Source organism: Lytechinus pictus, chromosome 2 (genome assembly GCF_037042905.1).
Source record: "Lytechinus pictus isolate F3 Inbred chromosome 2, Lp3.0, whole genome shotgun sequence".
NCBI lineage: Eukaryota > Metazoa > Echinodermata > Echinoidea > Temnopleuroida > Toxopneustidae > Lytechinus > Lytechinus pictus.
Genome location: NC_087246.1, coordinates 55,287,667 through 55,359,755, shown reverse-complemented (window position 1 = coordinate 55,359,755; position 72,089 = coordinate 55,287,667). Strand labels below are relative to the sequence as shown.

Genomic DNA, 72,089 nt, shown 5'->3' with positions numbered 1-72,089 from the left:
ATAAAACATACTTCTGTCATCAGCAAATTGATAAAAGGTTAACGAATTAGATGATTTACAAAGGTCGTTTATATATAAAAGAAATAACAAGGGGCCTAAAATTGATCCTTGCGGTACCCCAACGGAAACATTTAATGAAGAAGATAAGATACCGTGGACAAATGTATGTTGAACCCTATTTAAAAGATAATCCCTAAACCAGTCTAACGCGATCCCTCGAATTCCATATTGATTAGGTTTAAATAAAAGTAATGAATGGTCCATAGAATCGAAAGCTTTAGATAGATCTAAGAAAACTCCAATTATGTGTTCGTCAGCAATAAATGAATCCATTATTTTTTGTTTAACTTTAAAAAAAACATGCTCACAAGAATAAGTGGGTCGAAATCCGTATTGAGAATCACTTAAGATATCATTACTGTTTAAAAACTTATGTAATCGATTATATACTAGTCGTTCAAGCAATTTGGAGAAACATGGTAAGAGGGATATTGGTCTATAATTTACAAATTTATCAGGGTCATCTTTCTTAAAAACGGGAATTACTTTAGATTCTTTGAGTTTTGAAGGTACTTTCCCAGTTGCAAAAGACAGATTAAATACGTGAGCTAAAGGCAAGGCAATGGCATAAATGACACGCTTAACAACTTTACAACTTACGTTATCAATTCCACAAGTTGCACTAATTTTAAGGCATTTACAAATATTAATCAATTCATTTATATGTACAGGTGATAAAAAGAAGGAACCAACCACATTTGTTCGACAATAAAAGTGAGAAGAATGAATAGATTGTGGGACCATATCACTAATATTTTTTTCCAATATTTACAAAATACTCATTGAATGCATCAGATATTTCAGTTGGTTGAGAATATATTTTTTGATTACATTTAAACACTTTGGGGATTAGATTTTTCTTCTTACCTAATAACTCATTAATAGTTTTCCATGTCTTTTTTATACAACTCTGATTCATATATAATATTTTTTTGTAATATTCTTGACGAGATATACGAATGATATTAATAAGCTTATTTCTGATTTTTTAAAATTTTCTCTCGTTACTGGCAAGTCTAGTTCGGCAAAATATTTTGAAACATTTATTCTTTTTTTTTTATTAATCTTAAAATTTTGTTGGTAACCCACGGTTTTCTATTTCTTCTTCTCCTTTTTTGTTGTTGACGAGGAAAATGTTTATCATAAAGTTTGATGAACATTTTCATGAATAAATTATAAGATTTGTCAGCATCGATACATGCTAGTACTTCACTCCAGTCAACATTATACAGTTCAACAAAAAAAACTATTGATCGTTGATTCATTGATTTTCCTTGAAGTGTAATATTGGGCTGAATCATTCTTAAGAATTCCTTTCTTGTAACAAAAAATTGGCATGTGATCAGTTATTGGAGAATAAAGCACACCCGAGATAATATCACTTTCATTTGTTAATATATTGTCTATAATAGATTGAGATGTATTAGTTACACGAGTTGGCATATTTAATTTTCCTTCATAAGTAACTGAGAAAAGAAGATTTTTTGTCAACCCAAGCAAGAAGATTTGCATTATTAATTGGGATAACTTGTGATTATTCAAATCCTTTTATTATGTGAAACAAATTATGTTATGTACCTTTAACAGACATGAATCTATTTTTCAAGGGGTCATTGATTCCTTGACCAAGTATAATTGCTTGACAGGAAACACAGGAAGGGATTCGTGTCTTTCAATGACAATGGTGTATTGAGTCAATTTTGAAGGAGCTAGATATGGCAGATCGGGTAAAATGTATTAAAAAGTTGTGGGTGAGCGAAGTGAGCACGCAAATATTCCCACCTTTTTATTACAATATCAAATTGTGTGATAGATTTTGACATAATATTCATAAAATAATATCATATTTTACTTTCTATCTTTCCTTTTATTTCCTGCCCACTTTTTTTCTTGGTCATGATTTTTTTTAATTGAGGGGGGAGCATCCCGAGCCCCCGCCCATCTGTGTGGCACTGTTCAAAAGACACCATAACCTTTGTAGCACAAAATGAAAGGATTTGAAAAAAAATCCACGCTCTCCCATACTTCGGTTGAAACAAAATTGTTCTAGCTTGAAGAAGGAATATTCAAAGCTAACAGAGAGCATATTAAAAAGAAACAACTACAGAACAATTCAAGCAAATAAATATATCTGAAAATGAATTTTGACCGCATGATTTGAAAATTATGGCAAAGATAATGAAAAGGTTATAAGAGGAAGTCTGCTAATTAGCAAGAAGTCCGATCATCATATTTATAATTTTATGCCATTTTGGCGCAAGCCTCCTTTTTAACCCCAGACAAAAACATTCCGTGTTCGCTCAATCATGAACGAAACTAAATTTGTTTAATAGCATTTGAAAGATAAGACCTTAGAGCATCTATTAACACCAAAATATAGACATCATAATTTGAAGCAAAAACTTTATAGACTTTTCAAATCTGTCCCGTTTTTTTTTATACGCACTGTATATCAGTTCTATAACAAGCTACTTAAAATCACATTTTCATTACAGTTTTTTTTAATTCGACTCGCGATTTGCGCGCGTATTAATGTTAAAAATTGATTAATCCATGCGTCCTATTCATAACCACAAAACGCTTAAAATGTCCAGTTTTCAAGCCTCAATAATTAACAAAATCTACGCTCTCATTAAGCATATTAGATTTATGAATAAGAATTTTTCAGAATGGAATATCGACAAGTTTCCTCTCGTGCTTAGGAATGATATGAAGATAGTCATCATTTTATATTTTACTTTGTAACATATTGCTGTACACTATGTTTATAGTTCCGGATATAGGTCAAGACTTGTTTTATCATATTTTGTTTGTTTGTACTTGAAATGATATATATGTGTGTATGTATGTTTTTTCTTTGTATTTTTACAAAGGGCCCCAATGAAAACCAGTGTTTCTGCTGATTGGGCTACCCTTTTTAAATATGGTGTGTAATAAATAAATAGATTTTCATACATGATGACAAATTTCTTTAGTATGTCTCGGTCTTAGGTGAAAAATAATGATAAAAAATATCAGCTAGCGCTTCGCGCTCGCATCACTTATTAAGCGTGATCCACATCCACTTCTCAATTTCCTACACAGTGCTTGAAGTAATGCTCAAATTTACCCTTTTTCAGTTCGGAATATATTTTTTTCAGCTCGCGCTTCGAGCCGGCATTATTGATCTTCATGATTAAAAACATGTATACAGAATGTCCAGATTTTAGGTCTAAATCTAAAACAGGCGCACGCATGTTGATTGATATAGGCAGTTTGTTCTTTATCTAAAATTATCCAGTTTCAAATCAGAATATGAATAATTTCTGCTCGCGCTGCACGCTTGCATTATTAATGTAGGAAGATACCCAATTACCCATCCTTTTCATGATTTACAAAACGTAATTGCAAACAGTCCTCAACTGGTCCCTTTTCGATCAGGTCAGAACGTTTATTAAAAATTTCTCTCGCACTTTAATTATCTAGTTACATACGCATTCTGTTCAGAATCACAAAACATTGCCCAGAATGTTTAAATTTTCTGGACAAAATGCATGAAAGTTAAAAAAATAGCTCGCGCTTCGCACTCGCACTTTTTGCATAGGGCTTATATGAGATTATTCCATATTTTTGTTGTTTTATAAGAATAAAGCTAAGAAGCGACTGCGAGGACTACCCCTTCAAACAAAGAAAATCAACTTTGAGCGGCCGATCGGCCCAACCCCCTAATAGCGAAAGTTGGTTCCGCCCCTGTGACACAAACGCACACAGAAAAAAAATGTTGCCCCGCCACATTAAAAGGCAAGGACCCCCAGTGCCCCCCCCCCCCAGGAAAAAAATCCTAGCTACGCCACTGCAAAGGATGTACTTTTTGCCCCAACACTACGTGATTAGAGTCCGATTTGAGCGAGTGGGAGGTTGGGCGGTACTAAACTAGTTTGCTGGGCAAACCCTTCACTCGAGTTAAGGGTCTGAATGTGCAGCCTACTCATGCCTTGTGTACTGAAGGCTCTCTCGCTCAGGTATTGGAGCAGCATTTTTTTTGTATGGGCTAGTCTCTGCGTGGAGGCACACTTGTTGATCAAAGTTCCAATCAGGGTCTGTGCCTGCAGACTAGTACTAAACCGTGAAACCGACGTCCGTGACATAACAAAATATCGCTGTATGGAATGTCCTAATCAAAAGAATCCTTGCATACTATTGTTTGAATCATGGCGGTAGGAAGACCTACCTCAATGTTTGAACAGTTAACAGTTAAGAGGCAATTGTACACACACTAAGCATCAGGTTTTTAGTGTAAAAATGATCATTATTGCCTTCTGGTTTCAGCCATAACTTTCCCTTCTGACTTGAAGGGAGAGGGGTAATACATACATCGTACCATTTTTATTCTATAAATATTTACAGTTTATCTGAAACATTGACATAAGACATCGTGTGATCACCTCTGTGTGATTATTGTTCTACCTACCAATGATTTTGATCATCTTTGGTGATTTACATTTTGTTTATGGTCTGTTCGATATTTTACCCTGATCTGATGTTTCTCTGTGTGCTTGTTAAAAGTAGAGTAATATCATTTTATCAATGTTGGTAGAAGCAGTGTAGGTTATATCGTCAAAGTTGTTTAGTCCAACATATTACCAAGTTTGGCACAGCGCTAAGTGAGCTAGACTGCAGTTAGCGTTGTTAAATCACTTTCCTGAAGGATTTGTTTGTTTGGTTCCAAACGGAAACTTGGTTTTTATTAATCAATATTTTCAATATGTCAAATTACAAGGGACATTCAATCGGCTTTTGCATAATAACATTAATCTATTGCCTCTCTCAAGTTTTGTATTTACTGATTTTGAACGTACAATGGAATTTCACTTTATTCTTAGGCAAATCCAGTGTTGATTTTTAAGATAAAACGCTTTTCATTACTTTAGCAGGACCTTAGTTTTGGCTAATTGTATTTTTCTTCATTTCACAATGATCTTACTCTAATAATGTCATAATAATTATAGAATATATAAAAGTTTTATCTCGATCGCAAATTTATAATTAAGCGAAATAATAATTAATAGCTTTGTGAGCATTCTACAGTGTTTATACAAACAATCAGAGAGCTTGCAGTGTATTAGTTATTATCAGTTGGGACCTTTTGCAAACCTCACGGACGCTTGTTAAGGTCTTAAAAGCGACTCGGGCTTAACGTGTAACTCGCCGGGTAACATGACGAATAGTAGGCCTATAATTTGTTTTTCGTAAAGTAAAATACATAATCAGTTCTATAACTGAAAGGGCTACCCTGCGTGAAAACTAAAATAAATATAGCATTAAATAATTCTAATTCCACATGTTCAGGGAGGAATTAATCCTTGTATCACTTGACAATAAGGAGAAAATGAGAATGTTTCATATTTCAGATAATAAAATACAAAAGAAAGAGTGGATGACGTCATAAGTCTCTTTATTTGCATACTGACTAGGATGTGTATATAACTGTTTTGTGAAATGAAGCGAAAGTTTTAAATGTCATAACTTTCTTATTTTTCATCCGATTTCGATGAAATTTTCAGTGTTATGCTTGCTAGATTTTTATCTTTTTAGTCAAATCAACTTTTTGTTGGGGTGGACTTGTCCTTTAACAATTAAAACCACTGTCGTAAATTTCCAAAATTGGAGATAGAAATAAAATAAGAAAGAGAAAGATATTGAGAAGGGAAAGGGTTCAATGAGTCATTTCCTTTTTTATATATGCGCTAGCTACCACTTGGTACAAGTGCAGTACACAGGGGAAAGGCGTGCACCCCATGAAAGTTGGAGGGGGAGTAAAAAAGGGAACTTATATGTCAAAATGGGCATTTGGTGCAAACGGATATTTTCACCATGAGATTATCATCTGCGTGAAGTAGTTGTGAGTTTTGTGGTACTAAAGTTGAGCAAAGCCTTCAGGACTAGTGATTGATTACATAATTTTACGTAGGCTTTATTTTTTCCGCGAGCAAATGGTCAGGAAAAATTTAAAACCTGAATATGTGAAATTCGATTTTTGGTCAATTGTGGTGATTACTGTCAAAAGAGCATCCTTGCGAGATGTTACAGGCGCGAATCACCATCTCAAACTTTTGGATATTTTATGTAATAAGACAAGAAAATTAAAACTTACTACCAGTTTTTGTTATGTGTATCAAATTAACTAAAGAATTTACACAAGCGCGAAGCGCGAGCATTTAGTGACTGATGAATAGGATACATCTAACAAATCGGATAGGGAAAAGTGGGGCTAATCCGCCCCAGGTTCAAGTCCGCCCACCACTTGATTTGTCACTTTGCTGTGACTGGATGTAGGTTTTGTTGATGTAATGTTAACATGCCCAAGGTAGCAACATAACTTGGTGCGAGGTCATCTGTTCGGAATTTCAGAAAACTATTAAAGGCGACTTTTCCATTTCGAGGCCATTTGTAAAATGAAATGTCTTGTATCTTTTGTATAGGCACTCATGAATGCAGTTATATATATATATATATATATATATATATATATATATATATATATATATATATATATATATATATATATATATATATATATATGCAGGAGTGATATTTGTTGCTTACTGAAATATGCATTTGATATTTTAAAATATGTAAGTATCTTGTAAGTTTTGCGAAAAACAAGAGAACAGAAAATGGCTGCATATATCATTTTGCAAAAAGGGAACTTTCAATTTTGAAACAAGTTATAGACTAAAGTGCGAGTCCAGGATTGTTTTCTTTTTGGTTTTGGGGGGTATCTTTTTATTCTTGTAATCGAATGTAGAATGGGCCATGAGGTATCAGAATTACAATTTTGTCATCGTACTCGCCAAATGTGCCAAATCATTTTCTTTAGAAAACTTACCTGCATGTATCTAAAAATAAAACAAGCGAGCACAACGCAGGAGGAAAGATGTACAATATCTTTATTGGTACCATACTTTGATTTGATTTGCATTGTTTCATTTACAAATTCATAGTAATAACTGGAGAATAATTATAATTCACAATAATACATACATACATACATGATAAACAAAGAACAATTGGATTAAAATGTCAATTTTAAAAAGTGATCATTGTATAGAAAATTAGCAAAGTATTGAATAAGTAACTGCAGTAAGTCGGGGAGAAGGTCACTAGATCCCGAAAATATGAACATGACGAATAGTAGGCCTATAATTTGTTTTTCGTAAAGTAAAATACATAATTAGCCAAACACTGTTTTCATGACTGCATACATTGAACACTTACAATGTTACATATAGGATGTAAATACAAATGACACGCACAAATTGAATTATATTATTGTGCATATTAGTGCAAAAATAAATAAAATGAAAAAGCTGATGTAAGAGTAAAAGAAAGAGGGAGAGAGAGAGAGAAAATAATTCTTCAAGTCAGTCACTGTTGAGGTTTATGTATTTGGAAAACAATGTGCTTTTCAATTTTTTTCAAAGCTATGCAAGCTTTGGGGAACCTTTAAAACTATCATCTAATGAAATCCAGAATTTAATCCTAATTAACGAAAATATCTTATTTGCAAAAAGATATTGTCATTTCATCGTTAAGTTACACAAAGAAAATAATTGGATAATTTTCTCCTCTTCAATACTTCCTTATCCTTATCACTTGTTATTTTCATTAAATAATATATATATTGGACAATTCGTATTTTTATTGATAATTCAGTGTTTTATGTTGATCATTTAGTCCCACAGGGAAAAGGAGGCACATGCCCCCAATTGCCCCCCCCCCCCCGCCTTGTCCCCCCAAAAATAACCAAAGGAAACTAATTTTTTTTTTCCAAAATGGAGGCCTTTTTTAAATGAAATATGTCCTTTTCTAACAATATACTTTTTAAGAAGTAAAATAATACATTTAAGGTTAAAAAATCACTAAATTTTTGGCTCGTGCTTCGCGCTCCATCAATTATCATTATTCAGTAAGGTAGTACTTATCCTATTTACGGTTTTCAAAATGTTTAGAATGTCCAGTGTCTAAGTTTCTATTATTTACAATTTTTCTCGCGTTTCGCGCTAGCATCAAAGGTATTCATATTTCTGGTGACAAAAAATTTTGAGGTCGCGATTCGCACTTAAATAACTCGAAATAATGCCCTTTTATTTTATAACTGATTAGCACCATGAAGCGGATTTTGCAACTTCAGATTTGACATTTTTCCAAAGCGCTTGCATGCTATACTCTCTCGCGGAAAAGAGCCTATATATCTCAGAAATCACTGAGTTCAAAAGACCTATAAATTACTACAAAACATCCAACTACTTCATGCAGAGGGTAGTGTCATGGTAACATGTACGTTTGCACCAAAATGCAAATCTTGACATACTAAGTACTCTTTTTGTCTTTGCCCCCCCCCCCTCCAAACGAAAATATGTTCAGAGCCGCCCCTGCTTTTACTCTTTAAATGTATGTTAATCTAATTTGTAAAATATTCACGCACAAACACTCTGTATGGGTTTTTTTTTTTTGGGGGGGGGGGTTGTAGTCCATTAAAAAAAAAACATCTTATTCATCACAAAATAAGAGATTTAAAAAAAGTGCAGCATATTTTTCATTTAGAGAAAATCATAGGTGATCGATCGTGTACGTGTACATGCAGTGGATCATATGCGTGCATCCGGTGCGTTGGTGTACAAACAAATGGTACCAAACAACACAGAGGCAGTGCGCGCACACACTGGACATATTTTCAATAAGCTAGGGAGCGAGTTACGCTATAGCATGAGTTTACAGTTTAAGACCTTAACAGACGCTAATATTAGGGCCCTCTAACACAAAAGTTGACGTTTAATCATACACTTGATTTTTAAGATTGATTGTACATTATAGTCAATAGAATCAAACGTAGAAAACTGCTCTACAATCAATGCTTAGCTTTGTGTTACGGGGGGGGGGGGGGGTTACAGGCCCTACAGATCTGCTTTTCGTGTGCAAAATTCTTTCCCGTGACAACCGCACCGTACATGCATGTACATTACGACTGATAGTCATCATCGTATAGATTATGACATATGGATAAGAAAGTAGTTTTTCAAACAAATCGAGTACATATTGAGTGAGGAAAAAGTTACTGAATTAAGGCTTAGATATAGTTCATTACAGTCCATCGAATCGATATTGCATTCAATGTGGAATATTGGTGGATCACTGGCGATTGATTCCATGGGTCTTTCCCTTTTTACGCGTGGTCGCGCCTGGTATCCACTCTTCAATGGAAGTGGGCCCCCGGGCGGCCTCTCGAGCTCTGGGCGGAATCAAATGTGGCTCTGGAAAGTCGTCCTAAATCGGATATATCGCTGTTACCATAGTAGCAACCAGAATTTTGCACACGGAACGCAGATTGAATGTTTCCGTTCCAGATGCGAAACGAAAAAAAATCACATGTCACACAATTTGCATTGCAGGACAGAGTTTTACTACCATGATGACGGGCCCAAAAGTCTCTTCCAAAATCAACTACCGTTGTAAATAAGCGTTCGCGTTCTCGAACGAAAGGTCGGGAGTAATATTATCACGCCGCACGTAGCGCTACATGTCTTCTGCGATTTATTCACATAGGCCTAAAATGTTATTGATTGGTTGTAGTAAATTTTGAAGACAGAATACATTTAACTTAAATTTCAAGTGACAAATGATTAAAGCGAAATTAGAACGGCATCAAGCATGTTGTGGCTTTTTAGTCTTCAAGTTTTTGTTATTTTCATGTCAACTACAGTCATGATATCTTTTTTAATAGAGATCGGGGCGATGATGTTAAGTTTTCACAAAGGTTGTCGTTTAACAATTTGAAGATTATCCTGCAATGTCTTATCAGGCAAAAATGTTACTCTTATCTTTCTACGTTTTAACGAGACCCTTATTTGATCCCCAATTGGGTCACATGAAAAAGACATTTGAGTCGAAGATATAGATATTAATTTGTATATTTGTTATTTATTTATGATATCTACCTTATGTCCATCATTTCTTCTAGTTTTGTAAGGAAAAACTTTGGCATCTCATTGACAATTCATGGATTCGTGCCTAAATGTGTGTGGTCATCTATACAGTGACTGTCTATAAATGATTTCGATAAATCTTTTCTGAAAGTTCCATGATTAGGCTTTGAATATGCTAACCCTATAAAGACTTGTACAAATGTTATGTAATATACTGTTTTCCTAAATCATGCAATAACATGAAATTCAATTAGAATTCTCTTCATAACAATGAAGTACAAGTCGAAGAGGGTCCCACTCGTTAGTTTTTCTTTAACAGAATCCCTCCCTACGTTTTGTTGGATATGAATTAATCACGAAACGTGTCAGACTATTCGCATAAATGAAAAGATTGTAACCCGAATCAGATGACAAAGATGTTATACACAGCAAAAACTGTGGTGTTAACCGGTGTACATAGAGGACCACACCTGTATTTAAAACCGGTGTTAAATTGGTGGTGTTAGTTTTACACCTATAGGTGTTATTACAACACCTATGGTTGTTACATTTACACTCTTTGGTGTTATGTTCAATCTCTAGGGTGTTATTTTAACACCTCAGGGTGTGGTCCTCTATTAACACCAATTGGTGTCAGTTTTAACACCACAGTTTTACAGTGTACAATCATGTAAGGTAGATTTGACACTCTTATCAATGATGATAATAATGATGGCGATTAATAGATTTAAGAAAAAAACAAAACAATATAACTGTTGCTATGTGTTTGTCATAATGTTGTTTATAAGACAACATACATGTATATAGCTCTTAAAGGGAAGGTCCAGGCTGGAAATATTTATATCTTAATAGAGAAGAATTCACAGAGCAAACTGCTGAAAATATGATCAAAATCGGATAACATATAACGAAGTTATTGAATTTTAAAGATTTGCATTATTCCGGTGAAACAGTTCTAAGCATGTCTTTATGAATATTCATTAGATGGGCTGATGATGTCATATCCCCACTTGTTCTTTTGTATTTTATTATATGAAATGGGGTTTATTCAACATTGTTCTACCAAGAACTAAAATAATTGGATTGACAACTGATTAAGTGCATTAATTATTTATTGCCGCAACTCATTTCAACAAAATGGAGACACATCATTTACACATGTATATAAAGTGAAACATTTATGATTTCATGTAATAACATAAGAAAAGGAAAGTGGGGATGTGACATCATCAGCCCACCTAATGAATATTCATGACGTGCATAGAACTTTTTTCACAAAATATTGATAAATTTAAAAATTCAATAACTTCGTTATTTGTTATCCGATTTTGATGAAATTTTCAGCATTTTGCTTTGTGAATTTTACTCCATTTAATTAGATATAATTATTTTCAGCCCGGACCATCCATTTAAATTTTACTCCTCCCCGCAACATGCTCAACCAATAATATTGAGCGCAATGGGGTGTACCCTGTTTATTCTACCACCTTTTCTATAGTATTCTTTATCCAGGTTTATGACGTAAAATAAATGAAGAGCATACAAAGAAATGAGAATTTGAATTCAAAAGAGTGCAGGAAAGGAATTAACCACGAAAACGGCTTGTTACGATCGTCTGCGTTCGCGGAGCGGGGATGGAGCAGGGATGGCCGCACCCTTTCGAGAAAACCGGGGGAGCTTTTCTTGAAAGGGTGGGCTGAGGGAGGGGAGTCAAATAAACGCACATTTTTGGGACAACCGGGGGAGCTTTTCACAAAAGACTGTGTTTAATAAAAAAATTTAACCAGTCGTTTATATGAAAATTATTCATCAAATAACAACAATAATATAATATTAATAGACTATTAGTAGATGTGCACAGAAGGGGGTTGGCTTGGGGTGCTCCCCCCAAAAAAAAAATGACGACTAAAAAAAGGAAAGAAAAAAAAAAGAGATAAAGATGAAATATGATATCATTTTCTGAATATTTTTATGACAAATTCTGATTTCTGAAATTTTTTCTTGCTCGCTCACAACTTTTAGTACATTTTGCCTGATAGGCCTACGATATATCTGACCCCCTTCAAAATTTACGCCACCGATAATTAGCAGTTTTTTTTATTTTGAATGAAATTGCATATTAATGAAGTAATTATAGACCCCCAACAATTCCACAAAGTCATATAAAACAATGGAATTATTAGCAGAAATAGCGTATTCTTTTCTGAATAAATCAGCATTTGCATAGAAGTGTGATGAAACATATCAGTGGCGTAATGAGTCAAAGATTTTGAAGGGGCTAGATATGGCGTATTGTGCAAAATTTAAAAAAAAAACGTTGTGAGCGAGCAAAAAATTATACATTTTTATCTTTAAAAAATCCAATTATGTATGGCATAATATCCAGAAAAATATATTTCACCTTCTCTCTTTCCCTTTCTTTTTTTTCTTCGTCGTGATTTTTTATGTTGGGGAGGGGGGCAAGCACCCGAAGCCCCCCCCCCCCTCATCTGTACACCACTGAAGCAATTACTTTGAAACTGGCTTTCCTTTGCAAGCGGCTATCTAGTACTAATATAACAGGTACCATGATGTATGACAGAACCCGGATCGACGCGTGCACAGCCGAGATTATTGAAAATAAATAAGCCTAAATGAAATAAGCCTAAATGAAAATGCACAAAATTTGTGTTTTTTCCTTCTATCCTTCCTTTTTAATGCAAAATGTTCGAAAGATGACACACTTGCACCCAAACACACCCCCACACACAACCTCACCTCATATGCAGACTCCATATGCCCTCACACAAATTGCACTGACAAACAAATAAACAACTGGTACAAGAGACTACTCAGCACTGCCTTTCGTGAAAAGCTCCCCCGGCTGTCTCGAAAAGGTGCGTCATTTTGACTCCCCTCCCTCCACCCACCCTTTCGAGAAAAGCTCCCCCGGTTTTCTCGAAAGGGTGCGACCACCCCCGCTCCATCCCCGCTCCGCGAACGCAGACGATCGTAACGAGCCCACGAAAACCTACAAGAGTCCACAAAATTATTACCTCTGCCATTTTTACCTGGTACCTTATAACCATATTGTATATCTTTGTATAACCTGTTTATAGAAACAATTTGAAATGAGGATATAGAAACTGGAATGAATGCAGCACTCAAGTCATTAGATTTTTTTTAATCAATATGTATTTACAATGTATTTTTATCATTTGTGCTTCCGCAGCGAGGCTGTTGGTTTTTCTTGGGATAAACTTAAATACTACATGCAGATCCTTGCATATACGTAGTGCCAATTCTTGCAGAATAAAAGGAAACATAATACGTAAACCTTCCGTCATAAAGAACCCCCCCCCCCGCCATAAAAGTTTCACGACTTCGAAAGGAGAAAAGAAGGTAAAGGAAAATGAAAAAAAAAATGATTGGCATGACTTTGCTTTTATGTGGCATACATACCGGGTACCTCAATAGCTATTCAATACACAGTATGCGATATCAAGTTCAAAACACTTCATGTGTCGTCTCAGTTTCAATAGAGACATATTTGAAGGCCGATCAAGCGTGTTTGCATTCAAAACTTGTTATAGAAATCTTACCCATTTTCGCTAAAATTACTAGACCGGCACCACGCACAGACAGCGCGGGGTGGTCTCAAGTTTGCTGGATAATTCCATCCAAAGCGTGCACAAGATCTCGCCTTTGAAATGAACTCGCTCGTTTCTCTCCCCCCCCCCCCTCTCTCTCTCTTCCCCCCTCTCTCTCTCTCTCCCCCTTCCTCCCCCTGTCGCTCCCCTTCCTCTGTCTCCCCCTCTCTCTCTCTCTTGTCTTGGGCACATTACTTATCAGGGGGTTCGGGGGGAAAAAAGATTGGCTATTCATAGCCAATCTGAAACGGGTTATCAATACCATATGAGTTTTTTGCATTCATTTTTAAGTTTAAGTATTGTTACATATAATTATTTGATCATATTGTTTATAAAAACTAAACCAAAGTATCTCATCCCTACGTGGGAAACCTTCATGCTTACAATAAAGTTTAATTCCGCTGGGATTCCCCGATGAATAGGGTCTCTGCTTCTGACGTCACGCGAAATAAATAAGCATTGAGTCTGTTCATATTCCATGAAGCCATGTCTTTTGTCACTGCAATATATGCCCAAAACGCATATCATATAATAGATTGCTTTCCTTGGTTTATCAATTACCAAATATGGTATATTATTGTGTGTTTTAAAGGGAGAGTGAACTGTGTGTGGTATCTCATTGACTGTATGTTGTGAATGCATAGTCTTAAAATATACGTTTTCAGATATCTAAGACTAGAGAATAAATTGACCTATAATTGTATTTGTATAGAGTAACAAATGTTTTGAGAGGAAAAGTAATTGTTTTGCTACTTGGTAACATAATTATTGCGGTATTAATGTATTGAGTAGTCAATTAGCATGTCATCATTCAAGTGGGTCTATATTACAAGACTACACTAGCATTATGGGTCAGGAACAGATCAGTGGTCAGGAAACTGGCCAGGTATGAGTAGTTGAGGACTCGAGATGGCGCTATTCGTATCTGCTTTCAAATGTGGAGGTACCGTGGTAGAATGGTCTAAGGCGCCTGGCTATAAATTTGAAAGTCCGGGGTTCGATCCCCGGCCGCTGCACCTATGCCCGTGAGCAAGGCATTTAATCTACAATGCTCTTTTATCTTGCTTTCAAATAAATGGAAATGCTATATGCATTATTGCCATTGGTAACTAGGTCATTTCAATCCAAGAACAAGAGGCAGGGCTTGGGACATAAAAAGAATGTCAAAGGCCCCCGTAGACAGTTAATTGCAAGTGCTTAGTTCATGACATTCAGGTGTACATTAACATAAGCACGAAATCCCACGAAATATGTTTACCCATTCTCAACATATAGTTACTAGAGGAAATTCATTCAACATCATAATTAATTAAAGAGGCCATAAGGGTTAGGGTTGCAGCAAATTGAAATAAGGTTTTATTTTAGGTTTATGGTTAGGGTATAGTGTTAAATTCAGGGTTAAAGCTAGCCTCTTGTCGAGGCCCTGTCGGCTGCTTTCCGAGCGAACATGGCAAAGCAAGGGAGAGAGCGAAGCAGAGCGCCGCGAGACAGGGCCTCTGGACATCTGACCCGAATTTCACCGACTTTCTTTTGTTTTTTATTGTTTTTACCAATTCACCGACCAAAAACTGGTCGGTGAAAATCATCCAATGAGAGCGCGGGCTGCTATGACGTCATATTGAATATTCATGAGCTCATCTTGAATGGCGACCCGTGGATTATTGGCGAAGAATAATATCAAAGAGCATTGAATATGCCTCTAAAATGCTGAATATTGACCGATTTAAGGATTTGCAAGTCGATAAAATTATCTCTGCACTAAAAGGACGAGATGATTTTGTAAATCTACCCACAGGATATGGAAAAAATGTTATCTTTCATGCGATTCCACCGGTCGATCGAACCGGGGCGTCGATTATCGATCTCCGCTGTGCAGTGCAGTCAGACCGCAGGTCCCTATGCTAATGAGCAAAAAGGCCAGATTCATCCAAATCATCTCGTGGCTGAATCCTCCTTCTTGCAAAATCTCGTGATTCGTGAGATTTTCTTTCTCTAAGAATTTACCTGTTTTAACCTCAAGTTAAATGAAATATTATTGCACCATCAGATAGAGTAAAAGTTACTCTTTCATATTGGTCATTTATTTTGTCTACAATATTTTGTTAAATAAGTACATTTCTGGCCTGAAATTGTGCCTCAAAACTGAATTTTCTTCCTCTGTTTTCTTTTGCAAATTGTGCAAAACTTTTTATTTTGAGCCTCAATGATATCTATATCACCATAAAGCTGAACTTCTGTACTTTCTCACAATGCCACTCTTGATATGCGGCACCTTTTAATCGGGTCAAGATCACACTTTTCCCACGGAGGTACAAGACGAGATTTCTGAAAGTTTGTATTTGCATGAAATCCAGAGTTCTGATTGGCTGGATAAGGTTCACAGAACAACAGGCGCGGGGTATTTGAGGAGATTACCACATGGGAAGTGTGACCTTCCCACGAACCCATGCAGGCACTGGAACCGTTGGAATTTGCCATTGTGTGGTCTTTTTGACCAATCAGAGTGCAGTATACTTGTTTTCAAGCTGCTTTATGTACTTGGCAAATGAAAAGTGTGATCTTGACCCGATTAAACCAATTCTTATTTTGAAACCTATATCATTTCAAAGCATACATATTCAGCTTTATCATGATATAAAAATCATTTGGGCTCAAACAAAAATAAAGTGTGAAAACAGCAGCTTTTGTCAGGTAAAAATATTTATTTTGTAGCATATTTTAGATCAAAATTTTAACCTATATTACAAAATCTTTGAATAAATCCAAACACATGACCTGAAAGAATGATTCTTCTTCTTTACAATGGTACCAAATTTATGAAATTCGATGCATAATTAGAGCAGCAATGACCGAATGAAAAGAGGTGTTTTGGTCCGCATCAAGCTCATTAAATATGCAAAACATTTCAAGTCATGAATATCACTTGGATGAAAGAAGCCACTTTCTTGGGACCTGCAGTCTGACTGAGTGCAGTGAGGGAAGCTGGGGTGGAGTTGCTGGGAGTTGAGTTGACTCGAGTCTGACCAGCGGCTGAGCAGTATCTCCCGGGAAGTTTCGGGGCGGTGATGGGTCTGTTACGGCCAGTAGTAGTAGTAGTAGTAGTAGTAGTACCACTACTTGTAGCATTTTGCAGGTTATATCCCCTTTAGTGTCCCGCAATTAAATGAATCCCCTGCAGAATAATGGACAACTATATACTATATAGTATTCCGAACCCAAAACGAAACAGCTCTGACATTTTCATTGGTTTACTCGGTGACCAGTAATATCATGACTCATGTATATTCATTAGGAAGACGTTCCTCATGAATATATAATTCAGTTCAGATGTCAAGAGGCCCTGGCTCGCGCCAGGCCTAATTCGCTTCGCGAATTAGGGAATCCCTCGCTTCGCTCGGGAAGCAGCCGCCAGGGCCTCGACAAGAGGCTAAGCCTCGACCAGCCTAGCATCATGTCTTGTCATTAATGGCAATTTGAGTGTTTAAGAATTTTGGACCTATATAGAAGCCTATGAGGCCTCTAAGGGTACCGGCAATCCGAAGGCGCAAGTCATGAATATTCATATTTGGGTCCAGAACTCTTATGGGAGAAATAATTTTGCGCCCCGGGGGGCGGACTAGCCCCGCTCTCCTCTATCATCTGGTTTAGTTTGAACACATTTATATACCAACAATTTCTGGAGTAATCAATAAACAAACAATGAAAAGACATAGAAAGAGTTATTATGCAACATAGGGTAACCGTCAATGTTTGGATATCAATATTTGGTTGAAATTTGTCTCTGTTGTGGCATTTATTCGTACTCAGTGGAGTCATACAATATCGCATGATATTATCCAAGTCAAAATATACTCCTGCGATATTCTGAAAATTTCCCCAATAATGAAAATTTCGACTACTTATAGCCTAGATATAAACTTCATACATTTCTGAGTATATATTGCAATCATTCTGTTTGGTATAAAATCACATATTAGGTCACAGGCCTGTGACAGCTATTTAAAATAATGTAAGGTCTTCAACCACAAATAAAGGATTTCGTACCAGAAAAAAAATGACAAGCAAAAAAAAGGTCATCAAGTTCAAAGGAGCCACTTCTGGCTCGTCAGGGATCAGTTGTCACTCGTCAGGGGGGGGGGGGCAGGGATACGTCCTGTTATGTTCTCGTGTTGTGGTTCTTAAAGGGATACATAATAATGAGATAATAGCACAGCGATGTAGAGTAGTGTCTGCCATTTAATGTTACGCCATCTTGCTCTCTCTCGCGCATGCGTACAAGGCTGCACATGAAGCTTGCGTCGTTAGTCTTCAGTTCATACATCACATTCCTCCCCTTTTAATTGGGAGCATATCCTGCTTCATTTCAACTGGCTAATGTAATACATTCACTACCCATGTATAACACTAGATACAACAAGTAACACTGTATAACTTGTAACCAGATAACAGTAATACTAAACTAGGCATGCTAGGCTAAACTTCGCCATAATACTTTGCTTACTCAACAATTAACCACAATCAATTAAACATACATGGCTATTTCAAACTATCCTCTTTGAATATACTTCATCCTAAATCTCACTTTATAAAGAAATAGCTACAGGTGGCATTTTACTTCATTGTTTTATCTGTTAATTGTTCACTAGCATAAACTGTGTGACTCTTATCACATGAATCAGGATATAATAATAATGTAATCCTCAAGACTGTATCATATACTAAACCTTATATATGAATAAGTTTGCATAAATGTGTTTGCATCAATAAATAATATCTCGTGAATGACTCCAAATACAATTTTCACGACTCATATAACGGCTAAAATCTAAATCTCAGACTAGTTTACTATATACAATGCGAGTTATGTGCTTTTCATATTTCTCCAATAAACAAACTTTCAAGATTACAACACTTGTGATTGTCATTATTTTCCTCCATATCAAATTTAAAGGTAACACTTTTTCTCTCTACCTATAGAACTTCATTCTTCTCTCCACCCTCTATTTTTTTATTTTTATCATTCAACTATCAAATTGAATTACCAATTTATAACATACCTCTTTGTTGTTGGATTTACAAACTAGAAGCCTTCTAACGTGGCTATAAGTGTTTCACCTAACTGTATATCCAACAACTATTTACAATCATGTTAACAGCTTTTCCCTTTTTTTTTTTTTTTTTTTTTTTAGCTGCTCTCGTGTATAGCTTTAATGATATACTATGAAATCTCTTAACTTTGAGGGTGTCTTTGACTTCCGGTTGGACATTCGTCTTTCTGACATAACTTTAGAATTTGGCATGTTTGGCATGACAGCTCCATCAGAATCACTTAGTGACTCTGTTTGGACCTGCTGTGACATGGCTGTAGTATCAGCGATACTCTGTTCAGTGTTTGAAATTAAGGATTCGCTAGTACTAGGTGCCATATTGGGATTTTCTGTTGTCTGGCTTGGATACTGCGTCTGTTGAATCAGAATCTCTGGTTGTAGATTGGTGTTCTGATCAGGCATTTCTTCCTTGTCATGATCATTTCCATGCGATAGAGTGTAAAGTCTAATGTGATCCACATGGCGGCGTACCTCTCTACCATCCTGTAACTCTATCACGTACATGACTTCATTGAGTGTTTCGGTTACTATTCCTCTGAGCCAAGTTGGTCCGGCTGCAAAGTTCTTCACTAGGACAGTATCATTCAATTTGAACTGTCTCATCTTTGAGCGCTTGTCTGCCGCCTGTTTCATTGCAGATTGCTGCTTCTGAACCGACTTGTGCAGGTTCGGACGGACATGATCCATTCTACTTCTGATCCTCCTTTTGAACATTAGTTCACTTGGTGTTTTCATGGTAGTTCCTTGTGGAGTTATCCGATAGGTCATTAGGAATACTTGGATGCGCATCTCCAATGATGTTCCACTGGTTTTCTTAACTCCACTTTTCAAGGTTTGCACAGCCCTTTCCGCAAGGCCATTGCTGGAAGGGTGTTTTGGGGCTGTTTGCACATGTTCTACATTGTTGTTGAACAGGAAGTTCGAAAAGTCTTCAGAGACAAACTGGGTGCCGTTGTCACTTACGACTGTTTCTGGAATACCATACGTTGCAAACAGGCGTCGCATGGCAGTGACTGTAGCAGCTGCAGTGGCGTGTGCTACTCTAATAGCTTCAATCCACTTGGTGTATGCGTCAACAACAATCAGCACGTTCTGGTTATCGATGTAGGCGTAATCGATGTGGATCCTACTCCAGGGTCGTTCTGGGAACTCCCATGGGTGGATAGGGGCAGGTGGTGGGCTTCGCTGGTGCTCCTGACAAGTTGTACAGGTCTTCACCTTCTCTTCCAACATTTTGTCGATGCCTGGCCACCATACAAAGGATCGTGCAAGTGCTTTCATCTTGACTATGCCTGGATGAGTCCCATGAAGTTCATCAAGGATTCTTTGTCTCATCTGCTTGTTGTCTGGAATGACCACTCTATGCCCCCATAATATGATGTCATTCTCAATTGAGAGTTCCTCCTTCTTCTGCGCAAAGGCTTTGAGCTCTGGTGGAACGTTCTTGGGGTTTGGCCATCCATTCATCACATAGGCTTTTACTCTTGCGAGAACAGGATCCCTTTTGGTGATTCTTCTGACTTCATCGGCTTCAACTGGCCTTGTGTCAATATCCAGCATATTGATTTGAACTGGAGGCTGCTCATCCAGCTCTGCAAGACTCTGATGCGACCACACTGTTTGATCATCTGCCAAGGGTAGGCGTGATAGGGCGTCTGCATTCTGGTGCTGTTTACCTTCCTTGTATATGATGTCATATTCGTAGGCTGAGAGGATCATGTGCCACCTGGCTAACCTTGCAGAGGCCATGGGGCTTGCAGGTTTGGTGTCACCGAATATGCCTAACAGCGGCTTGTGGTCTGTGACGATTGTAAATCGTCTTCCGTACAGGTACTTGTGAAATTTCTTTACACCGAAAATGACAGAGAGTCCTTCTTTTTCATATTGGGCGTAATTTGCTTCACTTCTAGTGAGCGTACGTGATGCGAAAGAAATGGGCTGCTCTAGACCGTCTGTTCCTACATGGCTGAGGACTACACCTAGACCATTATCACCATAGGGGCTTGCATCACATTGCAACAACAAAGGCTTACTGGGGTCGTAGTGTGTCAACACTGTGTCACTCTGAACCAGTTCCTTTGACTTCTGGAAGGCTCTTTCTTGGTCTCCTCCCCACTTCAGGTTTGGATCTGCTTTTTTCCGGTCTCCCTGCTTCTTTGGCACTGAAGCATACTCTGCCTTCAACAGTGTTATTAGTGGGGCGATCTCTTTGGTCAAATTTGGTATAAACTTCCGATAGTAGCCAAGAAGTCCTAGGTATGCCTGTAGTTGACTCTGGTTCTGTGGTCTTGGAGTCTTCTTTATGGCTTCTATCTTGTCTGGGAGTGGGCTAACTCCATGTTGATCCAGCTTGTGGCCAAGGAACTCCACCGAGTCCATCATGAACTCACACTTTTCCCTTTTCAGTCGAAGTCCATTACTCTCTAGGCAATGCAGTACAGCTTGCAAGTTGGCAATGTGTTCTTCATCTGTCTTCCCGCTAACTATAATATCATCTAGGTACGGGCGACACATTGGTATGTCAGCTAAGAGTGACTCCATTGCTCTTTGGAAGAGCGCAGGGGCTGTGGCTATACCAAAGGGTAACCTAGTGTACTGAAAAAGTCCTCTGTGTGTATTTACTGTGGTGTACTTCCTTGCTTGTTCATCAAGTTCTATCTGGTGGTATGCATGTGAAAGGTCAAGCTTGCTGAACTGTTGACCTCCACCTAAGTCCTGGAGCATATCCTGGAGCGAAGGAATTGGGTACCGTTCCACCCTTAGAACTTTATTTGCTGTCAACTTATAGTTGCCACAGATGCGGACTTTACCATTTGGTTTCTTCACCACTACGATAGGACATGCGTAATCAGCAAACTTCACCGGCTCAATCACGCCTTGGTCCTGTAGCTCATCGATGGCTTCGTCAATTTTCTGGCGCATTGCATATGGGACTGGTGCAGCTTTGTAGAACCTGGCTTTATCTCCATCATCTTGAGGATGCACCTTTGCCTGGTAGCCTTCAAGTTTACCAACTTTTGAACAGTCAAACACTTGCTTGTGCTTCACTAACATGTCTTGTAAGGTAGCTTGTATCTTATGCACGGTTTCTGGATTGTTAGAAACATGTGTTTGAAGGTTGAGGCGATTCTGTAGGAATCTGTAGATTCCTTCTGGTGCGGCTTGCATCCAGTCTCGGCCCAGTAACGCAACACCTTTCTCAACTACAAGAAGTGTCAACTTCTTTGGTGGTTGGCTGGCATCAAACTTGACTTCTACCATTGCCTCACCAATGATTGGTACTGATGACTCTGTGTATGTTTTCAAGGAAACATTTGCTTGCTTCACATCAGCTCGATGTCCCAGTTTATGAAAATCCTGCTGCGACATCATCGTCCAGGGGCTTCCTGTGTCTATTTCTAAGTTAACTTGGATCCCATTTAGGCTTAGGCTAGTCTGGAACGGTTCACTGTACTTTGCCATCTTATTTACCATTCCACCCCTAAGGTGTCTGAGTTCTCCACTAGGCATGTTTTCTATCAGTTCTGCACCTTCCTCACCATTCAAGTGGTTTGCATATTTCTTTCTAGATCTGTATTGCTTGATCTTCTCACACTGGCTGCGGGTGTGACCCACTTGAGAACACTGATAGCATTTCTCATCCTTAAATCTACATGCTGACTGGACATGATCACCTGAACATGATCACCTGAACCACATCTCCAACATCTTGAGGCAGGTTTTTCCTGTTTCTTTTGGCTTGGCTTTTCCTGCACTTCCTGCTTCTGTCTTTGATGTGTATTTTTACGCGATGAGGACATAAATGGTTTACGCTGGCTTCTGCCCTCCATCTTCTGAACTGTAGGTGACTCGGTCCCTTTACTCAATACCTTGAGCTTTTCAACATCTCTGTCTGCTACCTCCATAGCTGTGGCGGTCTGAAGTGCATGTTGTAAGGTTAGGGATGACTCACTTAACAGCTTGCGTTGAATTGCGATATCCCGGCAACCCACTACTAAGCGGTCCCTAATCATGTTATCTAATTCTTTGAAATTACAGCCTTCGCTTAATTGGCGCAAATTTGCTACAAATTGCGGTATGGACTCATCTTGCTTTTGCACACAAGTGTAAAACCTATAGCGCTGAACAATTTCGGTAGGCTTTGGTACGAAGTGTGACGTAAGCGTAGTTTTGCATACTGTGTATGTTTGATCTATTGGTTTACTCGGCTGCAAGAGAGCTCTGAGAATGTGATAGCTCTTGCTACCAAGATTGGTCAGAAATATCGCCCTTCTTTTCCCATCATCCTGTATATTGTTAGCATCAAACCATGCTTCTAGGAGTTCAAGCCATTCGTCAAAATTGTACCCATCACTCAGTTTGGGCACACTACCTATATGTTGGCTTGCCATAATTTTGTTTCATATGTTGTACAAAATTCAGCTGTTAACTTGATTGTGACTACACAATAGGTAGCTGTAACACTAAGTATATCAAGACTTATTGATCATAAAATATGATTTTGATCTTGCAATTGCGCGTAAGCAAAGCTTATTTTCTTAGTACATAATGCCTATACAAAGCATTATTGTATACCTGAAACAAAGCTAGAACGACATATATAGTCCAACGATTGACAATACTATATCACTACACACAACTGGTATATGTGGGACTACTCCCGTGTCGTGGGGCTGCAGTTATTCAATGGCATAGCAAATATAGGCACTGGGTCCTGGTCCTAATTGCTAAGTCTTAGACTATAATCGATCAACACTTTGGGCCTAAGTTATAGTCCTACAACTGATTAGACCTAGTCCTGTTTTTTTAAACCTGGACCTTCTTGTTGGTCCTAAATTTCATAGGTCTGGTCCTACTTGCATAGTCTTAGACCAGTTGACTGGACCAACTTGCTATATGACTATGGCATAAACTCAGCTTAAGTTTATAGTTATTTACTGTAGCATCAGATCTCAATTCAGTCTTGGACTTGGTCCTGTTGGTTCTAGACCTAGATCTATAATTGCTATTTTAATGACCTAAATCTAAATACTACCTAATTGAACCAGTGTAACAACTCACCAGGGCATGTACGGTACTTTGTTACTTTAGACCAGATCTATGTTTCGACTAATTATTTAGTCCAACACGTTGCAATTACAACCATATAATGTATTTTTGGACCTGGACTAATTCGTCTTAATCTTACCTTTAGTCTTAGATTAAGTCACAGTTCATAATGAATAAATGCTGTGTTTATTATTATTCATAATAAGTCCATCAAAAAGTCTTTAAGTCTTTGATGTTTTGTTTCTGTTTCATTCATTACATATGCAGCTTGGCTTGAATTTGTATTGAGTCTTCGTGGCACAACAGCTTTGTCCTGGCTTGCAGACTCAAAACTTGCTTGGCTGGACTTGACTAATGACTGCAACACTTTCTGGGCCTAACCTGGCAAAAGAGGTCTCGGCTGGGTCCTCGGCTTGGTCCTTGGGCTTGGGCTCTGTTGCTTGCTGCTAATTCTTGCTGCTGGGCCTGGGCTGGGCTGCTTTGGAGACTATGTCTTCGGGCTTGAAGTTGCATGGCTCCAATTTGCTATGTCAATAGTCAAATGTAGTAATTAACAAGTAACATCTAGGGCTAGGCATAATTTACAGCAATTGTCAACGTTATGCCTAGTATGGCTATGCTATGGGCTGTAGACACTACATAACTCAGTCTCAATATAGGCTGGCATGAGCGGTGTGAGGCTTCTGCAAAGCGTTCATTTCAACAAGCCACATTCATCCGTCATTCAAATTACGGCTAGGCTGCAATTGACCGATCACACTATGCTTGCTTGCACTGCAGTGTATCAATGACAATATCCGCGGCTAATTTCCAAAAGCTATCCGCAATGCATGTCACTTACTGGAAATCAAGTCCAATCTATACTCTCATTTTTATCCCTGCATCCTCGTCGCCAAATTGTTATATTCTCGTGTTGTGGTTCTTAAAGGGATACATAATAATGAGATAATAGCACAGCGATGTAGAGTAGTGTCTGCCATTTAATGTTACGCCATCTTGCTCTCTCTCGCGCATGCGTACAAGGCTGCACATGAAGCTTGCGTCGTTAGTCTTCAGTTCATACATCACACGTCCCTTGCATGGGTTGTGACTCATCAGGGGGGCACTCTGCCCCCCTCTGCCCCCCCCCCCCCCGTAGGTACGCTAATGTTAATAGGACATTTATCATCACGTAGAGCGAGTCCGCCCACCTAGAATCAGTGATGTATCTATATTACAGGTGGGGGAGGGGGTATAATGAAAAGAAAAGAAACGGCACTTTCTATAGCGCTAAAACGGGAATAAATGGTAAAGGGAGAAGTGAAGAAATAATTTTTAGAAGAAGAATTGATATGAAGAACAGCCGTATAAGTCATATGCGTCATTAGTTGAAATCGCACAATTTTATCGCTTGCCCCTAATTTTCTTGATATGCCACTAGGGTACGTTTTAAGTTTGGTAGAGAACAAAGAGTAGCAATCCGTCAGCCTTCACCCACCCCCCCCCCTCCCCCTTCCCCCTCTGTGTCTCTTTCTTTTTATCTTCTCTATATTTTCAGAGTGAAGTCATTTCCATAATCGACATCATTTAATAAGATCAGTATACCTCTAAACCTCATTGAGATTATCACCACCATCATCATCATCTTCTTCATCGTCATCATCATCACCTTCATCGTCATCATCCTCATTATCGTCATCATCATCACCATATCATCATCATCATCGTATCATCGTAATCATCATCATCATCATCGGCGTAACTACGGGGGGCACGTGTCACCCCCCCCTCCCAATCGGCTGGCAAAAAAGGGGGAAGGAGAACAAGAGGGAGAAAGAAAGAAAGAAAAACGTAGTGGGGAAGAAGAAATTATTCTTTAATATATCACATTGTGTTATATTATATCATATATGTTATACATGTATATATTATATTACCTAAGAAATATTTTTTTATGATAACTTTATGAAACATAATTTGCTTAGGGCATAAGCGTTTATCATTCCTAGTGCTCACATTTTCTGATTTATGAGATATAACACCCCGTTTTCAAGTCCATAAACACCAAATATATTTCCTCGCACTTCGAGTTATTATTGTTTTATGTACATGTAGTGACATATGCTTCTTTTTCATGAATATCTAAGTGATTGCCCCCTTTCAAGGTCTGAATATAAAACATTTCCAGTCCGAGCTTACGTTCGCATAAGTGGATTGGTGAGATATGTCTGCTCTTCATAAATTCCTAAAAACAGTCCTTAAAATGTCCCTTTTTCTGGTCTGAATATCAACATTTTTCAGCTCGCGCTTCGCGCTCGCATTATTTGGTTAGTGAGATACGCATGGTGTAAGTAAATTGCTACAAACAAGCCTTAGAATTCAAAAATTTTCAGCTCGCGCTTTGCGCTCCCAATATTTGATTAGTGAGATATGTATCATGTTCATGATTATGATTATGACTACAAAAAGTGCTTCATGTGTTTATGTGTATTTCCAAAAAAAAATAGCAAGCGCTTGCATTAGATATGTATGCTCTTCATGAATTCCTAAAAAACAGTCTTTAAAATGTCCGTTTGGTCACTTTGGTGTTAATATATACCAAAAAAAAGGTCAGCTCGCGCTCGCATTGCTTGTTTTGTGAGACAGGTACGTATCATGATTACGAAAATGTGCTTATAATGTCCGGGGGGTTTTTAGGTCTGAATATCAAAACTTTCAGCTCGCGCTTCGCGCTCGCATCATTTGGTTAGTGAAATACGTATGGTCTCAGTGAATTGCTACAAACAAGCCTTAAAATGTCCCTCTTCAGGTCTGAATATCAAGAACTTTGAGCTCGCATTATTTGATCAGTGAGATACATATCTGTTTAATGGCAGTCCTTAAAATGTCTCTTAGTTTATCTGGCGATTGAACGCTAAGTTACTCAAAGTTTTTGCTGGTATCCCCCCCCCCCCCATGCCGTGACCCACGGTACGTCACTCATCAGCATCATCATAATTGATATCTTCATTATCATTCCCATTACCACAAAAGTTTATTTAAAAAATAAGTCCACATCTATGGTAGATGTGTTTTAATCATCTCCCTATAAATTTGTAAAAATTTGTTGATTTAGCTCAATTGCTACTTCTTCAGTTTGCCACTCTTTTAACTTCTTGATCTACATATCACTTTGTAAAGGTGGCATGCTAACAGGCGGGATAGCGGTTACTCACTCGACACAGTCTTTTTTTCACATATGGAAATGCTACACAAAACAGTCCACACAAATCATTTGTTGTTGTTGGATCAGAACAATAAGTGCTTTTAATGAATTGATAATCATAATTAATTCAATGTTTTCAATTAAATAGCTAGACTAATTACATCACATGGCAATAAAAATGAACAAAGTGGTCAAATTGTCAAATTTGGGTTACTTGTTTTGTTATGCAAGACATATTTGACATGTGGAAGAGCAGTGACAATAAGTGCATGGCATACAGTTAAGATTAATCAATAGATAACATATCTGATTATTAACATTAAGTTGTTGAAATGAATGAATGCCCATATCAGCAATAAGACAATTATCAATCAAAGATCAACAAAATATACAGACATACGGTTAATTACCACACCATGGGAATAAATTATCATAAAAATTATACATCTTAACACAAATGATAAATATATATCTATCATTTAATCTTTCATTTTCAATCTAGGACAATTGTAAAGTCACACTCTACAATACTCTTCACTTCTAGCAGAATACCACATTCTTATGAACGGAGGAGTAGTGATTTCTTTTTAAGAAAATTAAATACAAACATAGCCTTAAAAACGGACATACTAAAGCTTTTCAACATGCACTCAGAGTAAAATTGCATGTCGAAAAGCTTAAACATGTCAATTTATCAAGCTGTTTTATGATTTTGCAGTACCGAACACTTATTTAAATACAAATATCTGAAATAATATAATATACAAACATTACTTGATGGAATAACAGGGGTACAAGAAAATTGACACAATGTTCCATAACATAAACTAAAAAAATCTATTATGCAATTCAAGTTTTGTAGAAGAATATCTGCACAAAAAGTGATGTCACTCTATCCAAGTAGGGAGATGACAAAATAGACCCCCCCCCCTGGTGACGAGTCGAAATACGGGACACTTCAAGATCAGAATAATTGTGGCATTAGCTAAACATTTTCAGAGGGCTCAACATGCCATAGAGGGTAAAATTATCTTTTAAAAAACAACAACAAAAAAGATACATGGTGTACCGTGAAACCTTCTACACTATTCTTCCTCGCCATGGAAACCTTCAGAAGTTATAACACAAAAAAAAAAATTAAAAAGACTTCGATTTTTTTGGATAGATTTTGACATACCATTCAATAAACGATATCATATTTCACCCTTTTCCAATTTTGACAATGTGCATATTAAGAAAAAATGGCATGCTTCAATATTCTCACATAAATATGTTCGAAATTGTGAAATACAGGACAAAACAGCGTCCTGAGATGGGTCATACGGGACAAATTGCTGAAATACGGTACTGACCCTTGAAATCCAAGATGTCGGGTCACCCCCTACCCCCCGGAACAATAGCTTCACTGCTGAAATGTACACCAGTAAGTATTTATCTTATTCCTCAATAGGAAGTATGAGAAGGAGAAAACACAAATTTACAACTGCGACATTATGCTAAAACTTGAAATGTATAATTATTTATAGCATTATATCTACAAGACAATAGGCAAGAAGCGATTTTACAGATAATCATAGAGTCATTGCAAAAATAAGGCAACATGAAACAAAATCCATGTCAAAATCCAAATAAAGAAATAAAATTGTGCATTAATGTCAAAGTATTTTAGTAACTTACTAATCACCTACAAACAGATCTTGTAATAAATTACAAATCAGAAATGATAAAATATAATTTGAGTGTGGAGGACCAAATTATTTGAAATGCTATTCTTTATTGTCTAAAAATATATTGAATTTAAATTACAATTTAACAATGTGAGAATTGTAAGTTGTATGTAGAAATTATAACATTCCAAGAATAAATTTTCATTCTCTTCAGAGCAAAATCCATTCAAATATGCAAATCTCAGAAGCAGAGATTGAAATAAAACAGGAGATGATTTTTCATCATCAAAACACTAAAGCACACATATCAAATGCTTCTTAATCATAATTTTGCGACATGATTCTTGACAGGAACTTTAAAATATTTAGTTTTTTGTTACTAACAGATTCTTGTTACATTGTTTATATGTATTGTTTACTGTTAGAGTTTTATATTCTTGATGCCCATAAACAAGTTTACACACAGGACATCCAATAATGTAACGATATAATGTCCCAAAAACTACCAAAGTAAATCATTACACTTCATGAAGAAAAAGAGCACAAAAATCATTTCTCAGCACATATGGTATGTATACTGAATAAAGTATATGGAGAATAGGGAGACACAAGTCTTTAGAATATATTGAACAAACGGTGATAGTTTGTTATCAAATCACAAATACAGATATACATTGGAGGAAGGCAAGGAAATTATATCATGAATCTTTAATTGATAAGAGTGTAACGATGGCAATAATGAAAAGCTTATAGCTCAATCAAATTTCATTTGAAATATAGCAATTAAAAAAAAAAAAAACATACTCAAATAATAAGCAAAGCGTCAAAGTTTTAATATTCTTGGCTAAAAATACGAAGATGACATATCTAAAGATTATAGGAATGATCTAAACAGCTATATGTTGATAGTTCTTTCATGAAGACAGAAGGAATGCTTTAATATGAAATAATGTATGAATTCCCTGATTGTTGAATATAGTCATTTGAGTTTTAATATACCAAACTACACATGAAAATGAGATAATAAAATCTCTTTTGATGACTTTTTACTAAATAAAGTATAGGAATGAATCCATCTTTGGTAATGCAAGCACATCAGACTTAAATGAACATAAGAACATTCATCTAATGATAAACAAATATGAGATATCAATTTAATCTAACATTTTTCCTATTTAGTTTCAAGATAACCTTGTTTTTGAAAAAATAAATATTCAAAATTAAACATTAATTACCCCCCATAATCTTTATGAAAAAAAAATCATTGCAATATGTATTTTCTCTTCCAAGTCTGCTGTGATCATATACAATTTTTAATTTTCCCTTCAAGCCAAGCCTGTAGCCTGGGGTGGTTCAGGGTTCAATCGAACCCCCTAAAATTTTCAAAAGCAAGAAAAAAAAACAGGGAGGGAAATAAGAGAATGGACGACAAGGGATCGAACTCCCTGACTAAAAACCCTGGCCTGCAAGCCCATGATTATTTGCACAATGAATACATTAAATTTATTCCATTTTATGTGTCTGAATTTCACCCTGAAATTACAATCTGACATATTTACCAAGACTATCACACAGTGACCCTGTACTGTTTTACAGACCAGGACCTCATAACACAAAGCTTAGCAATGATCGTATAACATTTTTCTACGATTTATTTCATTGACTACAATGTACAATCAATTGTGAAAATCAAGCGTACGATTAATCGCTAACCTTTGTGTTACAGGACCCTGAAGAACATTAACCATTCTATTTTCTGCAGTTAAAATCAATGCAATTTCTCAATGCATTCACATACATATATGTAATGGCAAGCACTGGTATTGCTGCTCAAAGACAAATGACTTACAACTATGCTTTACAAATTACTGTAGAAATGATCCTCATTTGAAGTTTCATGATTCAGCGATAATAATAAAAAAATCTTCTATACAAACATCTAATATATATCCAAATTATGTTATAACTTTTGTGTTATGACAATTTTTCATCATTAACTTAGCCTCTAAAACTATTCCAATGCCAACACAGCTTCTATCTAGAAATGCAAGAATTAATTTCATAGTTTTTATGCTGCCTTGCCAGAAAGAAAGATTGAATAACATGCTTTCTACATTGTGTGAAACATCTTCCTGGACCAAATACAAGAAATTACAGTTTAAGGGGGTGTTGCAAGAAAATATTTGCAATCAATAGCAAATATTCTGTTGCAATTTTACAATTGACTGATCACTTTTAACTTTAGCAAATTAGATAACACTCCTTGTTTCATGGAGCAGATTAGCTATCAATCGCAAATTTGCAATTAATTGCAGAGGCATATGCTTGATTTTGGAAACAAAAATAGACTTGCAATTGATGGCAAGTTTCTTGCAACGCCCCATTAGTCAACATTGCCTATAAATCTGCTATCTTGACTGTACCAAGTTTATTTCATGGATAATGGACTAATGAGAAAGCTTTTTTTTTTCATGAAAGTGAATCATTTTGATAAATTAAAGGCATTTACTATTTGGTCATAAATGTCAAACCTGAAATTGTTGGGAGGACAAGGAATAGAAGGCAAGAAGGGAGAAAATGAGAGACAGGAAAACAGAGAGGGACAGAAAGAGGGGGGAGACAAAACAAAGACAAAACAAAACAAATAAACAGCACAAATGAATGGGAGAATGAGGGAAAAGATTAAGAAACGTCACTTTGATTCTGAACATACCCCAAAAAGGCATCAATGACTTTCATCATAGAATACACAAATTCCAGTTTTTCTAGTTTTTTGTTGCATGTTAAGAACTAAAGAAATAGGATTTAGAGGTAAATTGACAAGAAAAAGAAAAGTTTAAAAAATTGAAGATTAGTGAGAGAGAGAGAGAAAGGGCGAAAGAAAGAAAAAGAAAAGAGAGTAAAAAAGAAGGGTATGGAGAGATATGGGGAGTGGAGAGAAACAGAGAGAGCAGACAAAGAAAGTGAGGGATGAATTGTTTAATCACTCTTAACTTTTGCTTGAGATAACTTAGGTTGATCTACAAACTCCATACCAAATACTCCCATTAAACCAACGCAGATGATAGTAGCAGCTAACCAGAAAAGGATGTACGCAATCTGTAAATGAAGTTCAGCTATGAGAGATAAAAAGAAGAAAAGAATAGAGAAATGTATCGCATTTACTTATTTTAACATATTTTGAAGAATTATTTTAATTATTAATACTACATATGGTCACTTTTATTAATATTTGTATAATTCTTCTCCTCCTAATCATCATTTTAATATTATACATGTAATTGACAAGTTTCATGACTTGGTAACATTTAAAATAAACAATGAGAATGAGCATAACTGTCAAAATTTCATGCATCACAAACTCAAATTTTATTTTTTTTCTTGGCAAATTATCAGATTTGTTTGATTGTATCATCATAGTCATATATTCTCAAAATCAAGTACTCTTTCTGCAGTAGTGCTTCCTCAAGTATTCTTCATAACACTTCACTACAAATATACACCACAAACTTAAATTTCTTATTATTACATGAGGAGCTGTGTGTGCAGCACTCTGAATCTGCAAGGTAAAGGTGTTATGTCAGCATCCTCTGAATGGCATACTGAATATGGAAACAAACTTGTTCAGCCCAACTTCACGAAATATACACCTCTAGAATTAAGTACAGGAAACATTCAATGTGATAATGCCATAGAAAGGGAAATTAATATATTAATGAATCAATTTGACCTCACTTGACACTGATAATAAACAAAGACAGTCTTTGACTTACCAGATGGAATGAGCATGCTTATGAGGAGCATGGAGAATGCTACCATGGCGATAGCAGGTAACTGTAAACAGAATGAAATTGCATGTAGTACTATTAAATAATGCATTTAACACATTGACAGGCAATATTCCTTTATTCCCATACATACAAAAGTAACATTTACATCAATAAAGTGTGTGTATTGCCCTGCACTTAATCAAATATGTGCATGAATTCATATCCAACTTATATCAAACTTGCCTCTAACTGACAATATTATGGTTGATCTCTTGATGAAATGTTTATCTATAACACACTTATATCATTCACTTTCACATTAAAAGGCCAAATACCTATAGATTACATGCTTCACTACTTAAAAACATGATCCTCAGAATCTAAACAAAATGAATTGCGTGAAACTTGGCAAAAAAGCCAGAAAGAAAATTGTGTGTTATATTAAAGTGGTTTCAGCACACATCATTTATACTCTCAGGTAGCTAGTTAGATGAATATTTTTTTTGTGGATCAAAGAATTTGTACTAAACACTCACCAGCATGAACTTGGCATCCTTGCTCTTTCTTATTGGAGATGGACGTGACACACCCTCATTCTCCTCCACAACGTAGTTGCCTAGCAACAGGTCTGTGGAATCCTGGGAAGGAAAAAAAACACTTTGAATGATATAATAAATTTGGTCTTTACGGAAAATTAAAACAATACAGAACTAAAAATAACATGTGTGATATAACTTAAGTTATGAAAGTCACTGTAATAGTTTTGAGAGAAAGTCTTTGAAATGAAAAATTGTCACCCCTTTTAGTTCTGACTTAATATTCAGAAAAAATATTGTTATCAAATAATGAAATCTTATGCTGCAAATCAGATAAGTACAAACAAGCATACAAATTATTATTCTTTAAAGAAAAAGACCCTTTTTTTTCTTCAAAATGTAATGCTCATTTTGCCAATAAGTCATTTATATGAACACTTTTTGTTGGATGTAAGAACTTGTTTCTTTTTTAGTGATACATAAGCTGGAATTTCATATTTTAATCATCATAAATGGATACTGATATTCAAAGGATGCAAGACATTACAAAGGCCATTTAAGACAATACAAGGGGGTCACTGGCGGAAACTTGTCCTTAGGAGAACAAACCAGGTACATGTAATTGGTTGGTCGTAGACGGTCTTTTCTAATTATCTTACAATATCACGAGACCAAACAAACCAGTATATTGTATACAAGTACTGGCTGTGAATTGATAAGGCTTCAAGAAAGCATAAAAATCATCAAGAAAGGAATTAAACACTATGGGGCCGTATTGTGAAGTCAAGTTTAACTTTATTAGACCACGGTCTAACTCTGTGCTGAAGTTATGGGGAGCCAAAAATTCAAAAATTCTGTGTCTATTGTATATTTCTTATGTTTAATATTTTGCTTTGATAGTGAAGAAAAAATACTTCGAAATACTTAATTTATCATTCCCAGACAATTGTGAACAATTTGGGTGTCATATGAGTCAATATATTGGATTTGTACTGTAAGGGATTTGTAACCCAATTGGCTCTCCGTAGTTAAACCACAACTTTAAACCAGGGTTTAATTTAAACCCGAGTTCAGAATACGGGCCTATATCAGACAATTCAGATCACACTTAAGATACATTATCTTAGCAAAATCAACACAGAACTAGAGGGTCAGTAGCCATTACATGACTATTGTTTTTACCCTCTACAAACTTGACAAATCTTAAAGGAAATGTTTTTTAAATTAATTACATGATTCTAAATGCAGAAATGTATATTTATAATTTCTCCAACATTACAGGGTGTCATTTATCTCTACATACTGGAATGATCTACTAGACAAATGGTTTGATTTGTTTGGTGATTCTAATTACAGTAATGTATTTCATTCATTTTTCATGCATTTGCCATCTATACCATTGGATACAAAATAATTACATACATTCCTGTCTTTAGAACAACCTTTGTTCCAGTCTGAAACATGTGAGAATATATTTAATACATGGTAACTGGCACTGTAGTCATATCAATAACATGATTTTAAAAGAACTGATTCTCTTACCTGTCTAAAACCATCTACAAAGTTGTTCATGTAGTAACGAATCATGGAGTTCAGACCATCTTTCATCAATCCTAGTTTTGTCCTCTTTCCAGTTCTAAAAAAAAAGGGAGAAAGAAATTACATTTGAAATTCAATTTAATTCTTGGTAACTACACATAAAATGGTAAATTAATAAGAAACAACTCAGAAATAATATGTTTGATCACCAATCAGAGACATACATTTTTGCCTCTAACAACATTGGAAGTTATAATTCTTTCAAGGTCATATGAAAAGTACACTTATTGTTTTCTGAGTTCCATTAGGGTGATGGCCATTCCAATACAGATACTACAGTTGACTTGAGGAAAGATATTAATTCACATATCAATCATGATGAAAGTATATAGCCTCTCTACAGGGTTCCCAGCTTTTTAAGAAAAAAAATTCCCTGATTTTTCTGACAAAGTTTAAAAATTCCCTGATAATTATTTAAACCCATTTCCAGTTTTGCAAGTTTTCTTAGTTGTTGCAGTGAATCACTTGTACTTTCAGTATAAAAACAATAATGTAAAACTAATTAGTAACACCATAACCAGTCATTCCATGGATGTTGTTTTGATATGCAACAAAATATGACAGTCTGACTGACTACAGTGCTTTCAACTTTTGGGCCAATCAAATTCCTTGATTTTTCCCTCATTTGAGGCATTTTTCCCTGATTTGAGGTAATTTTTTATCAAATCCCCAATTTTTCCCCAACTGGAAAAAATTGAAATAATTTTCCCTGATTTCCCTGATGGGCTGGGAACCCTTTGCCTCTCTAATAAAACAACTAACCAAATCTCCACATAACAAGTTTGATACATCTGAGAGGGATTTGTCTTCAAATATGATTTCAGGTGGAGGGTTTTATGAAAAAAAAATTTCAGTCATGTTCACTGACAAATGTTACAAGCTACAAGATATTCTTGCATCTGATTGGCCCGTTGCAACCATTGTCAGTCAAAATCAACGATAGGATTGCATCAAGAAACCTTCCTGAGATGTTTACCTTACACCTACAAGAAAAGGGATGGCCTCTGTATTAAAGCCAAGATAATTGAGTGAATCGGGGGGGGGGGGTGGGGTGGGTGTTAAAGTCGCACTTAAATGGCGATGGTTTTTATATGATATGCAACACGCAGTCTCATTGATTAATAAGCAGTAGTGCGTGCCCTCTTGGCATAATCTGACCAATGCGGTCATGCCTTTTATAACGCATGCACTAGGCATTTAAGTGCAATTCTAAGTCATACTTAAATCTTTGTGAAACACCCCCCTGATAGCTTACCTTGTGAAGTCTGTTTTGAGAGCTCCTGTACCGGCATACTGTTTGGAACACGCATCTGCATTGTCTGCCCACGCTGGATGGTATAATAAACATTGGAAACTTATATTGCACAATTTCTATATGGATATACTAAAGTGCACATTACAACACAAGCAAGTAAACAGGAAACAGCAATTATTAAGTTAAAAAATAAATGTGTAATTAAGCCACAAATAAAAGAGAATAAGGGAAGCATATTATCTCTACAAAATGCATTAAATCAAAAGTGACTAATTAATTGAAAACTCTTGGAAAAGAGTTAGTTTTCAGTTTGGTTTGGACATAGTGAAAGATGTTGCATTTCAAATTAATAATAACGTTTTATTTACCCAGGGTAGCCACTTCAGTTAGGAAACTGCTCTACCAGCGGGCCCTGCACAACATAATATGTTATTATTACCCTTCTCCAATCTACATGCTGAGCGCCTAGCAAGAAGGCAGAAGGTCCCATTTTTTATAAGTCTTTGGTATGACTCGGCCAGGGATCAAACCCATGACCTCCCATTCTTGAGGTGGACACTCTACCACTGAGCAACCATGCCTGGTGGGTGTTTCATAAAGCTGTGGTAAATGGTAAATACCAAAATGTTCATTGGCGATGGTTTAGAGTGTAAGAAAGGTCCACCAGTCGTTCTTAAAGTTGCTCTTCAGAGCAGCTTTATGAAACGGCCCCCAGGTCATCTAAACTCCCTTCCTCTTATTGAGGAGCAGACTATTCCAGAGTTTGGGTGCAGCCTTAACAAAGGGACGGTCGCCTTGTGTAATCTTTGTCTTACACTGGGGAGAATGGTGTTTATGTGAACTACAAAGCCTATAGGACTGAGTGGGCAATTTTAATATTAGGAGCTCACTGAGATAAGTGAAAAGAAAATACCAGGTATGATTTTTGCGTCTAGTTCTTGGTCTGGCTGGTGGCCAGTCCAGTAAATTAATCCACACTTTGCTACTCTCGACCCAGGTGCTAAATGGGTACCCGGTAGGAAGTGAAAGTCATTGAAGCTTGTCCAGTACTGTGTGCGCTTCACTGGCGGCTGACTGGAATACTCCCCAGGGAGCGGAGGATGTGCATACATTGTGTGCGGGAATGACTGACTGAATCCGATGACCGGGATAATAATATATCTGTAAAGCGCTTAGACACGTCGTTCTGATGTATTAAGCGCTATATAAAAGCAGATTATTATTATTAAATTACGACATTTACTGTTTTTTCAATAAATGGGCAGTTCCTTAAAGTAAACATATCACTTTTTCGAAAAAAATTAATAAATATCCTACTTAAAGTTAAAGCAATATCCTATGGTAGTTGAATGATATACTTACTGTTTTTAAATGTTGACTCAAATGCAGAATTATAGTGATTATCCAAACTTTCGCCCTGTTTCAAGATTCCCATTTGCTGAAAGAAAGAATGATACAAAAATACATCACACAATGAAAAGTTTGGACGTACGAATTATACAGAAATCACGGACTAAAATATCTTTACATTACAAGCATTTATCAAGGCTTGAGGTTAAATTCCCTATGTATTTTTTCTAAGTACTATTTCAAAAAGACTTAAAATTACAAATGCAAAGTTCCTATAAAAATTTCACAATCAGTGAATCTAATTGACTGAAATCAGTAGTTTTATTATACTGTTATTGCAAATTTGTTAAGATAAACAAGTTTTATGAAAAAGGTTCCTGCAGGAAGGTTTCGCAGGACTGGGGTACAAGTTTAAATTATTCTGAGTACAGAACAATTTATTTTGGATATTTTTTATGTACTTACACAGTTTGTATCAATGTTCTGTTTGATTGAAGTGCAACGATATGTTTTGTATATTTTGATTGTTTTTGTGACGAATAAAAACTGCAAAGATAAAAAAAAAGGTTGCTGATCTAACCTGCATTTGATCTTGAAGTGCTCTCCTAGCCAGCATGCTTTGTACAACATTAGTCCTATCTAAGCAATCCATACAGTTTGTCCTGAATACCCCAACCTGGTGTTTCAGCAGCTCATTGTTTGCATCCATCCAGAAATACCTAAAAACACGAGCAAAAATCAACACCCATGCAGTGTTCATCAGATATCCTAAAGGACCTGTCACACATTGGAACAACGTCTTTAAGTGCTTTAGAGATACAGTCGAGGCCAGAAGTTTACATACATACACCCAGGAAATTCAAAGAAAAGTTGACACTTGCCAAACATCAATAAAATTTAATGTATCTTATAAAATATTTGTGCTATCTTGATCAATTTGATATTAAACAAATGAGTATGCCATGCCCCTTCATCACATTGCTTTGTCATCAGGAGCTTAAAAATATTTAGATGTCATTTATTCCCCCCAAATCTTCACATTTTAGACAAATTGAAAATTAAAACTTGACAAAAACATTTCATATTTTTGCTAGTTATTTCTCAACACAAACATTTCAGATTACACTCTTTTTTTTAGAGGTTACATATTATGATAGAAAATATAACATATATCATAGATTTGACATTTATATATTTCTATGAAACGATATTTGAAAATATAATAACAAGAGAATACATTTGGCACGAATATTACTTTTTTTCCTTAAAAAAAAATTCCACCTGAAATATACTTTAATTCCAACGGCATCCCAATCATGTGAAAGAGCTTAATACGCTCTTTCATTTGACACCAAATTTGTCATGGTAGTATTTATATTTCTAAAGATATAGTAAATTTTAAGATGTTGGGCAAGCGAACAAATTTCACTGAATTCCATGGGTGTATGTAAACTTTTGGCCTCAACTGTATATTATTACTCTGGCCATCAAATCACAGCTTTCCAACACACAACGTATACATTTTCTACACTCCCTGGGGAGCTCTCCAACAAGAGTTCTAAGACTCAATTGCTAGGCAAACTAAGTACGATTTGCATCCTCACAGGTACCCATTTAACACCTGGGTGGAGAGTCGCAAAGTGTGGATTGACGCCTTGCCCAAGGATGCGAGGATTTGATCACACGACCCTCTGATCAGAAGGCGAGAGTCTGAATCGCTACCCCATGACGCTTCCACAAGTTTGTGACTGTATGTCTGACAAGCAATTTAAATCATATAATCCATTTTTTTATGTCAAGAATCGGTATCAAGTGACAAATTCTTGATATAAGGTATAATTTTGCGTTGTTACCCGATAGTAATTCTTGCTATCAATCAGATGTTTAAATGAAAAAACAGCTTGTCATATGGACACTAAAATGTTTGTGACTGACAGCTGCCCTTTACACATCATTTATGATAGCAAAGTATAATTCATGATAATAATATGTATACCCACTACTATGTTTAAATATATAGTCGGAATTGACCATCTCCTCTCATTAATAACATCATCTCATAGTTTCAAATCAGTTTTCTTCCCTTAGTAATGTATCCAGTTCAATTTTCTGACTGATTAATTAATCATCATTCTTATAAAGAGTATGAATGCAATATAATAAAACATTCAATATACTTCAATGTATAAAGCAAATGTCAGTACCATAGGCATGGTTAACAATTTTTGTTCTGGGAAGAAGAAAAAATGGCACCGGTAAACACAGTGTGCTAGTAAACTTCCACATCAGATAAGAACAAAAAAGAGAAATGGTGTGTTTAACACAGGCAGAACGGGAAAGTGGGAAAAGAAAAAAAAAGAGGGACATGGATTGTTGACTTAAAGGGAAAATGTTTCAGAAAAGAAAAAAGGGTGATAAATTACATAAAAAAGGAGGGGAAAGGTTTGAAAATATATGGAAAGTATTTAAATGATGTGGTACACTCCTGAATGATCTCCATGAACTTTCAATTCACTTTCATTCCATTAAAACAAAAACTCACCCAAATTGCTGTTGATCTTTGGCTAATTTATCCATGAGAATTGAAAGTCTGTCCCATCTCATCTTCCGACACTCATAGTGGAAATCAAATGACTCGTACCTGATATCAAGGAAATATGTTCAACTCATTATGGATTCAGTATGCAAGAACCTGTCCTATATACCAATGTACCTATTGACAGTGATTCGAACAGCAAACCCATTGTTAATAGGAAATTATCTTTGTCCCCCCCCCCATTGAATGCAATGACCAGGGACAATAACATTGTTACTCATTATTATATATAAGACTCAAACTCTCAACTCCTCTGGGAATAATAAAATAATAGTGATTAAGAAAGACAAGGTAAAAAATTACACTTTACCTAATATATGAAGCCATGGTAAACTTACAGGCCCGTATTCTAAAGTCAGGTTTAACTTAGACCATGGTCTAACTCTGTGCTAAAATTATGGGGAGCCAAAAATTCAAAAATTATGTTTATATTGCATATTTCTTATGTTTACTACTTTGTTTCCTTTTGCTTTCATAACAAATAAAAATATTTCAGTTATCAGTCCCAGACAATGATGAACATTTTTGGTGTCATACATGTATGAGTTGATAAATTTAATGTGTACTGTTAGGGGCTCGTGCCCCAACTGACTCTACATAGTTAAACCACAACTTTAAACCAGGGTTTAATTTAAACCCTTAGTTCAGAATACGGGCCACAGTGTCTTACACTAGATTAGAACAGAAGACTCTGACCCAATTATTTTACTATTGTTTGGACTAGCTTGGGGCTTCCATTTTTTTTACCTACAAAAAGTCAAACCACAAGCAAGAGGGATGACATCGATGATTATAAATACCTCATCATTTGATTGCCTGAGTCATAGACAGTCTTGGCAAACATCTTCTCTAATCTGTCTTCTACTCCTTTGTGATCGATCTGAACATGGGAAGCAGCAAATAAAACAAATGATTGAATTTCATTAGAAGAAAGGATATAACAATATGTACTTAGAAAAACGTGGAACAGAAATGAAACATATACAAATATTTGGTTTTTAAGTCATTCCAAGTGGAGTTCGATTTTGATATAATTCAACTTTATATGTTTGTCATTTTGCCTCCGACGAAGATTCTGCAAGCTTAGGCCCCTTTTGACTCTCTAATTTTAAAATGTGAATGAAACAAAGAGTCTTCAGTGGTGATTCAAAGAGTGAATAAACACATAAACAGATGCAATCTTCTCATTTTCTGACTGCATCGGTGATCCTATCCTTTTGACTCTCATAAATACAGTTTATTGAGTGAAATACCCCCAAATATCCACATTACATCAATCAGACGCATCAGTCCTAATCTTCGAAAAAGTATTTTTCTACCACCCATAGCTCCTCAGTAGTATAAGACAAAATGCTGCCATTTGTTGCACACATTGAATGATAATTAACCAATTAACTACTGAATTCTGTGATTCCCATAGGCTTTATACAGGGTCCACCCGGTTCCAGAAGGCAATGGGTTTAACTTACCAAATTAATGAGGACCTGATTGCCATAATTCACCACCTGATCATCAAAATGCCTCTTAAATGCATCAAGCTAAATTTAAAAAAAAAGAAAAAGAGGGGTAAGGAAATAATGGTTCATTCGTAGTTTGTTTTGTAGTTATTATGGATAGTATTATAATATACATGTATTACAGTCTTAACATATGGTGATATGCCTTCTTCCTTCTGTTTTTATCTCTCTATTTTCTTCCTTATCCCACCTCATACTCTTGCCTTTTCTCTTATAGCTCTCCACCTATCCTTATACCAATGTATACATTTCTGGGGTACACTACTGTTCTCATTTCTATATACAATTTTCTGTTATTAGACATTATGGCCCGTATTCTGAAGTCGGGTTTAACTTAAAACTCAGGTTTAAAGTTGTGGTTTAAGTATGGCGAGCCAATTGTTACATAAATCACTAACAGTAGAGATATCATACTTCAGCTCATTTGGCTCTCAAATCATTCATAATTGTCTAGGAAGTATAAATAGATGATTGTGTCCACCATCGATGTATCAGGAAAGAGCACAGTAAACATAAGAAACATACAACTTAATAAAAATTTTGATACTTTTGGCTTCCCATACTTACACCACAACTTTAAACCTGAGTTTAACTTAAACCCGACTTCAGAATACGGGCCTATAAATCTAAAAATTCCACCTGTTTATGTTTATGATTATGTATTTCCCATTTGTATTGTATATCTGCTTGTATTTTGCTTTGTTTTATGTTATACATGGCCCCCAAGTATAACAGTGTCTGACTACTGATGTGGCTACCCTGCCTAAAGAATACCAAATAAATAGATAAATGATTCTATTACTTTATGGTTTTATTGTGATAGGGTTTTTATTGTTTCATGGCTTTATTGTTTTATTAAGATATCCATATATCACAGCCAATTAGGCTGAGTTGCATTGGATTTACATGGACAAATATATACAATTCTGACAATACATTACACAAGACATACTTCTCTCTCGCTCTTTCTCTCTCTATCTTTCTCTCTTAAGCACATACTTTCGTACACAAAAATGTGGCCAGTATCCTTAATAAATAATAAACCATACTAGACGATACTTACATGACTCTGTGATTCGCTAATCTGTGGAACAGGTTTGTATTTCAGGTTGGGTCTCTGGGACCAAAATAACGGTATAGAGCCTCGTGTCTAAAGGAAATGAAAACAGATACAAGTACAAGCAGTGAAAAGTGTTACCTGCAAACTGTCTAGTATTAAAGGACAAGTCCACCCCAACAAAGAGTTAACTTGAATAAAAACAGAAAAATCAAACAAACATAAAGCTGAAAATTTCATCAAAATCGGATGTAAAATAAGAAAGTTATGACATTTTAAAGTTTCGCTTATTTTTTACATAACAGTTATATGCACAATTCAATAACATGCAAATGAGAGAGCCAATGAGGTCCCTCACTCACTATTTCTTTAGTTTTTATTGTTTGAAATATAGAATATTTCAATTTTTACAGATTTGACGATAAGGACCAACTTGACTGAACCATAAAATGTTAAGGCGATGGTAATTCCACATGTTCAGGGAGGAATGAAACTTTGTTTCAAGGGCAATGAAATATAAAAGAAATAGTGAGTGATGTCATCAGTCCCCTCATTTGCATACCGAACAGGATGTGCATATAACTGTTTTGCAAAATTAAGTGGAACTTAAAAATGTTATAACTTTTTTATTTTACAACCGATTTTGATGAAATTTTCAGTGTTATACTCATTGGATTTTTCTGTTTTTATTCAAGTTAACTCTTTGTTGGGGTGGACTTGTCTTTTAAATGTAAACACTGAAAGGGACATTTCTACAGTTCTCGTATACAATTTACATGTTCTCGTATACAATTTACATGCATGGAAGAGAGCACATAGTACAATGTATTCACATGGAGTATCCCTAATTATTTTATAAATCAAAATATATAGAATTTGTACAAACTGTCTATCTTTGTAACTGATAGAATCAAAATCACAAAGTTGTATCGCATCAAAGAGCATGTGAATGGGTACAATTCTGATTACGTCATTTGCTCATGAATGCAAAGGCTATCATTTGTGAGCATACATAGAAATGGATACTAAGGCTCTCATTGTGCATTCACCTGCAGCAATTGTATCACACAATTTGCTTTGTCATCACAAAGTTACACTGCATATCTTGAATTTTTAACACTGCCTACCTTGATTCATCTTGAATTTATTTCATTCCTTTGTAAAAACAGTACACTGCATGCTCAAGACGTATTTTTTTATTGCAAAATAATAAATCAAATCAAATCACTTCATCCTCTCATCAGTTTGTATCATCTTTGTGTACAAGCAGATGGTCTAATTCTCAGGGTTTTTTTTCCCTCTTAATCGAGGTATTTATTCACAATAACATGTACATATATATACAAACAATTAAAAACAAAAAAATGAATTCAATTCAATAATGCAATAATTTTTTGAATATCACATTTTATCAGAATTCCGAACTTGCTTTTTTTGTTTACATAAACTTTCTAAATAAATAATCATAGTAAGCTTGAATTAAATCCATAAAAAATTAGCATATTTTTTTCCTTTGAATATGCTTTTTATATAATTTCCATAAATAACAAATTGAGCAATAACACAAAATAGATTACACATAACATTGCTCGAATTTTGCAGATCATAACCTATAATTAATGTTTTTTCATCTATAGAAATAGTAATCTTGAAAATATAAAATACCAACCTTTCTATAATTTTCCAAAAAAATCTATCAATTCTCAGGTTATCTACATGTATCACCAAATGCCTAAACCCATTGGTCTGGTATCAGTTTGGTCCCATTGCAATTTGGTCCAACCCTCACTGGGTCTAATACTCAATTGGGCTAACTGTTATTTAGTCTCATGTCCTGATGTTCTCATTTCCACTTCGTCTAATTGATTTTTGGCACTTTGTCAAATGTTAAGTTGGTTCATAAAGAGTTCATCTAATTATATAGACTAGAGGCCCATAACACAAAGCTTAGCAATGGTCGTAGAACATTTTTCAACGATTGATTGCAATGACTACAATGTACAATCAATCGTGAAATCAAGCATACGATTAATCGCTAACCTTTGTGTTACGGGCCCCTGATGGTGTGTTAGACCAAGTAGACAATAGACAAAATGCGTAATGCCTATCTGGAAATTAGACAAAATGGGCAACAAATCAGACCAACTGGCTAGTTAGTAGACAAACTGGTTGTAAAAAGAACTTAGAGTTCTTGTATTTCAGGTGTTCCTATTTCTTCACATGTCTTCGCACTCATTGATGTTACTATAAAACCATAAAACAATGAAACCATGAAATAAATGAGAAATTAACCCTTGACCCTCTACCAACATGGCTGTTGAGGAAACACCTTAATGTAGACAAACTGGTTGTAAAAAGAACTCGAGTTGGACCAAGTGGGATGAGACCAAAAGTTAGTTGACAAAGTGGGTATGTTAGACCAAGTGTTAATTGGTCTAATATAAATGCCGTGGATCATCAATTTACCCTCTCTTATAACAATACAACGTGAGTTACTGCTGCTCTGTGCTTACCTGGACGAAGGAGGCTCTGCTACCGTTGAATTGCACAATTTGTTCCGTCTCTACAAAGTTAGCTGCCTGTCCCTGTTCATCTAACCCCCTCATATAAAACCTCGTTCCCGCTCTTAGACAGCTTCTCCTTGAGATCAGGATGTAATCAAACCTCTTTGTATTGATGATCCCTATTCGTATTGATATGACTGCATCCATCGAGTTAAGGAATTCAGCTACTTTACGTGTATGTGCTCATCACTGGTGTAAAAATGTCTACAATGAACATCAACTTCTGTATATACTGCATAAATGAAGCATGCAAGAATTTCAGTTCAAGTAAATATTGATTAAGAAAGGGTCCATATACACTCAGCTTTTGCATTCTTATTCATCTACTTTATATGCTAAAATGTGTGTAGTATTCTATCTACAATAATGTTCAATATTTGTACAAGTCAATTGTTGTAAACGTTTACAAGATGGCAATTAATAATACTTCTGAATAAAATGGGATATAAGAACTGGAAATTTGAAGTGTCCAAAGGACACAGATTCCCCCGCTTAACGCGATCAGAAATTCATTCAATATGATTGAACTTAATATCGTGCAGAAACCTACACACACCAGTAATTTTGTTAATCTGTTGATTATTCCCAAAGTTCCTATTCAGAAACCAACTTGCATATAAAGTGAGCTGTGACCTTTGAGCAGCAGACTTTGCAATCGAACTTATCCCGTATTTTGCTGTCATCTACCTTACACACACCAGAATTCTTTGAAATCTGTTGATTATTCCCGAAGTTACTATGCAAAAACCAACTTGCATATCTATAATGAGCTGTGACCTTTGACCTGTGAGCTCCGATTTCAAACTTAGCCTGTATTTTGGTGTCATCTACCCAGACACCAAACATTTTTAATATCTGGAGAATATTTCCAAAGTTATCATGCAGAAACCAATTTGCATATATAATGAGCTTTGACCTGTGAGCTCCGATTTCAAACTTAGCCTGTATTATGGTGTCATCTACCTACACACCCAAAAAAAAAAAAAAATCATGCGGAAACAAACTCGCATATTTAATGAGCTGTGACCTTTAACCAGCGGACTCCGAATTCAAACTTAAGCCTGTATTTTGGTGTCATCTACCTACACACCAAAAATTTTCAAAATCCATTAAATAATATTTGAGTTATTGTGCTAAAACCAAGTGGGGAAACGGAAAGAAGGACAGACAGACAGGGGCAACATTTAATGCCCCCTCCGGACTTCATCTGCAGGGGCATAACAAATTCAGAGAATATTGTAAGTTCAAGAAAATATTTGGCTAATAAAAGGGTCCATGACTACCCAGTTATCTTGAGAGATTGTGTGTACATGCAAGACTGTGAGAACTTGGCAAACAATATTTTTGTAATAATTTGAAAGAGATGTCTAACAATATTATAAAGCACAAACATTAATTATTTTATACTATTTGAAGTTGATGTGTTATATAAATCTTTGAAGGAAGAAATTATGTCTATACCTAAAGCGACCAGACAAACTTTGGTGAAATCTATATAATTAAATAAATTAACGAAGTGTTAACAAGTACACTGTAGCTCAAGGGAGGGACATATTTTCACAACAAAGGGAAATATTGGCCAATATTCTGGAGTCAGGTTTAAAGTTGTGGTTTAAGTATGGCTAACCAATTGTTACATAAATCACTAACAGTAGAGATATCATATTTCAGCTCATTTGGCTCTCGAATCATTCATAATTATCTAGGAGGTATAAATAGATGATTGTCTTCACCATCGATGAATCCGTAAAGAGCACAGTAAACATAAAGAACATACAACTTAATAAAAATTTTGACACTTTTGGCTTCCCATAACTTTAGCACAGAGTTAGACCATGGTCTAAGTTAAACCTGACTTCAGAATACGGGCCATTGTAATTGTTTGTAGACTTTGTTTTGCTTAGCTAATGTAACAAATCAAAAGGATACATCCTACCATGACTGGAAGTATGAACTTGCCAAGCTAGAAGAAGAAAATAGGGAGAAAATTATGACATAGCACATTTAAATGAAGATAAGCAATTCAGAATAGGACAGGAAAAGCTTTTTTTTTCCTAAGATGTTAAATTTTAACTGTCATGAGTGATAAACATAACATTCATACTTCAAATTAGAAACTGAAATGGAATGTCTGAAGTTCATATGACATATCTTGATGAGAATATACTCACCAAGTTTACATACAAATGGTCTTACATAAAATTCAATATAAATGAAACCAATAAAACTACTTAAACATATATATCTACTGATGCAAATGTAGCTCTTAAAACATATACTGTACACATACAGGTACTCTTGAAAATGAAGAAACACTAGGGACCATCTCTTCCATTATATCTTTAAGAAAAAATATATGAATTACCATCTACATTATCTCAGGTAGTTATAAATATTATTTAAGAATGAATTATGTCATAAAAAGAGGCCGGACTGGGATGGAAACATACCTCTGGTTGTGCTGTGAACTCCCTTAGCATATGACCATTCCACACAAACCTCTGGTCAGCCTAATAATAAGAAGACATACAAATAATTACATGTATATTGAATCTAGCAACACAATCGAAGTCATACAAAATGTTTTGCATTGATCATATAAACATGAATTGATATACTGCTTGAATGCATCTCATTTTTTTATTGCCATTTTTAAATGATTTGAATGTTTCAGATGGCAAATTTGACGGTGTGTGTTTGCACAATACATGCAGAGAATTTATTTGTACAAAGTCTTTTATCAAGATACAATATGACAACACTTCTTCAGCAATAAACTCCCTATTACTTATCAAAAGAACAGTCAAAATTTCAGCCTCTTTGTTAGAAATTAAATTTAATGTTATCAAAGGACTCACTAAGCCATGTTTTGTCTTTAAGTTTAGCATTTAATTTTAAGTAAGAATGTAATTATCTTGCCATAAATAAAGCAAATACTCTCTATAATAACATTATCATTAGTACTTATTCATTCACTTGTTTGATTGTTCGTTCATTCATTCATCCATCCATCCATCCATCTATCCATCCATTCACTCACTCATTTGTTCGTTTGTCCATCCATCCATCCCTTCATTTATTATTTCACTCATTCTTTTTTTCATTTGTTCGTTCGTTAATTCATTCATTCAATCATTCATTTAATCAATCATTCATTCATTCATTCATACATTAATCTACTCATTTTTTTATATATCAATTACCAATTTTTTACAATCATTTTTTCAGGGGGGGGTCATTTCTATAACTTTTAAATGCACACTGAAATATATATCATTATCACTGACGTGATGTGAAAGATGAAATGCACTCACCCTCTCAAAAAGAGGCATCTGTAAGAATTCCGGACTAGTATTATATAACCTCTGTAGCGAATGAGTGAGGTCAAAGGTTGTGGAGAAATAATACGTGTTGTTCTCCAGAGCATACTGAACCATGCTTTCATATACCTTGTTGTCTTGTTTCTGTTGAAAAAAAGGGGGATAGAAAATATTAAATTTGTAATTGTGTTATATTTCTTCAAAAATTTCCATGTCAATTTCTTTAGAACAGAACTATTACTGTATAAGCTGTTATTTTCGTAGGGGTTTTATTTTCGCGGATTTCGCAAATTGCCGATCAGCCGCGAATTTAACACCTCGCCAAAATATTGTCACATTTAATAGTTAGTGCCAATATCCCCAACAGCAGAGCTTTGCTATTGAAAACATCCTGTGTAGTGAAAAATTTGAGATATGTACAAACAAAGGTTTAGAAATTACAGTTAGTGATTCAAAAAGTTAGCTAGAATTTCACCTTTTTTTTTTATTTCTCAAACAAAATCAGAGCCTAAACTATTTTCTAACAATAATTCTATCGATATTTATTCAATTTAACAACCCACGAAAATGTCGGGACCCCCGCGATTCGCGAAAAATTCTGTACGCAAAAATAACAGCTTGTACAGTAGTTTAAGGTTTTCTTTAAAGGTACAAGGCCTGGCATTATGTTACAGCCTTCACTTATTGAGGATAACTGTATTTACTAGCAATGTATCCTGGCTAATGATCCTCTATACTGTACATGTATCCGTAGAATATCATTAAATTTTGTTTCATTTCATTTGATTTTGATCTTGTAGAAGCAAAATAGCTCAATCAATACAAATTAACCACAACCCAAACGAAATAGATATTCTACAACAATAGACCATTTTATCCTTTTAATTTCTATTATAATAAGTATGATAATATAGTACATTACATTTATATGAATCTATTTATTTCACTTAAAATAATGGCCACTGGTTCCATGGTGGCTGGAAAAAATCAGGATAGACTGTATATCTTTCATTATTTGTTCCAAATATAGATTTTAAACAATTACTGTATGTTCAATCATGCATATATTGTCAATTCAATAGCAGTTCATACAGTAGAATTAATAGACCATGCCGGACATTAAAATATCATGTAAATTACACCAAATGCACATTCTAATCATTAAAGGGGAAGTTCACCCAGAAGAAAAGTTTATTTAAAAAATACCCCCCAAAAATGATATAATTAATACATGTATACTGGCGAAGGTTTTAGGAAAATCTGTCAAGGATTAAGAAATTTATATGAATTTGAAGTTTTTAATTTGTGATGACATAAATGAGCAGCTGCCCCATATGGAATGTGATATAAAATGCATAAATTCCATTTTTTTTAATGCTTCATGACTTAATTTTTGTCTCTTTCAGGAGTGGGTGAGAAATAATTTTACTGTTAATATCCTGAAGGTACAATTTAAAAAAAACTTCATTTTTTTAAGAAAATGACTTTTCATTGACTTTTTTTCACCATGATAAGAGAAAGCTGCTGGTGTATGTCACAAAAAAAAAGGAATTCAAATAACTTTTTAATCTTTGATTATTTTCAAACCTTCACCACTATCTCCCCTTTAAAGGGGAATCCAACCCAAATAAAAACTTGTTTTTATAAGAAAATGAAAATTCAGACAAGTTGATAGGTGAAAGTTTGAACAATATTGGACAAACAACAAGAAAGTTATGAATTTTTAAAAGTTGTAAATATTGGTAATCACTATACCCATGGAGACTTCAAATTGGCCGCATATGGGATGTCATAGTGATGTAAGGCAAGGACTACTCTTCCAAGTACTCCAATACATATTATGGCTAAAATGTCATTTTTCCCAAAAGTTTTATTTCAAATTATATTTTTCTTTCATGAGGACATTAAACAATATACTACCTGGGTTATATTTAGATTACTGCCCCAGGGGAATGGGTACTTAGCAGAAAACCACAAATCCTGATAATAAAGTACATGGCCTATGGGAAAGTTGTCCTTGCCCCTTGTCATAATTTACTTACCCAGTTGCCAATTTGAAATCTACATACTATTAGTGATCTCAATTTTAAAGCAGCTATAACTTTCTTATTGTTTGTCCGATTTCTTTCAAACTTTCACCATTCTGTTTAATCTATTTTTCTCCTTCCCAACACAAAATTTTATGGCCAAGGCTGGATTCCCCTTTAAAGGTCAAGTCCACATCAGAAATGTTGATTTAATCAATAGAGAAAAACCAAACAAGCATAGTTTCATCAAAATTGGATGTAGAATAAGAAAGTTATGGCATTTTGAATTGTCGCTTATTTTGCACAAAATAGTTACATGCACAACTTAGTGACATGCATATGAGTCGATGATGTCCCTCACTCACTGTTTCTTTTGTCTTTTATTGTATGAATAATACAATATTTAAATTTACAGATTTGACCATAAGGACCAACTTGACTGAACCATAAAATGTTAAAACAATGGTAATTCCAAAATTTCAGGGAGGGATAAAACTTTGTTTCACAGGACAATGAGGAGAAATTAGAATATTTCATATTTTATATAATAAAATACAATTTAACAATAAAGGCCTGGGGGGGAAGGGCGGATTCCGCCCCCTTTACAATTTTCACGATAATAAAATCCGCTGTGCAAATTTTTCAACCGCGCCGCTCGCAGACTTTTTTACTTTCAAATTTTGCACAATTTTTTAGACCAAATTTGCAATGCCCAGATACGCGGTTACGCAACATTATGTAAGTACATGTCAGACCCAAAACTGCCCAAAAACGTGAATTCATGTACAAATCCAATGCAAATTGTATATTTAGCCAAAATTCAGAAATGTATCATTATTTCTACTTTTACTGATTAAACTGAATTAATTTTGTTTTGCTTATGATCAGAATTAAGTCTGCAACGATTTCCATCGAAAAAACAAAAAGTCGAAAAACAAAGAAAAAATTGCAATACCAAATTTTTTTTAAGTACATTGGATCCGGATTACAAAGAGGCTGTGAATAAAAAATTAGCAGTATTGGGGCTGTATAATAGTTGAGAGCAAATATTTTATTTTATGCATAAATTAGCATATTTAATTCATTAAGATAAAAAATCAAATTATTTCAAAAAAATTAACCATACAGCCTTGTAGATTTTATCGCACACTACCACTTTGCAAATTTTTGCAGCGCTCGCAATCGAAGCCGAGATTTCAGAGGGGGGCGGAAACCACCCCCCCCCCCCCCCCGGCTGTGAGAGGGGTCCAAATAACTCTTTTAGGGTTAAGAAATAGTGAGTGGATGATGTCATCAGTCTCCTCATTTTGATGTGCATATAACTGTTGTGTGAAATTAAACGAAATTTTGAAATGTCATAACTTTATACATATTTTACATCAGATTCTGATTAAATTTTTAGTCTTGTGCTTGTTGGATTTTTCTCTTTTTATTCAAATCGACTCTTTTTTTCTGGGGTGAACTTGTCCTTTAGTAGGGTTTGACTTTACCTGTTCTTCAGTTAGATGTAGATCAGTCTTCTTGTACGGTATACTCTCAGTCCCGGATATCTTCCAGATAGCTTGACCGTTTATCTCACCAACTTTCTCCTTTTTGGTAATTATCACCAGATATGATCCTGATGGGGAAAAGGGATTTTGAATACCACTGGTGATATTGAGATCTGTTTGATGAAATGCAATTCTTAGGCCCAAATTCACAAAGGTGGTTTTTAAAACCATCAGTTAAACCCATGGTTTAGAAAGATTTCATGTACAAATTATGCTAATTTACCGCATATATAAAAAAATGTCCAATGCTGATGCCCGCTTTTGCCACAGAGCGGCAAATTGAAGCCTGTTGCCAAGGTTATGAGAATGAGTCCACTGTTTGAAGAATGGACTCATTAATTTCAAACAGTGGATGAATGAATGAAATAGCGTAGATAACCACGGCAACAGGCGTCAATTTGGCACACTGTGACCAAAGCGAGCATCAGCATTGGAATTTTTTAATATACGCGGTAAATAAGCTTAACAGGAAATCTGCATAAACCATGAGATCAACCGATGGCTTTAAAAACCACCTTTGTGAATTCGGGCCTTAAATGTTCAAATCCATTTAATTGGATGGATAATTTACAAAGTCTGAATAATTCAAATCAATGAGAACGTTACAAGTAATGGTACTCTAATGAACTATTTGGATGAATTGATATGAAAATGCAAGACAAGACTCATTGCTTCATTCCAAAGAGCAATAGAAATGTCATCAGAACAAGATGGATATAGTTTCGACACACCAAATGTGACATAATAGTAATAAAGTAGGCATAAAAATACTGAAATAGATGCACATGTGGGCATGTGCATTGTTTATAAAAGACCTTATAAGTTGATCATAATTTGACTTTCACTAAACAATAACTAATTTTTATCATTTTCCACAACTGGAGCATATTTTGATACCTAGATTTGAATGAGGTATAATGACACACATATATACATAATTCGAAACACTCTGAACAATTCCTGATGATTATTAATAAATGTAGAAATGAAGAAAAATTGGGAAAGAATGATGGTTGAAGACTGAAGTTTGTCTGAATGCTTACCTCTCAGGAGTTTAATAATGCCCATGATACCACATATGGGCTTACTACTTGCACCTGGTGGGATATTGATTCCATTTTCTACAAGAATAGAAAAGACAAAAAACATCAAATGATCAGTTTAAGTTCATTGCAAAGTTACTTGTACACAGAATCTTTTATGGCATACTATTTTATGTCACTGAAATAAGTACATTTGCTTTTGTTGTGAACTTTACCACACAGATACCGTGTTTACACGCTGCATAAAAAAAGCTGATTCAGAATCGGCTTTTTTGTTGCGTGTAAACGCGATTGACTTGCATCGGCTCTTGGTTCAGAATCGGCAATTTTGCACCACCAAAGTAGTAGGTTCAGAGCTGCGAGCCGATGCAGAATCGGCTCTTTTACTACGTGTAAACAGAAAGCCGATTCTGCATCGGCAATTGGCGCGCATTTCATTTACTTTACCATTATGACGTACTTCAAAGCGCACGGATCCAGCGTTGTCCTTATTATGACGTATATTGTTGGTGCACGTATCATTTCAGGTTTTTGCCACGCGAGCCGATTCTGCTTGGTTCTCAACCAAAAGCCGATCACATGTAAACACGGTATGAATCACCATGGATATTATGGCCCGTATTCTTAAGTCGGGTTTAACTTAAACTCAGTTTTAAAGTTGTGGTTTAAGTATGGATAGCCAACTGTTACATAAATCACTAACGGTAGAGATATCATATTTCAGCTCATATGGCTCTCAAATCATTCATAATTGTCTAGGAAGTATAAATAAATAATTATCTTCACCATTGATGAATCAGGAAAGAGCACAGTAAAAATAAGAAACATACAACTTATTAAAAATTTTGAGACTTTTGGCTTCCCATAATTTTAGCACAGAGTTAGACCATGGTCTAAGTTAAACCTGACTTCAGAATACGGGCCATTCAGTTTAAAGTAACTCTCTCATTTGCATATCACTGAGTTATGCATATAACTGAATAAGCAAAACTTTAAAATGTAACTTTCTTATTTTACATCCGTATTGTGATGAAATTTTCAGTGATTTTACTGTTATGCTTTTTTTCATTTTTCTTATTTCCATAAATTTTCTTATTTTCTTCAAATCAACTTTTTTCTGGGGTAGACTTGACCTTTAAATAACAAGGTAAAAAGCAGATATTGGCTACAGACATGGACATGAAAAATCATCACATTAGTGGTAAATCTTTCAAGTAAAGAAAGGTAAAATTTCAATAAAATAAGAGAATGAAAATAAAACTCTCGAATTGAAATTAGCGGAAAGATAAAACAAACATTAATTATTCCAGGTTGACTGATTCTAATATGAAGGGAGGGATATGACTAGATTAGATAAGTGATATTTTGAGGGCAGAGGCAAGGGAAAGTGGGTTACCTTCAAGAATGATCTCCTGGCTGAGTCTATCAATGACAAGAACCTCCTTTGTTCCAGGATCTCTTGCTTCAATGAAGAACTTATCATCTTGAGTATGGCTGTATAAAGATCAAAAGAGAGAAGACAGCTGAAACAGTATATAGAAACTGAGATAAAATACACCTAGGCTCAAGGCTAGACATTTGGTACTTGGTAGATCATAATTCGAGATTGAGATGGTCGAGTGTGGATTTAGGATTTTTCATGATTGTGCCTAGCTACATCGGTTTGGGTAGCCGTAGGGAGGTCATTCCATGGTAATGGTATGGTATTTATCAAATCATGCATTGCAGTTACAAAGACTGAATTGCACATGGATATACAATAAATTAAAAGGTGTACAGTTTCATAACAGTGGCATTATCTACATAGTTAAAAGTACACGTACGTTATATCACAGAATGAATGCAATTAATTGCATATTACTGCATATTAAACCATATTTACAATAAAAGGGTAATATAGAAAACACGTATGATTAAAACAAAAAGACGGAGAGGAAGAAGGAGGAGAAGAAAAAGGAGAAGAAGAACAAGTAGAAGGAGCAGAGAAAGGAGAAGATGAATAAGAAGCAGAAGAAAAGAAAGAGAAGAAGACAAAAAAGTAAAAGAAGTTGAGTTGAAGAAGAATAACAAGATAAAATTTCACACAACATATATTGCAAATGGAGTATACAGAGTACTGGTATGTAAAAGGTAAAATTTTGAATTTTGATTTGTGGTTAGGCAATTGTGAAAACTCAAGGATCAAAATTTTTCCTATTTGCAAGTCACATTTTTTTATCAATACAATTGGTAGTGCAAAATTTCCAATATTAGCGATTAGATGAATGATTGTTTTTAAAACTTTTTATCCTGTTGTCTGTTTCAGTAATAAATTATAGTAGGCCTATATTCCATTGAAATAGACTGAATAAGAGACTAGACATTGAACCAGATAAAAAATTATATGGGTCTAGGGGCGATTTAGCACCAAAATGCTCACAATAGCAATTGAAAATATAACAGGATGAACCCTTGAAATCCCCTTTCATTGCAATGTTAAAGCTTATCCAATGTTGCAGGTTTAGGCAGAAAGTATTTGTGAAGAGTAGCCTCCGAAAATAAACAGTAAATTTTTGCCTGCATTGAAGATAAAACCAAGTAATCTTTGCCTTTTAAGTTGTAAACTGATCAAATTCAGAAAAAAATGAGGCCAAAGCGGTCATTATTATGTCCAGCACTTAGTTAGACTATCGACTAACTACGAAGGAAACATAGTTTGTTGGTTTTTAAATATCAAAACACTGTATCATCTATTAGTATTACTTCAGGTTCAATTTTTGAAAATCTGACTAGATCTATTCTGCTCTGCCTCTCTGGCAGCTTCGTTTAGTCCATGTTCACGATGTTAAGGTCCCAATGCCATGAACATGATGAATGCCTCCTGACCTCTATTGACTATTCTGCTAAACTCGATAATTTAGCTCCGCACACCTGTGCAATTTGAAAACCTGATATCACTAAATCGCACATGCCTTCCATGGAAAATACCTCCTCCGCATTGTAATCTGAAGCCAGGCTGCCGGCTGAAGCACTTAATCAATTCACGCTGGTTAAATCCTATATTATTCATATAATTATAAACGTACGCACAGAATTCAGAATAAAAGTTAGATTTAACGTTACACCGTTTACATCGCACGGGACTACGATAACAAAAACTACAGATTCGTTTTCAAACATTAAACAAATTTGCTGGTTTATCACTTCATCATGAACACACTGTTACATAAATACTAACTTAACAGAAATACGTAAGAATCACTTACATCAACAGAGTTTCGTGTACCGACATTCTGAATAAAACAGAGTTGTATACTTTTAAGAGCGATCGGTCGCGGTCCTTGTTCTGGAGAAAATCGAGAATACACGACAGCAATGCCTGCCTATAGGATAGATCGATGAATCATGCATGTGACGTGATGCAATTCGCTGTATATTTCATCCGAGAGAGAGCTAGAGAGAGAGAGAGAGAGGGGGGGGGGGGCAATATCTCAAAATACTAAAATAGAAAGGGTCAGGGGTAAAGGGCAAGAATCACGTTTCCCACGTATTAAAAATGTTAATGATGATCAGATGATGAAGACACCGATGGTGGTGGTGGTGGGGTGGTGATGAAAATGATCAGGATGATGATGATATGATGAAGACACCGATGGTGGACAGGTGGTGATGAAGATCATGATGATGTTGAATTAAATGATTCTTTTATTACAGTTAAAGTCAGTTGCACATCTACCCTGGAGAGCATTTATATATAAGGTAAGTCCTCACCTCACAGTCTGTCCTCACTTATAAAACATCTTCAGTGATGATGGTGATGAGGAGGAGGAGGACAATGATGGTGGTGGTGGGAAGTTGATGTTAATGTGTACTGTGATGATGATGATGATGATGACGATGATGACGATGACGACGACGATGTGGTGGTGGTGGTTTTGGCGCTGATGATGGCTAAAATCAAGAGTCTGATCGATGTTAGACATGTTACCATTATCATTTTTTCATATTTAGGATGTCAAATCGTTAATCTTTATAATCCAACCAGCATCATTGTTTGTAGACCTACATAGTTCAACTTCCACTTGGTATCTGTCACTGTATTACAATTATAATTGGTATAGGCCTACGTACGTCAAAATGTTGATTTTCTTGAAACGGCCACTCATATGTTTTTAACACACATGATGAAGGAGAAGTCCCACAAAATGGTGATGAGGAGGAGGAGGACAATGATGGTGGTGGTGGTGACTGGTGGTGGTGGTGGGATCTTCTAACATCTCTGTACTGTGATGATGATGATGATGTACGCACGGACTTTCAGAAGAACAGCCATTGGCTGAAGTTCGTTTACCGTGTTGAAATAAAATAAATGAAATGAAATGAAATGAAATGATGATGATGACGATGATGACGATGACGACGACGATGTGGTGGTGGTGGTTTTGGCGCTGATGATGGCTAAAATCAAGAGTCTGATCGATGTTAGACATGTTACCATTATCATTTTTTCATATTTAGGATGTCAAATCGTTACTCTTTATAATCCAACCATCATTGTTTGTAGACCTACATAGTTCAACTTCCACTTGGTATCTGTCACTGTATTACAATTATAATTGGTATAGGCCTACGTACGTCAAAATGTTGATTTTCTTGAAACGGCCACTCATATGTTTTTAACACACATGATGAAGGAGAAGTCCCACAAAATAAAGTTAATAAGACATGCAGTTTGTAAACTTTATAAATACATACGATTCGGCAGCAGATTTGGGAATTTTCCAGCCTGAAACAATAAAATTAATGCAGATTATTGTTATCGTCTGCATGCTCAGATAAATGAAAGTTTTCCAAAAATGTAATGTAGAAAAGTAGGCCTATTGTATTAGGAAAATAGCTATACAGAATATGAATTTTAACAATAAGCATAAGAAACTTTGTTTTTCTTTTTCATTCGGAGTTTTCTCTATTTTATTTCATTCATAAAAGCGAATTAAAAGCGAAGAGGAAACTGTGATTGAACTTGTTCCCGGAACTTGTTCCCGGAACTTGTTCCGTAGTGTGTTCCGAGTTAGAAGTAAATTGCAAACTAAAGATTGTGGTACCAGCGATTAAAAATGATTCAAAATAAATGGGGGAAATTATTGATTCGGATGTAAAATAAAGTTCGAAACTTAGCAGATCAAAATTGTAAAAATTAAAAAAATAAATAAATAAAACGGGGTGTAGGTCCAGCAATCGTGATGATACGGTCGTAATGAAATTAGTGTCCCTGTATATGAAATACTATACAGGCGCCCTCTCTCTTCGCTCTGCACAGGGACTCGTCCGTGATAGGCTAAAAGTAGGCAAATATATTAATAACGGTGTGGTGTAGGGAGGACACATTTTCAAGGACCAGTATCTTCTCAGCTCTATCAAAAAACCTTCCTCCTTTTTGAGATCCCAAACCACTCGGTTAAAAATCCACCGGTCTTGTTATTTGCATCCGCCAAGCAATTATGAAAAACAATTCAATTCAATGACCGCGTGCAAGGACAAACATTACTGTATAATTGCCATCGTAGTAATACAATTATGATTTTTATGGTGATGATGATGATGATGGTGGTGGTGGTGGTGGTGGAGGTGGTGGAGGTGGTGGAGGTGGTGGTGGTGGTGGTGGTGATGATGATTTTGGAGACGGTCATCACCATTATTGTATTAATTAACAACACGAGGCCGTCCCAGACCGGTCTATAACAGTTGATTATTAGAGCATTACGATCCATTTCGGCCAGCCATTTTTAGCCCACATAAGGATTTAATAGGCCAAGGGTGGATAAGGTCGAATAAATAGAAATATTGAAGCTATTCTTGTGGTACCGTATTTTGGTTTTCTTTGCCATTGATAATTTGCAGAATTTTCACTACGAAAAAAAAAAAAAAAAAACTTCCCATGGAGGATAACAAAAATAAAATTAAGTTTTTGTCCAAGTTATGATTAAAACAATTCATTTTTCATCATTCTGTAAGCATGCCACGGGAGTTGTATGTAAGTTTGATTTGTTTTCTCAAAATAATGACCAAGACACACGTTTCCATGTTTTCTCACCCCCCCCCCCCCCCACTTCACAGATTTTTTTTTTATTTGAAAGATCGAGGGCAGTCAATCCTTTCCTCAGAATAATTAGTAGACATGAGTGTTTTATTAATTACTTTGCCCCCTTGTAGCGCCACTATACCTCTGAGGCATGATCAATATTGTGTATTTATATTGTGGAGCATTTAGGCCCATGCAGTGGATTAGTCTCCGGACTTCGAAACAGAGGGTCGTGGGTTCGAATACCAGCCATGGCGTAATTTCCTTTGTCAAGAACTTTATCCACATTGTGCTGCACTCGACCCAGGTGAGGTGAATGAGTATCCGGTAAGATTTTTCATTGAATGCTTTATTAATATGGCGGCTCAGCTACAGCCGGGGTATGATACCATGTATCAAAGCGCAGTTGAGTATATGCACATAGTAACTGCGCTGTATAAATGGACATATTATTTCTGAGGGAGTTTACATGCCTGTTTACATGTTGTTAAAAAATGTTCATCATAATTCGAGCAATGATCATGCATAAGTACCGTGCATATTTACGTAAAAGTGGATAAAGAACGTGGTATAGAAACGGAGATGACAAAACATGATGAGGTCAATACAACGGATGTTATCATAGGGAAGAGATGTAAGAGCTAAACATTTCACGTCGTTTAATAGTTTCATCGACCAATAAAAAATGTATAGTATCCAAATATCGTAAAATAGTTGAGATTATTATAAAACATGCTCATTCTCAGGGGTATAATCAAACTGGTAAACGGTCGTAGGCGTAGCTTTGGTTACAGCTATATACATACCGATCGATTGTACCGATTTAACTGCAAGAAATTGAATGATTAAACCTTTTATTCTACAATGGAAATTATGGCAAACGTTTACAAGTTTTCACGTTTAGGATTTTTTTTTCTCAAAAATAATTCCACATCTTATGATAATAACAGTTCTTCTGGGATGGACGCGTATAGCACCTAAGGGTCTCTCAGGAAAAGCTGAATATAACAATCGGATCCAGGAGTTTTCGAAAAGGGAGGAAAATTTTGACAAGCCCCCCCCCCTAAAAGGGGGGTTTTAACTAAAAAAATAAGGGGATTTCGTCCACGAAAAAATTGACAAGCAAAAAAAAAAGGTCTTCGCTTTCAAAAGGGGGCCACACTTCTGTTTTAACGGCATTTTTACATTACAAATTTTAAATTGTGTCTCTCAAGGGGGGGGGGCATGGGCCGGCTGTGCCCCCCTTCCTGGAACCGCCAGTAATTATAAACATCAAAGAATATCAAACATACTTTGAACATATAACTTACTTTATCTCTGAAGCGAAGGAGGTGGGTTTTTTGCTCAAGTTGGGTAATATTTCGTAAAATTGGCGGGAGAGAATTCCACTGTGCTGCTATGGTGCAGCTTTCTGGAAAGCCCGATCCCCAGACTTGGTCTTGACAAAATTTCAGAGAGACAATTTTTTAACACATCCCATGGGATGTATGCGATCTTATGCAGAAAACGTTTGTTGTAATGATGACTTTACTTGTTACAGTATGTCGTAATGTGTTACATCATGCATGGCCATAAGGGGGGGGGGGGTCAGAATAGTACAGCATGGAACTTCTAGTAGGATCCATGGAAGAACTCTCTTTGAATGATATTGAGTCAATACAGGAGAGATTAATTTCCTTCTATAAAATCTCGCATTCTGAACTCGTACGTACAATCATTCTGTGATGCATAGAAATGATGCAGGAAGTTTGTGATATCCATAAACAATAGAGGTAGGTGCGTGACTTCCGGTTGCTCTTTTACCTCGGTGATCCTCCTCTTTCTCAACTTCCTTTGTTTTGGGTTATAACATGTGGAGGAGAGGTGATTGCTATCGCATCCTAACAGACCCATCTACCAATTATCTGGTCGTTTACTCGATGCCCTCTCCGATGGTTTCTAAACTCTCTCACCTTTTGTTTTAGCCTGTTTGAGGTCATCTCGAAGATAATCCCGCACAGTCACAACAACGAAACCGACTCCAGAACGATCAGAGCTACGAGCCTATTACGTTATTCAATGTACGGGTATCGGTTGGTTTGGTATTAGTCTTGATTATGTGACTGCCGCATGAGAATGTTAATTTCGATCGATGGGGATCATGGATTGCAACATCCCGCCAAAATTATCAAATCCTTTCTTTATTTTCTTGATTCAAAATGAAGAGAAAATGTGAATTTGATCGCGTAGACAATATTGTTTTATGGAGAATCAGCAGTATTGAGCTAAAATAGATCTAGGATGAGACGTTATGATTAATAATGGTATCGAATTTTAAATATATTTTGTTGTTAATTACCTATAGTGAAACATATAAATACCAAAATACAACAATAGCAGTTTACGGTCGAGTGAGTCCCTGTCCTGAAATGCGGTTCGACGATTCCCAGTGGCGGACCAACGGAAGGGGGGGGGGGGGGGGCTGGGGCTGCCAGGTAAAAAAAAAAGTAAAGGACCTAGCAACCCCAAATTACCTTCATTTTATAGTGAACTTTTTGTTGTTGCTTGTCACTGAATTTCTCGGTACCAAAATGATGATTTATTTTATTTAATAATTTAAAAAATTCATCTAAATTTTTTTTTATGAAAAACCTCCAAATGTATATACTTTCAGCGATTTTTAAAAAGTTATATAAAGAAAAATTTCATTTCATTTTTTCCTTCATTTTTTAAAATGGAATCAGAGTGAGAATGACAAGTGAATTGTGCGATTTATTTATTTATGAAAACCGGGAAAAGCTGTAAATTATATAAAATCCGCGGGAGGAGAAGATACAGAAAAGTATGCACCCTCTAAGTGTCATTCGGTAAATACAAATGGATGTACAAGGGGCATTATGAATTTTGAAATAGAATGTTATATAAAACAGTGAACCTAGGAAATTATAAAACAAATCATATCGTTGTCATATTATGCTGAAGTTCAAGTCAACCACCACCTTGAACACAACAAGTTGACTAAAATTTCTTAAAAAGCGGCTGTAGATATACCATTTTCAAGTTTACCTTATTTTCTCAAAGCAGTTACATTAAAGAAGACAACACGGTCAGATATGCATCAATTATTATTGAAAGAACATCACACACCGTTTATTTACTTTTGTAATTGTTTTTATTTTATTGATATGACATAAGGAAAATATTGATAAAATATCATATTACGTCATATGGGTTACAAAACGCAATTCCACATGTTTATAGACAACAAAATCAAACCAAATTGTTTTATAACGAAGAAAAATTGAAATGTATTTATCGTGTTTATTAAACCAAAGTCGCCCAAAATTAGTTTTTATTTTTTATGAGATGAAAATAAGCAATAAGCTTTATAACTAACTTGTCAAAATTGGTCAACAACAACCCACACTATTATACTTGATCGTATGGAGAAGAAACAAGGCGAGAGCTTCAAAAATAACTTAGAAGTTCAGGGCCCACTGCAATCTGAGTGAAATTTCCAAGCATTCCCCAAAAAACTTGTGCCACAGAAACTCTTGTACCTTGTTTTATATTCAACTCTATACAACTTGACATTTTGGCATTATACAGAAGAAGAATTACTCTTTGAGATAAGCTGTGTTTTTTTCTTTCAATTTTTGTTTTTATAAAGACCAAATTACTATTCTGGCTAATACAGAGAACCTTCTCTGGCGACCTTTTGTTGGTTTTGGGGTAGCTTGTCACATATTAAAAAAATAATGTGTGGGCACTCATGCGTAGGTTTTGAGCTATGTTATAATTATGCTGGTCTCATCAGCGACAGATGATGGACTGATCAATGGTATACGTGGAACCGTCTTTTTTTTAATTCTGCGACAAGCCCCCCCCCCAAAAAAAAAAAAAATAACCGTGGGAAAGTTATCAACTTTATAAGGAGCATGTTCCCGTATATAATTTTCTTTTTTGGGCAAGCTAAATAAAATATATACATGCGTGTGTTTCACTCCCGTCATACTCCTTTAAAAACCAAAGAAAGGGCTCCATTTTTATGCTCATTTTCGGAGTCGTTTTTCAAATATGCACACTTCCCCACAGGGATGGGACACGGGTATTTCGGATTCCTGGATCTGCCACTAGGTCTTATAGTTTTTTCCCCCTCGTTTGCTTTTCATGTTTACCCCCCCCCCCCCCCATGATTTAAGCAACTTTTCTTTATTTATATTAATTTCATGATTTTTTTTGTTCATTTTTGTTGGTTATACTGAACGTGCACGGACCCCTTTAGATCAATATCAACGTGTTTCCGGTATTATGGCATTATAGGCATGTCCCTTTCACATTCCTTTAAAAATAACTGAAGGCAATGAAAACCACACAGTAATTTCTTCAGCTGAATTAAACTTGATCGTTGACTACATTTTTGGTGTCAGGAGTGGGATACAGACTATAATTTCTCAGCTCCTGATATTTGTCTACCGGACTCATCATCTATGATAATCACGGTGTTTTGTCCAATTTTGATTATTACTGAAACTGATTCTAATGCTGGTGGTGGATAGTTTTGTCATTGGCATAGAAGTTTAGATAACCCTTCCATTAATCTTGCTGATTTAATGTCTTTTCTCATGTCATGTCTTCAACCACAACGCACATCAAAGTCTGTCGTCTTCAGCTGTGTGTTAAGAGAACTCATGCTCTATACACACCAGCGTTCTTTAATTAACTTCTCCATTATAATAGCCCCCGAAGATAACTAGCCCTTTCCACCACCCCTCCTCCTCGTCTCTATATCCGAGGAGAATACTATTGTACATCCCTTCAGCATCTTTGAAAGACAGCGCTGCTCATTTCTTTGATCGGTGGCTAGTCAGGTGTGGAGGAGACATTTTTAAATACCCGGTTTTATCGGGAAGAACACAATGGACGGGGTGCGGCTATTGTATTCGTGGGTCATTGAGCGATCATCTCAAAACAGGCCGGTATTTTCTGTCGCTTTTGGTTAGAACGAAGCGATAGATCTGCTCCTTTTTTTTTAAACTGCGACATACAAGGGCTTGGAAACGAGGAATGGAGCAAGTCATCGTTACCATGGCAATGGCAACAGCAGGAAGCGGAGTGGCAACAGGTGATGCGACGCCATGATGTGTTGAGAGTTCAGAGAAAGAGAAAGACAAGAGAGAAAGAGAAAGATTGAGGGATGGAGAGACATACTGAGATAGAGGGGGAGAGAGATAAAAAGAAAGAAAGAAAAGTAGGGAGAGGGGGGGGGGGATTACATAAGAAAAAGAAAAAACTTCTTTGTTTCTTCATAGATAATCATGGTTCACAGCCAGATAGGTCTATAATGCTTATATAAGTAACATTCTTATCTCCGATCTGAAAGAATAATGCTCATGCAAGCAGTTATGATAAATAATTATTTTTTTTTAACAAAGACGTCGGAAACATTGTGAGCATGTCATCAATTCACTATCTGCAAATAATCTGCATAATATGACTAATTTCATGAAATATGCCTAAAGACTTTGATTTCAATATTAAAACACAATTAAATACTATTTGGTAGTAAAGTTTCAGATCCCATCGCCCAGGGATGAAACTAAAAATTGCCTTTAACAAAAAATACAACGTAAAAATGAATTGATCGTTATCGATATCAAAGATTGTTCCAGAATCGTACTCTTTCAAAGTGCTTACAATGGATGATACCAACATAGAGTTTAAGGGATTCGGATGGGACTTTATTAGACTATTGAAAAAAAGACTAATAAAGTAAAACTAAAGTGATTGTATTACAAATTACATTGTTTATGAATATTCACTATCTTCAAATACTCACTGTCTCCCTATGTCATCTTATTTAAAAAAAAATAAAAAAAAACACCTATTCGTTAAACTTGGACATATTAAGGGTGATCAAATATTGCTAAACATCCTGCCTGTCATCATAACTTAGAAAGTATATATGGAGCTAGTCCATAAAACCTGAACATAAGATTAATAAAATATCACTAAACATTCCGTGCGAGTTTCAGGTCACATGATCAAGGTCAAAGGTAATTTAAAGTCAATGAACTTTGGCCATGTAGGGGGTAATTGTTGAATTGCCATAACCTTAAAAGTTTATGGATATAGTTAATGAAATGTGGACATAGGGGTAATTAAGTATCATTGCTCATCTTGCACAAATCTTAGGTCACTTGATCAAGGTCAAATGTCATTTAGGGTCAATTAATGTAGTATTATACTATTATATGAGTGGTGTTTTTTGTGAATGATTATTTTGTAGTCGTTTTCAAAGTCAGCACTGCTGCTATATTGAATCGAGGCATGCAGGCGAGACTGCAAGAGGCGCTCCACTTGTATCAAGAATCCTATATTTAAAAAATATATATATCTAACAGCATAAACAGCAACAAACATGAATCTTTAACAACCAAAAATATTAAGCACGAAAAGATACAAATCAAAATGGTAAGCATTAATGAAATTTTGAATTTTATTCTCCGATATCTCAGTCTGTAAAAAATTATTCCGCACAAATCTGTTCAAATCAGTAATTACGAAATTGTAATTACCTTTATATTTATTTCGTCAGTCATATGCCTATTATATTTAAATATTATTTTTATACATTTAAACACATATTTTATATATTTATTTTAATCGATCATTTCCCATTAAATTTTACATTATCCACTTTTATAGTGTATCCATGTAGTATAATGATGTCTATACATTGTAGTCGATTCGAATATGAAATGTGTTTGCTGGTATATGGATGGTGCTCCATGGTATTTTCCCATCGAGTTATAAAATCAGAACAAGAAAAAAACTGCCCGCATCTTGTATTCTGATTTATTCAGGGGTTGACAACAATGATGGAGAGAGACAGATGGATAAGAACAGGGGAAGAAAGTGGGGGGGGGGGTGAAACAAGTTTTGGGAGGGGCTAATTCGTGCATTTAGGGGAGGGGTGCGAAAACACATTCAGATATGCCAAAAATGATTTACACTATCATTGGGTAAAATGGGAACATGCATGTTGGTTGGGTAAAAAGATATCAAATATTGTGTAAATCTTACGCAATGTTGCGTTGAAATAGCCCAACATGGGGTAGAAAAATACCCAGCAAACATGCATGTTCCCTTTCTACCCAATATTGGGTAACATTTTACTCGGTGTTTTTAGAATGAAGTGAACATCAGAGGGCACTGATTGTTTGGGTTTGGTGTCACTAACTCATAATGCACTTGATAAATAAAATATAAAGGGGAATAAAAAATTCTAATAAAGTGATTTGTTAAAAAGGAAGAAAACCCACAAAAAAGAATGTTTGGAATGAATAAGGAAATAGTAAATTGTGGCAAGGAAGATAGTGACAACTTTCCCATCAGTGCTGAAAGTTGACTTTTGTTTTCTTAGGACAAGAATCCATAAAATGTATAAAAAAAAAAAGCTAAGCGAGAGAGCGAAGAGACCAAGCTCAGAACAATCAGGCGTTTTTGAAATTCAGGGTTGAACAGGGAGTAATTGGTTCAAACTTGCGTTTGGGTGAAAATTTGTAATTAAAGTAATTAAAAAGGGAAAATGTTTTCAAATTTGTTTGGGTGGGCATCGCTATTACTTCGGATGAAGTTGGCAACACAGTCATGTATACAGACGGATAGTCACCAGTGATACCAATAGTCTCTCTCTTCTCAACATCTGTTCCAATATAACTCAGAGAGAGAATGCTAAAACGCATGCGCAGTATGATTATATTTTTGACACACCCTACAACCCACCAGCACCAATGCAAAGCCGTACTACATGTACCAACATTGGAGATGGTATGGAGTTTTGAGATGCAATATTCATTACAAAGCACTGGATCTAAAATTTTCTGAACGAAATCATTCATCTCACCGATATGGCAGTCATATTGGGAAAATCAAATTAAATAGTTGCCACAAAATGTTCTTCAAAATTATAAATTTACAGATGAATGAGATCGTCTTCTCCACAATTCTCTTTATGAAATCGAAATCTCACTTCTGATTCGGGATTTTGTTGAAAGCATGGTGATGAATTTGAAGTATTTGTTGTATACCATTTACCACAAAAAAAGGATAGCTCTACAAATTACGAACAATTCAATTCAATTCTTTATTCCATTTCCATTCAAACAGCTTTATGGAACACCTAAATATAAACCTAGTCAGAATTTGGTTATGTCTGCATCACGTATTTCTGGAGGAAAGTTATGACATCTCATCGTGGAATGGGAAAGGAGAGGAGGGAGTGGAGATGGGTCAGAAGTCGTCCCTCGTTACCATGGCAACACGGCCTTTTCGTGAACTTCATCATCTCGTTTATGCTCTAAGGAGGTTTTCGAGTCATTTCGAATATGTACAAAAACATTTTGAGTTTCATGCTGTGGCGTACCAGTGATGTGTATATCAGACTGATAATAGCAATACAGGTGTGAACAAAGATTATACTCGTCATCTAGATGATGAAATACAAGCCATGCATTGGCATGAGAGTATGAGCCCTATAAGTTACTGAGTAGACATAACCCTTAAATATTTGCACATCGATAGCTGGCTTGCCCAATTTGAGTTCAACTTCCAATCCGCATGAAGAGTAAAGTTCTCTTCGTCGTGGCATCACATGATAATCCTCAACAGTCCTTATTTAGTTTTTTATTTTCCAGTCGCCAAACACTATTCAAAGTGTGTAAAGAGTGCACAAGTTTGTACAGAAAAGAAAACCCCGCGCGCCACCGGAGCGAAGTACAAGATAAAAACTCGTATCCTCTTTTCATCGTGTGTGCTGATGGCTCCGCAATGCAACCACATGTAGGAGAAGAGAAGAGCGGAGACATCAGCTGATGAATTATTCATGAGTTACGTTTACTCTGTGTGTGTGCGGTGGTATACGTGTAAATTGTATAGGGTTTGTTCTTGTGTGTGTGCATGGAGATCTCCTTGGTGTGTGCATGAATGCGAGCCAGCCAGACTATCGCTGTGAGCAAAAACCGCATCCTCGATCTGCAATGCTGCTGTGAAACTATTTTCGCATCATGTCAAGGCGCAAGCAACCCGCTCCTGCCCGACTCTCCGATGGTAAGTTTTGAATTCCTCCATCAACCTTTTTTGTTTCTTTTACAAACTAACTGCTTCTCTTGAAACTAAAAGATAGTGATGTTTATTTTGTAATGTTGATGTAAGGATGATGTGTTATGACTTGCTGATGTTTCAAATGGTGTTTGTTTGAAGGTTGTATGGAAGTTTGCGTCGAGGCGCATCCCATTTTTCCCCTCTCTTCCAAAGTTCTTTTTTAGTTTTTGAAGATCATGCATTGGAACGCAAGCAACTGTGACAAATTTCGTGGGAGTAAATTCGGGGCTATATATTGTTATTTGTTTGTACATGTATGCATGTTATCTAGCAGTGGTAGTGATGAGATCTGATAATACAGACAGATGATGAATGCTTGTGATTCGATGTCCAATTTTTAAATGCCATGGTTCAGTATATCGATTTCGTACAGTTCGGGACACTGTTTTGGTATAGTCTATTGACTAGTTGTCTTTGGAACTCATCTCCTCAGAAATTGCATTTGGTTCTTATAACTATAGGCCTATTAGATGACAACTTATTTGTGGCTCACACTAATCTTTACACCACAACACTCCTTGCCCGTATTTATTGTAAATGTTACGTAGTGCTATATGCTGGTAATTATTGTGTAGCCTGTATGCTACGTAGAATAGAAGGCGGATAAGTCTTCTTGAAAGGAAGGAGGAAGTTTGAATTGGGAAGTGTAAATTAAAAGCGTGTTATTGTCTATCTCGCTTGCTTTGCATTCAAACCCGTTGTGAATGAATGAAAATTAATTTTACTCTTTGCTGATGGTGTTTGAATCATTAGCATTGATAACCTCACCCTATTAAATTGTTCATTTGTAGCCCTAGTAATGCGGTCTTGCGCGGTGGTTTTTATTTCGAATATCGCGTTTAAAAAAAAAATGCGAGAAAAAAAAAAGGTTTGTCAATTTGAATGCTACTTTGCTTTTGATTGCAAGTAAAATTTTCCTGAATCCTAAACCTAAAACCAATGATTTAAGGAAAAGTTCGTGGCATTTGTATACTCGTTTTCAGTTCCTCCACATATTTGGACCATTCGTGGACCATGTGGTTTCGAAACGAAGATGTTCAAGAAACTCCCGAGTTGGCCTAAATTATGAAAGAAATCATTTCTTATAATAGCAGATCGTTCATCCTTACATTTGCAAAGGATATAGGCCCGCTTTTGGAGTGGACTTTTTACTTGCGTTTATTCATTTTTAGCCTAATTTGAGGGACAGACCAAGGAGATATTTCTCTCCTTGGACCTACGGATCCCACGTTTGGCCGTGTCCGTCGTGGCCGCGGAGAACAGTCCCGACGCGACGATTCGATCGAGCTCTTGCTTGCTTGCGGCACTTCAGCGCTCCGACAACGCCCATTTTTCGCATCGTTTTTTCAGCCCTTTCATTTTTCTCTTTACCTACTGTATTTTCACATCGGCTCTTCTCACGGAGCGCGGATCTATTGAAAATGGAGTACGCGATCACGGCCCTTGTTTAATGATAGTCACACCTAGATAAAGGACTATTGAATTTTGGATGTGGATTCCGATTCCCGATGTCACAACTGTGACCAAGTAGCACTGGCGTACCTAGGATTTTCCAGAAGGGGGGCAAATTTTTTGGAGGATATTTCGTCCGCGAAAAAATTTGATAAGCAAAAAAAAAAAAAAGTCTTCAACCACAAATGAAGGATTTCTTACAACAAAAAAATTTGACAAGCAAAAAAAAAAGGTCTTTAGGTTCAAAAGAGGGGGTACACGTCTGTTTTTATTGCATTTTTACATTACAAATGATTAATTTGGCTTCTCAAAAGGGTGGGGGGGGGGGGGCACGTCCCCTGTATCAGTTGTGACTCGTCAGGGGGGGGGGGGGGCAGGGATACGTCCCCTGCATGAGTTGTGACTCGTCGGGGGGGCAGTCTGCCCCCCCCTTAGGTACGCTAGTGCCAAGTAGAAATAGGACTTCACAATTCCATGCTAAATTTCTGCATCATCATAATACTGATAAAGGCATCTGGAGGAATCCAAGTCCCTTATTTATTAAAAAAAAGACCCCTAATTATCACTTTATAACTAAAAACTAGATATGATTTTTCATATGATTTTATATTAAATCTCCTTGTTACAATTTGACCGTTCATCAGAATACTCCCCAGGCAGTGGATATTGTGCACGCACTGTATTGAGGCAAGCCAGAATTATATGATCTTATGATGATACTAATGAGGTTCCAATAATGATAAGCACTATTTAAATGTTATTATTCCTAATAAGTAGGCCTATTATTGTAAGCACATTGAAATGTGTTATATAAAATCTAACTTTTATTGCATTATCATTTTATATATTTTGTCAAATTCTGGATAAATTACAACATTTTATATGCCCCAAAGTGTCATAAAGAGCCTAGATTTAAAAAAAACAACACATGTAACCTTCAAGATTTGTTCTAAAAACTAAGGCCATATCATCTCTTATCAATATCTTCCATCACTTCCTTAACTGTCTTTTCCTCCCTGTCGCTAAGCGTTTTCCTTCATCAATACCATTGAGGTAAGCTCCTCAACGATTTAATTGTTTTTCAATAATGACTGCAATCCCTGTTATTGTCTCTCTTGTTTTCCGATGTGAGGTTTGGATAAACCTTGACCTCTTGCTAGAAAAGATATGGAGGACTTTGTTGTTTGGTTGGAGCAAAGCAATTGTTGTTAGTTCAGTGCTTTTTCAAGAGGTATGCTATTTGAAAACTTCGGACTGGAACTGGAGGAGGTCTGTGCAATTAGAACTCTTTTGGTCTCTCAGGTGTCATTTTTGTTTTGTTGTTGAACTAAGCTTTTCATCATTTCCCCAAAATTGTTTAATTAAATATGTATTGTTAGTAAAGTGGGTATTTTGACAGTTAGTACCATACAAATAATTTGCATATATGTCCCAAACTGCCCAAACTATATCTGGCTAAATCCTTAAATAGACTTTTGATAAAATTGAAAATCATTTTGTTATTATAGCTGTGATATTAGTTCAGTCTTGCGATGATCTAGAACTGATTTCATGCATTCATTACTAGATCTCATGTTTCAATGGGGGGGGGGTGTAATTAATTCACCAAGCAAGTGAAGTAACTATTTAAAAATGTATATTATATATGATAGAGAGAGAGAGAAGGGGGGATACTGTAGAGAGACAGACAGTGAGAAGAAGCCTCAGACAGGTAGATAATGCAAAAAAGCAGTAGCCTCGGTGTAGACTAGATTGACAAAGTTTTGAGGAGAGGCATGTCTGTGTATCATGCAAATGCTGTTCAACCATGCCCGCATCGCGCTATTGATTTGTCGTCAAGTGAGGTCTATTGTGTGGAACTGAGGCTGTTTTCTGTGTGCTCCTGCCTGAGTTCCAAACCAACAATCTCTCCCTCATTAATCCTCTCATTACCTTGTCCTGGTCCAGGCATGAGTAATCAATGGATGCACACTTGTTGGTGGGGAGGGTGGGTTAAGCAAAGAAGAGGAAGAATAGAAACTGTGGAGTTAGTCACTAAGCATTTAGAGATGGGATGGATGAGTGGAATAAGGCCAAACTCCCAAAAGAAGATTGCTCCATTCCACGCTATGTGTGTACGCAGTCAATGGTTTAGGAGGTGTGTACTTTGACTTAGCCCTACTTCTCTTTCATTATCTCTCTCTCTCTCTCTCTCGTTAATGCTTGTAGCCTGTCAGAACCCTTCCCATAGATGATGCATTACTTTAGTAAAGTTGTCCTCTCTTTTTTTCCCTAAAGAGATGTAAAAGCAGGTTGACCAAAGTGCCGAGGAGCCTAAATACTCTGGCTTTGGGAACACAAATAGGGTATCAAAATCATCTACCCATGACAAGAGAGAATGGGCACTGAAGATGTGAAGATACAAAGGAAAAGGAGATGAAGAATTCTACCTGCTTCACTACCGATACTTAATCTATTCATCACATAAAAAAGGAATTCAAAATGGGAGAAGATAATCTTTACATCCTTCAGAGTTTTTTCTTCGTAATCAGCTCTAAAGCAGTGAGTTGGAATTAGAGATATACATTCAAAGATATCAGACTGTTT

General features: G+C 35.9%; 3 protein-coding genes across 3 annotated transcripts; all 3 read right to left on the bottom strand.

Annotated features, from left to right (window-relative positions):
- Window positions 1-18,861: 18,861 nt before the first annotated feature.
- LOC129282184 (uncharacterized protein K02A2.6-like) lies at window positions 18,862-22,272 on the bottom strand. The gene has a single exon (XM_054918109.2). The coding sequence runs from the start codon at window positions 22,270-22,272 to the stop codon at window positions 18,862-18,864; it is 3,411 nt and encodes a 1,136-aa protein (XP_054774084.2).
- A 32-nt stretch (window positions 22,273-22,304) lies between these two features.
- On the bottom strand, window positions 22,305-23,153 carry LOC135153243 (uncharacterized). Its single transcript, XM_064095695.1, has one exon. The coding sequence runs from the start codon at window positions 23,151-23,153 to the stop codon at window positions 22,305-22,307; it is 849 nt and encodes a 282-aa protein (XP_063951765.1).
- Window positions 23,154-27,063: 3,910 nt separating this feature from the next.
- LOC129253940 (phosphatidylinositol-3-phosphatase SAC1-B-like) lies at window positions 27,064-60,408 on the bottom strand. Its single transcript, XM_064095202.1, has 20 exons — window positions 60,218-60,408; window positions 56,092-56,278; window positions 54,243-54,340; window positions 52,847-52,924; window positions 51,744-51,871; window positions 48,221-48,370; window positions 47,357-47,416; window positions 46,836-46,869; window positions 44,856-45,043; window positions 42,349-42,435; window positions 41,238-41,306; window positions 40,569-40,648; window positions 39,715-39,813; window positions 37,753-37,891; window positions 37,185-37,260; window positions 35,823-35,895; window positions 34,511-34,604; window positions 32,969-33,070; window positions 32,436-32,496; window positions 27,064-31,778 (listed from the first exon to the last, which is right to left on the bottom strand). The coding sequence occupies exons 2-20, from the start codon at window positions 56,115-56,117 to the stop codon at window positions 31,642-31,644; spliced, it is 1,779 nt and encodes a 592-aa protein (XP_063951272.1). The 5' UTR covers window positions 56,118-56,278; window positions 60,218-60,408; the 3' UTR covers window positions 27,064-31,641.
- Window positions 60,409-72,089: the final 11,681 nt, after the last annotated feature.

Coding starts and splice junctions, on each gene's coding strand:
- LOC129282184 (XM_054918109.2), bottom strand. CDS start 22,272: ATGCCTAGTGGAGAACTCAGACACCTTAGGGGTGGAATGGTAAATAAG.
- LOC135153243 (XM_064095695.1), bottom strand. CDS start 23,153: ATGGCAAGCCAACATATAGGTAGTGTGCCCAAACTGAGTGATGGGTAC.
- LOC129253940 (XM_064095202.1), bottom strand. CDS start 56,117: ATGTCGGTACACGAAACTCTGTTGAT. Junction 41,307..42,348: donor TTAGCGAATCACAGAGTCAT/GTAAGTATCGTC, acceptor TTTTAAATTTAG/CTTGATGCATTTAAGAGGCA. Junction 33,071..34,510: donor TTGTAGATGGTTTTAGACAG/GTAAGAGAATCA, acceptor TTTCCTTCCCAG/GATTCCACAGACCTGTTGCT.